Genomic DNA, 71,350 nt, shown 5'->3' with positions numbered 1-71,350 from the left:
GGGTCACAGCCTGCTGTGATCCCGGAGAGCTCAAAGGGTCTTACTCAGGATTGCTATTTATAGGATCACAAGATGATTGACTTTGGTCAGTATTTTTTTTTCATTTTGGCCATATTGTTGTTTAAACCCGGCTGGCAGCCAAACACCACACAGCCGCTCACTCACCTTCTCTGCACAGGGGATGGTGGAGGCAACTGGAGGGGTAAAGGTAAGGAGACTTGTAGGTTGAGATAAAACCAATCTAATAATTTAAATGAGATTAAAATACTTATAATAATCATAGCAATAATAGAATATACAAACAAGTGATGCACAGTGTGACTGCTCACCACCCACCGACCGATGCTCAGCCCTTCCTGGTTAGCGATCTCAGAGGAGAGAAAATCCAGGAGCTGCAACCGTGGAAGAGAGGGAGAGAAAACTTCCTGGCCAGACCTCCTCTATACACCGAGCATGACGTCGTATGATACAGAATATTTCAGTGGCCAATTTGGGTCCATCGCTCTTGCTGTGCTCCCTCCCAGCTTCTTGTGCACCTGCACACGGGCAGGACATGGGAAGTGGGAAAGTCCTTGATTCCTTAGCAGCAACTGAAAGCATCGCTGCATTATCAACTTTATTCTCATACCAAATCCCATACTGGATCTGAAACACAGCCCTGTTCTAGCTGCTGAGAAGAAAAATTAGCTCTATCCCAGCTGAAACTGGACAGTATCCACCCCTTATTCCATAACATTTACATTATGCTCAGGTTCCATGTTTGCCATTACATTCTAATTAATCATATCTCTTTTCCTTTTTTTTTAATGTACACACATAGATATCATTCCCTTAGGCTAGTGTCGGGGAAAGCAGCTGGTTTGCCGATAACCTGGTTGAAGAAGAGTTTGACCTTGACAAGATTCCGCTGTGCCCTTCAGATAAGGAAGCTATGCTTAAAGCAGAAAACTTTCAAGGAGCTGCTGACTACATAGCAGGATGAAGCAAACAGGGAGGAAACTGATCAAGGTTATCCAGTGAGAATGTTAAAAACAACTTTTTGAACAGTTACACTATAACACTCTGGCACCTGAAACATATAAAAATGCATGCTTTTAGTAATAAAAATACTAGGCGTTTCTTCACCCATGTGAGTCCGTGTGTGTTGCTCTGTCTGTCTATAAAGCGACACTGTTAGCCAGAGAAAAAGAGCCCACCTTCCTGCACTGTTAGCCAGGGATAAAAGGCCCAAATTTCTGCACTGGTAGGCAGGGATAAAGAGCCCACCTTCCTGCGATGGTATCAAGGGATAAAGAGCTCACCTTCCTGCGCTGTTAGCAAAGGATCAGTAGCCCACCTTGATGGGATGGTAGCCAGGGATTAAGAGTCCAACTTGCTGCACAGTTAGGAACGGATTAAGAACCGAACTTGCTGCGCTATTAGCCAGGGATAAAGAATCCACCTTCCTGCACTGGTAACCAGGTATACAGAGCCCACCTTCCTGTGCTGTTAGTAAGGGATTAAGAGCCCAGCTTCCTGCGCTGGTAGCCAGGGATTAAGAGCCCACCTTCCTGCGCTGGTAGCCAGGGATAAAGAGCCCACCTTCCTGCGCTGGTAGCCACGGATAAAGAGATGATCTTCCTGCACTGTTATCCTGAGATTAATAGTCCAACTTGCTACACTGTTTGCCACGGATAAAGAGCCTAACTTGCTGCACTCTTAGCCATGGATAAATAGACCACCATCCTGCGCTGTTAGCCAGGGACAAAGAGCCCACCTTCTTGCGCAGTTAACCAGGGACAAAGAGCCTACATTGCTGTGCTGCTAGCCAGAGCTAAATATCCTAACCTACTGTGCTGTTAACATGGGATGTCCCAATTCACTCACCCCTGGCAAATCAAAGCTGTATCCTAATGACAGAAAGCAGAGCTGAGCTGAGAGATGGGACCACTGTGAAAGCCACTGCCTGACGTCCAGGACAGAAGAGCAGAGGTCTCCAGTCTCCATCACAAGGGGCCACTCCCAAAGTGACTCCTAACTTCTGGTCAGTACAGCCATAACTTACAGAGCGGTGACATCTTTGAGAAAGGGTCCGAAACCTCCACTGCGAACAGCAGACGAGCCCCAGATGTCTTCAGCACAGGGTTGGCTGGATTAGTCACAGCCAGGGAATCAGCTAAATGCAGTTTAACTCAGTTGCCTGCTTAATCCAGAGCACTTTTAAATCCCCATACACTGATCCAAGTTGCCAGAGGTATTTTAACCCCTGAGACCCCAAGATGTTAAACATTGGTTAAGAAAGCAATTTTAAACACACAAATCGAATATCCTTCAGTGTTTCAGTAACTGTGAATGAACTGCTCATCCATCCTGGCTACCAGCTCTTGCTACAAGGAGGATTCATTCGGCTCCATCTTGCTTAAAATACTGAGCTGAATCAGCAGATCCTGTCCTGGAGGAACAGGTAACCCTGCCCTGAACCTCTGTGCATCACGCAGCCCCAATCTGCTGCTGCAGATTAAGGGCCAGAAGCAAAACACAAACAGGACAAAGAATAAACTGACAAACTGCTGGATTTGGAGGCCTGGTAGCCCCCTCCCAAAAGACATGTCCAAAGACACCTGGGCTAAAGGATTGTTCCTTCAAGTACAAGAGGTAATACAGTAAACCCTCTTGTTTTCTCCTGGATTTGGTCACCAGAGAGCTGCCCACCAGCCCCTGGACAGAAGAGCACACATCCTAATTAAGGGCAACATGTAAAAGCCCAAAACAACAAAAGTAGAGATTCATTGGTGGCATTTGGCAAGTGACAAAGATACAGAAGCTTTTGGTAACAGTTCTTTGAAGGGAAAGCCAGAGTTGATAGGCATCACCGCTGGAAGGCTCTTACAGAGGAGAGTGTTAAATAGCGTCAACTGGCAGGTTTAAGCATTGTCTGGGAAATATCAAACACTGTCAAGATACCACAAAGCTCTCTGCAGCCAAGCCCCAGCGAGGGACTCCTGTGGGCTCATCTCTGAGAACACAGACTGATGGGCCACCAGACCTGCCGACAGAAAACACCTTATTAGCAGCTGGTGCAGAGAGTACAGCGCCCTCAAAACAACCAAACCAGCCAGGTCAGCCCACCCAGACACCCAGCATCTCCCCGCAGTACCTGCAGCCACAGCCGCAGCCCAGCCCTGCTGTCAGGAGTCCTCTCGGACTGGTCAGGTCAGCGCTCCCAGCCTTCCAAACCCCGCCCTTCTGGGAGCTGCACTCAGCCAGTCCAGGGAAAAAAGATGAAGACACCCCTTAACTCTATTTGGAGACTTCCAGGAATTCTCCCACCTCAAGGAAAAGGAAATGGAACGAAAATTCTCATTCAGTTTTTCCAAAGTAAAAGAAAACACAACCACTGCAGCAGCGAGACAGCTGTCACAGGAGTACAGATCTTCAAAGCTCTGAAATAAATAGTTTTGCCTCTGGCTTCCAGCTGCATGGGATTGCTTTATAGCACCTTACACAAAACCCACAATAAAATACCTCCTACAGGTTATCAAAGCAACAGCATTAAGGTTGTCCACGGGATTAGGCACTGGCTTCTAAACCCCCCATTCTTTGGTACCTTCAGCAAACGGCCAGCTCTGATTCAGCCCTCGGTTGGTTTTCTGAAAGGGTGACAAAAGCAGCTTCAGCAAGATCAGAGTCAGACCACAAAATCTGCCTTCCTTTAGAGATCAGGCCCTGCTGTCTCTGAGCAGCTCAGATCCCCCTACAGCCGCTGGGCCTGCAGGAACTGAACAACTCGGGTCTGACCAGGGGACGAGGCAAAGCCTGGGGAAGAAGGCCAGCTGTGAAACAGTTTGACAGAGAAGAGGGGAGAGAGAAAATGTGGGGGAACCAACCTTCCGAAGGAGATTAAAAGAATCAGGGCTTCATTGCTGCTGAAACATTTTGACTCCCCAACCCTACACTCTGGTTCTGCAATAATTCCCCACACAGTCAAACTACAGTTTCAGGCACATCCCATCGCCTGCCCAGGATGGAATCCCCAAAGTGCGACTGTTCCCAATTCCATTTTTCCCGTAGGAAACAATGGGATAGAGAGGAATGTGTGCAGGCGCCTCAGCAATGCACACAGCCGAACCACACAGGAACAGCTGGTGTGATGTGGAAGATGGTGAGACAGAAGCGAGACCTCTGGGGTTGTCAGCTGCCAGTTCAACACCTGGTAATGACAGAAGTAATAGAGGAGATTCTAACTGCTTTTAGTATTCCAAGAAACAACTGCTACTTGCCTGAGCTTTAGAGTGGAAAATCCCTTTATAACATGAAATTAAACTTCATGATGTCCTGGTGACCCTGTGTGACCCATCTTCAAACAAATCACCATGCTGAAACCTCTCAGCTGCTTCTCCTGTGACATTGAACACCTGACAACTCTTTCTCTGCCAGTGGTCCTGCTGCCTCTCCTGCTCCATCACAATTTCATCACCCCCTTCAGATCCCTGCTGCTCAGCAAGGTCAGTGAAGGATGAAGGAAAACAGGACCATGACAACAGTAACCAGAGCAGGGTATTAAACAACTGACAGCAGAACTCTGAAACAGAAGGGACAGACAGCAAGGCATTACTGTGCACAAGCTTTCACAGTGCAGATGCAGTATAGACAGGGTAAGAATCTGCTCCCCAGCTCTGGAAAACCCAATCCCCTCAGCAGCAGCACTACTGACACCTGCAAGCTTCCTTCCTTAAGTTCTAAGGGCAGAGGAGCATCACCTGGATCCAGATGCAGCCCACCTCTGACTACTGCCATTCTGAGGTGTTGCATTTTTCATATCGATCAGCAAGAACTTAGAAAGCAAGATTTCAGTTAACTGTCCTAAAACCTAAATCCCCAACAGGACTTGCCTCAAAAGGTCGATCAGAGACGAGCCGGCTCCATCTGCTGCATGGCCTCCCCTGACCACCACACACAAAGCTCAAGACCTCCCCAGCCTGTCCCAGCCAGCGCCCCAGAAAGGTGCTGTCAGACCTCTCCGCTCCCCTGACAGCCCCCCGGCCAGCTCCCCGGCACAGGGCACACGCCAGCTGCTGGCCGCCAGCCAGCCTTAGGGACAGGGAGTCACTCCAGGAAAACTCACATTTTCCCCAAAGACCAGGTTCTGCTCCGAGCCCGAGCTACCGCCGCGAGCCCACAGCACCCTGCCTCTCCGCAGCACCCGAGGGGTGCAAACCCCGACCTGGAGCAGACACCAGCCCTGTCCCACCTGCTTCGCACGGCATCCCTGCAGCCACAGGCACCTCCTGAAAGGGGGGAACCTGCGAGAGCAGTTTTTAAATGTGTTTCCACGAAGACCAGGCAATTACAGAAAACAGATTTCACAGGGAGAAAACCAGAGAAAAGGAGGAGGAGGAAACTGGTCTGCCTGGCTACATGAAATCGGGGTGAGAACAAGCAGAGATGCAGGGCACAGCAGAACTGAACAGGAGCTTGAAAGCGACAGGAAGAAAAAACAGGCAAGATGAACTACACAGGTGTTCTGGACAGGAGCCTGGTTTTGTTTAAATCCTGATTAGTTCTTCCTTATCAATTATTCTGATGATTAATTCTATTTCCACATGGGCATTTTGTCAACATTTAAGAAGATGCACAGGAGAGCCCAGGAGGAGCCCCAACACTCACCTAGGAACGAGGTGACGATCTGCAGACTGACAGCACATCAGGCGGGACAAGCTTGCAAAGAAACACGGTGGCAACCAGTTACATCACGTTTACAGCAATCCACAGCTACATGCAGTGAAAAGCGACTATTTTATGCAGAGCTGGTGCAGAGCAGAGAGCTGGAGATGAAGGAGCGGCTGACAGGGGAGGCTGAAGCAGTGCCACCCAAGGCAGGAGCTCTGCCGGCTGTTTGCAGCCTGAGAGCAAGTGGTGCTGCCGGATTTCGCAACCAGAAGCACTCCCAGGATCCCAGCACACAGAAACTTGTCCTTTAATTACTTTTCGATTACTTCTTGTACCTTCATTGTGTGAGACTTCTGCTCTGCCTGCAGATGTCAAGAGATTCTTTTCTGAAAGCAGAGCAGGGTCGTTCCAACTTGAAACAAAACAGGATTTGTCTTTTGGGAAAGGTGCTGTGTAGAAACTGAAGTTTGTCCAGAAAGCCAGAGGAGCAGCGGGGCTCTGCAAAGGGGCTGGGCTCCAGCACACCCCCATGCTCACCCCCCCACATCGCTCCCAGCACCTCCGAGCTGGGAAAAACTGTCCCACAGCCAGAAGGCAAGAGCCTGCCTGGGCCAGCTCTCGCCCTCGGGCTTAATGCCGGTTTCTGATCAGCACCTCTTGGCTCTGGTGACTGGCACCCTCTGAAGCACCACTCTGAGGTGTTCATCAGATTGAACCCACCCAACCCAAATCACCACAGACAGCAGAAAATATTAAATGTGTCACTTCTTTCACACTTGAAGTAAAAATAAAGAGCTAAAATTCACTTTCCCTGGGGTAACCTGACAGACAAACCCCGCAGACACAACAGACCCTTACAGACAGCAAAGACCCAACAAGTTCAAGGTAAAAGGACAAGCACAGTCACACATCAGAACATCTGAACAGCCCGAACTGTGACAACAAACCTTTTTTTTAAAAAAAAAATCAGAACCATGAAAAAGTTTGTGTTTTTAGAACAAAGCTTCCCCTTCCCCGGCGATCCCACCACCCCTCCAGGGAAATCGGCCCCAGCCCCTGCACTCACCCACTGCTAGGCCGGAGCCACCACCACTGGTGCTGGTGCTGGTGCTGGTGCTGGTGCTGCTGGTGCTGGTGCTGCTGGTGCTGGTGCTGGTGCCACCTTTGCAGGAAGACTATTCATTCAGCCATCCAGAACAAAGCGAGTGTTTTAAAAGGAGGAATTCCCACTTGCTGGGTGAACCAAACTCTCTTCCTGGAACATCCCTCAGTGCAGACCACAGAGAGCTGGAGGACCTCCTGCCTAGGCCGCCTCACTGCAGACCATAGGCCCTCGCAGACTGTCAGCAGGAAGTAGGCCCTGTGGGGGCCAGGGGACCCCCGGGGGGGCTCCAGCACGTTGTCCCCCCCCAGCACCTGCCCACACTCCTGCCTGTGCCGTGAGGGGGGATTGGGGACCCGGGGGGATTCTTGGGGGGGTGTTATTGGGGTTCTGTGGGAGTTGTGGGAGTTATTGGTGTCCTGAGGGGGTTATTTGGGTCCTAGAGGGAGTGTAATGGAGTCGGGGGGTGGGGGGTGTCCTGGAGGGGTTTGGGAGGGTTATTGGGGTCCTCGGGGGGGGTCTTGAGGGAGATATTGGTGTCTGAGGTGGGGGGATTGGGGACATCCTGGAGGGGGTTCTGGGGGAGGTACTGGGGTCCTGGGGGTGTTTTGAGGGAGGTATTGGTGGAGGGTCTTGGTGCTTGGGGGGTGTTATTGGGGTCATGGGGGAGTTCAGGGGGTTATTAGTGTCTGGGGGTGGGAAGGGGGGGGGGGAGTGTCTAATGATCGTCTCCTGGGGGTGGTTTCTGGGGGAGATATTGGGGTCCTGGGGGACAGTAATGGGGTGCAAGAAGGGTCCAGTGGGGGCTGCTGGGGTACTAGGAGGGATCTTGTGGGGGATAAACACCCCCATAACATTTCAAAACACCTCTTATATCCCCCATATCCCCCCAAAACACCCCATATCCCACCAAATCACCCCCAAACCACCCCTTATCTCCCCAAATCACCCCAAAACACCCCATATCCCCTAAATCAACCCCAAAACCTCCCCATAACCCCCCAAACCCCCATATCTCACCAAATCCACCCAGATCACCTCAAAAGTTTCCCATAGCACCCCAAAACTCCCCATATCCTTCCAAAATAACCCTTATATCCCCCAAACACCCCCATATCCCCCAGGTCTCCCCCACATATCCTTCCAAACTACCCATATGCCCCCAAATCACCCCCATATACCCCCAACCCCACCATATACCCCCATATCACCACAACCCCCCCATATATCCCCAAATCACTCCTAAAATTCCCCATACACCCCCATATCCCCCAAAAGCCCCATAAATCCCAAATGACCCCCATATCCCCTCAACCACCCCATAACACCCCCAAACTTACTATACCCGCTAAACCTCCTCTATATCCCCAAATCAACCCACAACCCACCCATATCCCCTAAATCACCCCCCAAACCTACCCATATGCCCCCAAACCCCCCATATCTCACCAAATCCCCCCTAAATGCCCCGTATCTCCCCAAATACACCCAAATCACCTCAAAACCTTCCCATATCACCCCAAACCGTCCCATATCCTTCCAAAATACCACTTCTATCCCCCATACACCCCCAAACACCCCCATATCACCCTCAAATCACCACCCGATATCCCCCCAAACGACCCCATATCCCACCAAATCACCCCCAAACCACCCCATATCCCCCCAAATCACCCCAAAACACCCCATATCCCCTAAATCAACCCCAAAACCTCCCCATAACCCCCCAAACCCCCATATCTCACCAAATCCACCCAGATCACCTCAAAACTTTCCCATAGCACCCCAAAACCCCCCATATCCTTCCAAAATAACCCTTATATCCCCCATATACCCCAAACACCCCCATATCCCCCAAGTTTCCCCCACATATCCCATCCAAACCCCCCATATACCACCAAATCACCCCAAAATTCCCCATATGCCCCCAAATCACCCCCAGATACCCCCAACCCCACCATATACCCCCATATCACCGCAAACCCCTCATATATCCCCAAATCACCCCCAAAATTCCCCATACACCCTCATAGTCCCCCATATCCCCCAAAACCCCCATAAACCCCAAATCACCCCCATATCCCCTCAACCACCCCCATAACACCCCCAAACTTACTATACCCACTAAACCTCCTCTATATCTCCAAATCAACACACAACCCCCCCATATCCCCTAAATCACCCCCCAAACCTACCTATATGCCCCCAAACCCCCCCATATCTCACCAAATCCCCCCTAAATCCCCCATATCTCCCCAAATACACCCAAATCACCTCAAAACCTTCCCATATCACCCCAAACCCCACCATATCCTTCCAAAATACCACTTCTATCCCCCATGTACCCCCAAACACCCATATATCCCCCCAAACCACTGCCCCATATCCCCCAAAACTCCCCAAACACCCAAATAGCTCTAAAACACCCCCATAGCCCCCATATGACCCCAAAGCCACCCATATCCCAACAAATCACCCCCAAATTCCCGATATCCCCTAAATCACCCCCAAAACATCCCCATATGCCCCCAAAATCCCCCATATCTACCCAACCCCCCGAAACCCTCCATATCTCCCCATATCCCCACAAATCATCTCAAAACCTGCCCATTACACCCCTAACCCCCCATATCCTTCTAAAGTCCCCCTTATATCCCCCATATCTTCCCAACCCCCCACATATCTCAGCAAATCACCCCCCCTAAACCCCATATCCCCCCAAATCAACCCCACATCCCCCAAAACCCCCATAACTCCCCAATTAAACCTAAAACACCCCCATACTCCCCCATATCCCCCATATGACCCCAAAACCACCCGTATCTCAACAAATCACCCCAAAATTCCCCATATCCCCTAAATCACCCCCAAAACCTTCTCATACTCCCCAACCCCCCCAAATCCCCCCTAAATCCCCCATATCTCCCCAAATACCCCCAAATCTCCTCAAAACCTGCCCATATCCCCCCAAACCCCCATATATACCCCAAATCACCCCGCCATCCCCTCAAACCACCATACCCCCCAAATCACTCCCCAAACCCTCATATCCCCTCAAAACACCATATCCCCCCAAACCACCCCAAAAACCCCCATATACCCTAAATCACCCCCAAAACCTCCCCATATGCCCCCAAGCCCCCCATATCATCCCAAATCAGCCCATGTACCCCAAATCACCCCAGAACTTCCCCAAACACCCCCGTGGCCAACCTCCACTCCAGTGACCCCCACACACACCAGGGTACCCCCCGGACACCTGGGTTCCCTCAGAGTGGGGCTGGGGACTCCCCAGGTGCCTGGTTCCTCCCAAGACACCCCTCTCTGTCACTCTGTGTGTGTGTGTGTGTGTCCCAGGCACCATTATATTATTATTATAATTATTATAATATTACTGTATTATTATATTGGATGAGAAAAGGGGCTTCTGTGTTCATGGAGGTGCTGGGAATGCCGCAGCACGTCCTGGAAACATGAAGGAACGAAGGTCATTGGAACTAGGCGTCAGCATGGAGTCAGCAGGAGAAACCCTGCTGGCCCCACCTAATAACCTTCTGTGGTGAAATGACTGGCTGGGGAGACGAGAGGAGTGCGGTGGCCACTGTCCACCCAGACGTGAGGAAGGCTTTCCGCAGCGTCTGCCAGAATAGCCCCGTGGAGACGCTGAAGCAGCGTGGGCTGGCTGAGGAGAGGGGGAGGTGGGTAGAAAGTGGCTGACCAGCCAAGGCCAGAGGGTGGTGAGCAGCGGCACCAAGTGCAGCTGGAGCCCGGGAGCCAGCGGGGAAGCCCAAGGCAAGAGGCATTGCCAGCAGGTGGAGGGAGGAGGGGTCCTTCCCTCTGCTCCGTCCTGCGCTGGGCTCCCCAGGGCAAGAGAGGCGGGGCCATGCTAGAGAGGCGGGGCCATGCTGGAGAGAACGCCCAGCCTGTGGCCCCTCCCACTGTCCGTTGGGCTTGGGCTGTCAATCAGTTGGAGCCAACAGCCCCCAGCGCCGGCAGCACGGAGCTGTGCTGGCACAGAGCGGCACTGGGAGGAGGCAGGGTCTGGCCGAGCAGCGCTGACCAGGCTCCGGCAACCCGCTTCCCATCCTCGCTGTCACCGGCTGGGCCGCATCCTTGGTGCACAGCGAGGGTCCTCCTGTCCCGGGCAGGATGGGCCAGGCCAACGGCTGCTGTGGCTCCAGGTGGGCTCCCCCCGTGGCTTGGGGACAGGGGGGCATGGCCAGGCCCCGCAGCAGCGGCCTTTCTGATGCCTGCCGTGCTCTGCTCCGCAGGGACGCTCTCGCCGATGCAGAGCCGGTGCTGAGCGCAGACGTGCAGCTGACCCGGGGCTGCAAGAGGAGCGAGAGGCGCCTTCTCCTCCTCCAGGAGGAACTGGTGGTCACCAAGCTGCGGTAAGACCCTCCGACCCAGCTGCCCTTGCCCCATCCCTGGCCCCGGCTCAAGGGCTGGGACACCCTGGCCCCCGGCCCCAGGACCTGTGTGCTGGATGCACCAATGCCCATCCCAAGGGCAGGAGGGGAGCAGGGCTCTGCCCGGGGGGGCACCCCAAGGAGACCACCTCCAGCTCACTGCCTGCCTCTGCTCTCTGCAGAGGTGGCACCACCCTGCGCCCACAGCTCCGCCTGGCCCTGGACCAGCTGTGGGTGCTGAGTGACGGGAAGGAGGCGGCGTGGGAGGAAGAGGTGGAGGGTGTCGGCAGCCGCGAGGAGAGGAGCTCCCTCATCTTCCTCTGGCCCAGGGGCTCCTGCACTGCCACTTTCGGGTGAGTCGTGGTGCCACGTCCCACGGCCGGGCAGGAGAGGTTCCTGTGAAGGGCCTCTGCCCTCCGTGCAGAGCCTGGGCAGGGAGCGGGCAGCACGCCGGCAGGGAGGGATGGGGGGCATTTCTGCGTCCTGCATGCCCTGGTCACCTTTTGATCCCCAGAAGGGAAGGACCAAAGCAGGTGCTGTGGCAGGACAGAGGGAGCCAGGGCTTGGGCAGCAGCTCTGTCCCGCCCCATGGCGCTTCATCCTGCCCCTGTGTCCTTCCCCAGGGGGCAGGGCTGTGCAGGCATCCGCCTCTGCCCACGGGCTGGGGGGCAGCGGGGCCTGACGCTGTTTCTCCTCTTGCTGCAGCTCCCAGGCGCTGAAGGAGCTGTGGGTGCATACAATGCTGGGGTAAGCTCGGGGGTGCTGCAGGCACAGCCAGATGGGGGAACACAGCTCCCCAGCTGGGGAGAGGTGCCCCCGCGGCTGTGGGCAGCTCTCGGGGAGAGCTGCCTGATGAGAGAGAAGAGGCGGCTTGGGGCTCACCCAGCTCTGTCCCTTCCCGGTGCACAGGATACCCGACGCAGCCAAGAAGCCCCGAGTGACCCTTGTCCCGTCACTCAAGCTCCTGGAGAAGCTGAGCCGCCGCCATGCCGTGAGTGTCTGTCTGGCCTGGGCGCTGTCCCCAGCACTGCTCCTCCAGCCGAGCAGCACAGGCATCACTGCTCACCTTCTGCCGCTGCTTCTCTCTTGCCAGTGGAGGCCGTTCAGCACCAGGAGCCTGGAGAGGCTGGTGGAGCACCAGTCAGAGGTGAGAACGGCTGCCTTTCCCCTCTGGCTGTGCTGGGGTGCAGGGATGGGCGTGCAGTGGGGTGAGCTTGCGACGGAGGGTCCCCTGGTGCAATTCAGGGAGTGGGGAGGGTTGAGGAGCCACCAGGAATGCTGGCATATCCTTGCTGGTGGCACTGGGAGGAAACCTGCCACACGGGTCAGAGAGCCCAGGAGGGCAGAGGGTCCCCACTCCGCGGTGCTCAGGCTGCTGGTGCCGGGTTCTTGCAGGCTGATCTCAAGCAAGGGCCTCCAACGGTCCCGTCGAGCAGTGAAGGGGGACTTTGCCGCTCACCAGGTGAGTTTGGGAAAGAAAGGACCCTCCTGCAAGCAGCTGGGCTGTGCTCACTTGTCCCTTGAGTGTCCCCATGCAGGTTGGGCAGCCCAAGGGAGGACGTCAGCCAGAGAAGGAAGGACAGCGCTGGGCAGCGGCCGATGGACGTGGCTCTGCAGGGACACGCAGCCTCTGGTGCTGCCCACAGCCTGGAGGAGGACAGGGCTAGGACTGGGCCAGGCTGTCCCAGGCTCTCAGGAACCCCCGAGCCAGAGCTGTTGAGCTGGAGCCGTGGTTCCAGCTGCCGGCTCCCTGCCTGTCCTGCCACACCGCTCAGCACCATGCTGCAGGCAGGGCAGGGCAGGCTCCGGGAGCGCTGGCCTGGCGGCATCCACTGATGGGCTCTTGCTCTCTTTTCCTTTGCAGCAGGAGGGATCAGCAGCAGAAGCAGCAGCAGCAGCAGCAGCAGGAGGTGGAGGGGGCTGCCCTGGCCCTTTGCTCTGCGGCGGAGCCCGGCCCCTGTCCTGGCGCCAGGGCAGGCGGGCTCCGGCTGCAGCAGGGCGCTCTTTGGGCAGCCCCTGGCAGCCCTCTGCGCGGATGGCACACTGCCCCGGCCCATCCAGGTCAGCCAGCCTGTCCAGGGGGTCCCCAGCCCTCCCTCCGCAGGCTCCGGAGGGGCAGCGGGTGTCCCCAAGAGCTCCGAGGATGGGGCACTGGGCTCTTCACCCCCAGCACGGAGCCAGCTGTGGGGCAGTGCTCTGGCCACCGCCGCTGGAAGGTGGCTCCTCAGCAACGCAACTGTCCTCCTGCCTCTCCTGCAGGAGCTGCTGGCTGTGCTGAAGCAGGAAGGACCGTCGACCGAGGGGATATTCCGCAGAGCCGCCGGTGGGACAGAGCTTCGGGAGCTGCGGGAGGCCTTGGACTGCGGCACAGACGTCGACCTGGGAAGCCAGCCCGCGCTGCTGCTGGCCGCCATCCTGAAGGTGAGCGCTTCTGCCCTGTGGCTGGAGGAGCTCCTGGCTGGCCCTGAGTGTTCAAATGCTCACTTGGAGCCCTGGGCCTTGCAGGACTTCCTCCGGAGCATCCCCTGCAAGCTCCTTGTGACTGACCTCTATGAGGACTGGATGGCGGCGATGCAGAAGGCCAGCAGGGAGGAGAAGATCAGGGAGCTGAGAGCGTAAGTGTGGGCAGCAGCCTGCCTGTTGAGCAGGAGCACTGACCGCTGGCCCAGAGCACCTGGAAAGCTGCGCTGGCTCCCACCAGCCTCGGGCGAGTCTGGGGAACGCTGTGGGCAACATCTGCTTTATTAGCGCCGTGTTCCTGTTCCCCCAGGGTGGCCGAGAAGTTGCCTGCAGCCAACCTCCTCCTCCTGAAGCGGCTGCTGTCCCTGCTCCAGCACATCGGCCACCACGCAGCCACCAGCAGGATGGGCTGCAGCAACCTGGCTGTCTGCGTTGGGCCAAACCTGCTGAGCCCAGCCCACGCAGACCTGCTCCCACTGGAGGCCATGCTGGAGGTGACCCACAAGGTACACGTCCCCACCTGCCGGGGCAGCCTTCCCGGCCCACCAGCGCTTGGCTGCGCAGAGGGCTCTGCAGGCCTCCTCCCACCAGCAAATGCTGTCGGGGTGGCTGCCTGGAGGAGCAGCCCCACAGCCACAGGCTCTGGGCAGGAGCAGGGGGCAGGGGTGGGAAAGGCTGCTTGGTCCCTTGTCAGGTAGGGGGATTGAGACCCACGGTTTGATGTGTGCAGGTGAACGTGCTGGTGGAGTTTCTGGTGGAGAACTGCAGGGATCTCTTTGAGGAGGAAACGGGCAGCCTTTCCAGCCCAGCAGACAAGGAGCTGCCAGTCCCCCTGGAGAGATTCAGAGGTGAGAGGGGGGACTGAGGGTTGGCACCGGCTGGGGCTTGGGACACCAGAAACCTCCGTGTTGCTTCTGACAGGGCTGGGCATCGAGTGTTGTCCTCTCAGCCCCGCTTGTCCTGTGGCCTCTCTTGCCACTGCTCTCCAGACATGAACGTCTTCCTCTGCAGGATGAGCTGAAGCATGCAGATAGGGCATCAGAGGGCTGACAACAGAAGTGTAGGGCTTCGGGTGGGGGTTGCTTTAGCTCTGTTTGCTTCCAAGAAGTCACCATGTTGCACATGCTTTTGCTTTCTAGACCTGAGTTTGGAAGAGAAAAGTGTCCCTGCAGGCAAAGTGGACACCGAGCACCGAGCAGAAGCTTTGCCGCATGCACCCCCCTCTCTGCTCGGTGTCCTCACGGAAGATGGGGGAGATACGGCGGTGGAGTCTGAAGTGGGAGAGGTACGTCAGCTCCCCAAACACGGTGACAGCGTGTCTGGGGTAGGAGGGGAGTCGCTGCTGTGCCTCTGCCTGGCAGTAGAGCTGGTGTGGGTTTGGGTTATTCCTCCACCCCTTGGGATGATACATAGCAAGGGAAATTGGCAAGGTTGTGTCTCAAATGCACTCGGCAGGTGCTTAATCAAACCAAAGGCCCACAAAATGCCTACAAAGAGGCAGAGGGGAGCAGCTGTCAACTTCAGGGGGGTTTTGCTCAGGCCCTACTTCATCAGAGCTTCCTCAGGTCTATTTGGGGGTCAGCAGGGTGACTGTGTGAACTGTGGCTGATGCAAACCAGCCCAAGGCATCTCCTCTGGAGATCTCGGGTACCAATTTAGCAAAGAGTCGCTTACCACTCCAGGTCACCCCTTGCCACATGCCAACCGTGACATTTCTGGTTTAGGCACCGCCAGCTTTGCCTCTAGCCACCCCCGAGAGCATGGCAGACTCCCTGGGGCGCCCAGAACAACTGGCCAGGTTTCCAGAGGAAAGAAGGTAAAATGAGCTTGCTTTGGTTAAAATCAGAACTGACTCCAGTGGGTTGTGGCTTTCCCTGTCTAATCCCACTGTGGGATGGAAAGATTTGCAGGCTCTGCCCACGACGAGGAGAAGAAGAGGAGCCGGAAGAGAAGAGAAGCCTGGGGAGAAGAGAGCGAAAGCTGCGTGGAAAAGAAGAGGAGGAAGAGAGAAGGTGCTTCTGGCGACGGACCAGCGAAAAGACGCAGGAAGGCGCAGCAGGTCGGGCAGCCCAGGTGCGTGCCGGGCTCTCTGCCCAACTTTCACACCTCTCCACACTCCTCTGCGTCAGCCCAACACGCTGGCGAGGGACAGCGAGGGACGGTGCTGCGCGAGGTCTGGAAATAACTCCCTGGCAGGGCCCAGGGGCTCCCGGCCGAGCCCTGCGGCGTGGCACAGGGGCACTGCGCGTCTCTGCGCGCGCTCGGGGCTCGAAGGGCATTGCCCGGGGGACGAGGCGCCAGAGCCACCCCGTAGCCAGCGCCAACAACAGCTCTCTGCTCTGGGCCGTCAGCAATTCCTCACACACGGTGTTCCCCAGAGAGGGCAGCACAACCCTGCCTCTTCCTGCCGCCAGGGACTCACCAGAGCTTTCTGACTCTCTCCTTGCAGGTGCCGATTCATTGTCACCGCCTGATCCGCTGACTTTGGGGCCCCCAGTGTTGCTGTTTGCAATAAAAAGTTGTTTTCTCTCTTGTGACCGAGTCTGCCACAAGACATTCTGGAGTGGGGGCTGTTGTTCTGTGATGGATCCTGGGGGAGGAGTTTGGGCTGGTCCCTTGTCCCAGCACCCTTCCCAGTGGGCGTCAGGGCTGAGTCGAGGTGCTGTAGGACGGAAACCCAAGCCCAGAGTCACGCGGGAGGGTGGAGGTTGGACGGAGCAAGTGACAAGAACAGTGACAAGTTGGTATCACTCAGAATCTAAACGTAGCTGCCCCCAGCCCCCCTGACACCTGAGGATGAACTGGGACACAAGGGGGTTTATTTTCTGCCAAATTACCCTTTAATGTGACAGGTGTCAATGTTGGGGACACTCCAGGGTTGGAGACGTCACCACAGACACCCTGGGGACATCCTGGTCCCCTCCCAGTTGTGGGCCATCAAAGTGGGGTGCACCCCAGGGATGGGGATGTCCCCAAGAGCCAGCCTGGGGTCTCCTGTGTCCCTCAAAGTCATGGGGTGTCAACGTGGGGGACACCCCGAGGACGGGAGCATCACTAAGAGCCACCTTGGGGTCCCTCAAGGTCATGGGGCGTCAACGTGGGGGACACCTCATGGATGGGAATGTCCCCAAGAGCCCCCTTGGTGTCCTCATGTCCCCTCCCATGCCCAGGGTGACAATTTGGGGACCTCCAGGAGACCCTGAGTGGTGTGTGTGGGGTGTCCCCATGGCCCCTCCGCCGTGCCCCTGTGTCCCCCATCCTGGTCGATGCCGTGGATGTACAAGTGGAGGCTGTTGGTGACTTTCCTCGTCAACCTGGTGTGGTCCCCTTCCTAGGGGGTGGGGGGGACACACGGGTGAAAACAGGCTCCCCAATCTGAGGGAAGTGGTTGTGGGGGGCATTGGGAAGCCCCCCCTTCCCGGGTGTCCTCGAGAGTTTGGGGGTGCAGGGATAGGGGTGTGGCATCGGTGGGACCCCCCCAAAAATCCTGCAGGGGGTGGTGGGGACAGCAGGACACAGTGTGTGGGGTAACTGGGGGGTGTGGGGGGGTGACAGTGCTGGGACCCCCCAGAGCTCCTGCAGGGGACAGTAGGGATGTGGAGGAGGGGTTTGGGGGTCCCAACGGGGGAACTGGGGATGCACAAGGGGGTTGACATCCCTGGGACCTCCCCCAGACCCCTGCAGGAGACAGTAGGAATGGGGGGGTTGGTTCCAAATGGGAAACTGAGGGTCTCGGGAGAGTTAAGGGGGGTCCTCCCAATTTTGGGGGGTCCTGGGGAGGTTTTGGTGGTCCCAGAGGCGCTTAGGGGTCCCAGGTTGGGGGGACTCCCTGATTTTGGGGCACCTCAGGGGGTTTTGGGGGTCCTAGGGGGAGCTTGAGGGCGTCCCCACTATTTTGGGGGGCCTCAAGAGGTTTCTGGGGGTCCTCAGCAATTTTGGCGGGCTCAGGGGGGGGGAGGGTGTTGGTGGTTCCAAGGGGGCAAGACTGCTAGAGAAGAAAAAAGAAGCTCTCCTCTTCAGCACCAACCCCCCACCCCCCACCCCCCCACCCAAAATAAAAAGCACCCTCATTCACTGTTTCCCCCTAATCCTTCATTGTTCAAAGCTGTGTGGCAGCGACAGTATGATAAAGTGATAAAGAGCTCACTTTGGAGCTGGAGGAGGAGAAAACCCACAGAGGCCTCTCAGGTGTCATTTCAAGGACTGAGAAACCTTAAAACATGGAGAGAGAATCTACTTGCTGCATCCCGAGGTGAAGGGTGTCACTGCAGAGAAGCCTTAGTGAAAGAGACACCTGCTCCTCAGCAACTGCTGCCAAATTGTAACTCTCAGCCAACTGTAATCTCTGCCGTAGCTGAGCTAGTAACCTACATACGGAACTCCTCTCCCTGCTAATCCCCGGAATCACCCCATCCATCTGGGGAGCGGCAGTGCAGATCCTCCTGATTCCTCTTGAAACAAAGAGCTTCACTCCACAGTCAGTATAACTGTTCAGCAGGGATTCTTTATTCGCAGCGCTGGGCAGCACTGGGGATCGCTCCACCACAAGTGCCGCACTTACTAACAAAATTCTTGACTAACATACACCAAAACATACATATGCATCAGATTTCTTAGAAAAGGCAGTCTTATGCTAATGGGTTCTCAGAATCCATTTACATAGAATCACAGAATCACAGAATCATCTAGGTTGGAAAGGACCTTGAAGATCATCCAGTCCAACCGATAACCTAGCACTGACAGATCCCAACTACACCATATCCCTCAGCGCTATGTCAACCCACCTCTTGAACACCTCCAGGGATGGGGACGCCACCACCTCCCTGGGCAGCCCATTCCAACGCCTAACAACCTGTTCTGTAAAGAAATGCTTCCTGATATCCAGTCTAAACCTTCCCTAGTGCAGCTTGAGGCCATTCCCTCTTGTTCTATCGCTTGTTACTTGGTTAAAGAGACTCATCCCCAGCTCTCTGCACCCTCCTTTCAGGTAGCTGTAGAGGGCGATGAGGTCTCCCCTCAGCCTCCTCTTCTCCAGACTAAACAACCCCAGTTCCCTCAGCCGCTCCTCGTACGACCTGTGCTCCAGACCCTGCACCAGCTTTGTTGCCCTTCTCTGGACACGCTCGAGTCATTCAATGTCCTTTTTGCAGTGAGGGGCCCAATACTGAACAGAGTCATCGAGGTGTGGCCTCACCAGTGCCAAGTACAGGGGCAAGATCACTTCCCTGTCCCTGCTGGCCATGCTATTGCTGATACAAGCCAGGATGGCATTGGCCTTCTTGGCCACCTGGGCACACTGCTGGCTCATGTTCAGCCGGCTGTCAATCAACACCCCCAGGTCCCTCTCTGACTGGCAGCTCTCCAGCCACTCCTCCCCAAGCCTGTAGCGCTGCTGGGGGTTGTTGTGGCCCAAGTGCAGCACCTGGCATTTGGCCTTATTGAAACTCCTACAGTTGTCCTTAGCCCATCGCTCCAGCCTGTCCAGGTCTCTCTGCAGAGCCTCCCTACCCTCGAGCAGATCAACACTCCCACCCAACTTGGTGTCATCTGCAAACTTACTGAGGGTGCACTCGATCCCCTCGTCTAGATCATCAATAAAGATGTTAAACAGGAGTGGCCCCAAAACTGAGCCCTGGGGGACACCACTCGTGTCTGGCTGCCAACTGGATTTAACTCCGTTCACCACAACTCTTTGGGCCCGGCCATCCAGCCAGTTTTTTACCCAGCAAAGCGTGTGCCCATCCAAGCCTCGAGCAGCCAGTTTTGCCAGGAGAATGCTGTAGGAAACGGTGTCAAAGGCCTTTCTGAGGTCAAGGTAAACAGCACCCACAGCCTTTCCCTCATCCAATAAGCAGATCGCCCTGTCGTAGAAGGAGATCGGGTTTGTCAAGCAGGACCTGCCTTTCATAAACCCATGCTGACTGGGCCTGATCATCTGGTTGTCCCGCATGTGTTGTGTGATGGTACTCAGGATGAGCTGCATAGTCTGAGCGTGTGTAGTAAAAATAGAGTGAGGGTCTTCTCCCCCTCTTAGTGGTCCACATCGTCTTCCTCACACTGTCCACTAGTTGAGCTTCAGGTTTCCCGTGTCCATACATCGTCACGGAGTGACCTCATCTGTCCTTCGGCTCCTGTTTGTTCCAAGGAGGTTAGTTTAGATCAGCTTCCAGTCACTTAACACTGGTGTCTTCTTAGACACTTGTTTTTAGGTTCCTGTTATCAGGGATGTACCCAGGGAGTTTTTCAGGCTGTCCAAGGTCTGTCTTATCTCCACTAGGCAAGGAGTTAAAGGTTTCAAAACATCTTACAAGTGGGTAATGAGGGTAGTTAGGAAAACTGTATAAATGAAATTATATACATTGCAGTAAAATATGGGAAAAATAAAAGCTAGTAAAACACAAGTGATGCTTAACGTTAAAGCTGAATGTTCTACTTTACAGGTCCATGTACATTAGCAATTTCAAGTATACTTGTAGCAACTTCCCTTCACTCTAGACAGCCTTCTTCTCCGTTACAGACATGTAAAGCAGTTACCTGGAAAACGAACGCCTGCGCTCCTTTGGAGTCTTTTTAGATTCCATCCGTTCCTGAACCATCTGTAACTCATCAAGTCTGGACTTCTTCTTCTCCCTGTTAAAAGAAGTTTGACCTTTATTACAATTACAGCTTGACCTTTATCACAAAAAGACACCAAGAAACAAAACATGGCCAGTATGAGAAAATGTACTGCTTGCAGATGCAAAGGTGGACATGCTATTTAAGCAAAAACTTTCTTAGGGACAGTTTTAGGATGACATTCGTCTTGTTTTAGTTTTGCATGATTACCATCTGCACCCAGAAAGTCTATTGGAGAAAACACTCTGTCATTTTTGCTGATGTCAGATGCACTCGAGTGTAACTGCCGTCCGACAGGCCATCGAAACACAAACATGAAAAACAGCCCAACTTCATTGAGTCAAGCCCCCACTCTTCTTTAAGTCTCGTTGTTCTCTGTCAAACTCCTCCCTAGACAAGGGAGGCCAAAGGCATCCTGCTTGTGTCAGAAATCGCAGCAGGACCAGGGGAGCGACGGTCCCCCTGTCCTCGGCTCTGGTGAGGCCGCTCCTCGAATACCGTGTCCAGTTTTGGGCCCCTCACTACAAGACAGACACTGAGGGGCTGGAGCGCGTCCAGAGAAAAGCAACGAAGGTGGTGAAGGGTCTAGAGAACAAGTCCTGTGAGGAGTGGCTGAGGGAACTGGGGGTGTTTAGCCTGGAGAGAAGGAGGCTGCGGGGAGACCTCATCACTCTCTACAACTACCCGAAAGGACGTTGTAGCAAGGTGGGTGTTGGTCTCTTTTCTCAAGTAACAGGCGATAGGAGGAGAAGCAACAGCCTCAAGTTGCACCAGGGGAGGTTTAGATCAGCTATTGGGGAACATCTCTCCACTGAAAGGGTTGTCAGCTTTGGAACAGGCTGCCCAAGGAGGTGGTTGAGTCACCATCCGCGGGTAGATGTGGCGCTTAGGGACATGGTTTAGTGGTGGACTTGGCAGTGTTGGGTTAACGGTTGGACTCGATGATCTTAGAGGTTTTTTCCAACCTCAGTGATTCTATGACTCTCTAAGGGAGGTGATTGTGTCATTGGGATGGCATGTGAATGAGCCATTGGAACTGCTGCTGATCCTCAAGCTGGTGACGTGTCTGCAGGAGCTGGGGGATATTCTGAAGAAGGGAGAGTGCACCCAGCAGACGGAGGCTGCCCAGGTGGAAACTGAGGAGGAAACGGTTGTGGTGGTACCCCCGGGGGAAGAGGACATGCGCGGGGTGGTGGAGGATACAAGGGAGGTGGAGGCACAGGCACAGAGAGCGGTGTTGATGCTGGTAGTGTTGGGGCCTGAGTCCTCTGGGTACGTTCACTGTGCGGATGTCCTCGATTTGAGCTTCTAAAGAAACCCCAAAACACGAGTCACTGTTTGTTACACTCTGCCCTGATTTTAAAGTGGAAAGTGAATGGAGGAGGAGCGTGGTGGCGAGCACTTCTTGTTCTCAACTGAAGCATTTTTCTCCCCGCTTTTTGTTCATTTGAGACTACGCTCATTTCTTGGTCCTCAGACTTGCCTTCCACATCGTCACTCCCAGCAAATCCCTCAGTTTCCCCTTCTTATGGTCAGTTTGGCAACTGTGGCTGGAGGCTGCCCGTGCTAAAAGAGACACGTGCCAAGCGCTCCTCTGACACACCTTGACACCCTTAATACTTCACAGTTCTGGTCTTCAAAGTACTGCACAGACATTAACTCATCTTCTCTCAAACTTCTTTTAACATCTTCCGCACACGCTTCCTAGGTTGTTGCCTCATGGTGACATCTTTGGCCTGTTCTTGGCCCTGAATTTTTATTTTTTGCTTACTGAACTTGAGGTTTTAGACAATCTGTGGGATGGACCCTGGTTTTTGTTTTGACTTATTTTTAAGATTTTATACACACAGTGCACCCTTACAATCTCTCTATAACACACAGATACCAAAAGGAAGGACTAACCTGACGCTGCAATAAACCAAAAGAGACTCCTCTCTCTCCAACCGAGAGAAAGCAGCTTGGCTATTTGAGATGACTAAGTAGTAAAATAACAGCGTTGCCTTTTCCAGTAGTTTGCTCAATCAGTATTAGTTAAGTTGTTAAAAAAAGAATATTGGAGACTGATTTCTATTGGGAAATCAATTTCTTCAGCCCTATTCAGCCAGTAACCAAGAGGGTGCCTTTCCATCTGATCCTTTAATTATGTTTCATTTTTACACGTAATTATGATTTCCTCACAAAGACTTCATTCTTCAGAGTCCTCTTTTCAATCATGTACTGGAGTTTTATTTTAAATAATCTTCCTGAGAGCACAGATCCCCTTTGTGAAGGCCAATTCAAATTAAGCCATTTTAAAATTAATTACCACATGTATTCTCCACAACGATCTGTGCATACTTAATCCCTTATAAATCAGCTGTTGTGTCCGTTATGTGTTTAACATGGTTAACAAGGTTACAAGCAGCAATATATTGAATTTCTGTAGCATACTTACACTTCCCAGTCTGGTCTGCCACTCGCCGAGCGAATTTTGCCAGCTCTCATTGGATGACCTTTTGGCATGAGGAGAGAAAAAAAATCCCTTTCAGTTTACCTGAAGAGAATTTTTTAAGAGAAATTTGTAAGTTACGGTTACTTACCAGTTGTGGGTATGGATCGTCCTTGGTAGCCCAGAAGACTCAGCAATGCTGGCCGTGTCAGTGCAGGAACCTGATAGCCCTTGTGAATCAGTGCAAACAGTTGGAAAATAAGCTCTACTAAAATACGAGAATCACTGCATATGGTGGAAGAAAACCTACCTTCTCTTCCCACAAACCGCGGATTGACAGGGGGGAAGATTGGGGACGTCCTGTGGCAGCCACCAGCGCAGCAGGAGGGTTCAGAGCCACGAGTGTGGGTGGAGGTGCTGGTGGCTGCTGCTGCTGCTGCCTGTGCATATGGATCCTCTGTGCATAACCAGTTCCATTTTTGAAGTTGTTCACAGCCTAGAGCAGAAAAACATTTACAAAGAGGTAACATGAACCTTCAGTAGCTCTAGGAACAAAAGCCTCCACAGGGTAAAATGACTTGTGTATTCCCGTATATACTATCCATCCTAAAATAAACCAACATACGGACATATTCAGATTAGATGTAAGGAAGAAATTCTTCCCTGTGAGGGTGGTGAGGCCCTGGCACAGGTTGCCCAGAGAAGCTGTGGCTGCCCCCTCCCTGGAAGGGTTCAAGGCCAGGTTGGACGGGCCTTTGGGCAACCTGGGCTAGTGGAAGGTGTCCCTGCCCGGGGCAGGGGGGTGGGACTGGATGGGCTTTAAGTTCCCTTCCAAGCCAAACCCTTCTGTGATACATGAACGCATCCCATTAAACACTGGTGTTAATGACTGGTAACTCAGACTATCTGTATGTAAAGCACTCCAGCATTAACGCTGAATTTGAAACTAAGGCAATCCTGTTAAACACAAGTGTGACCTGAATTTGCCAGATTGTCTCTCAAGAGTTGTCAGCTTCTGTAACAACAGGGAATGTATTTGCAAAGTAAATTTAGCCTTATTCCATTTAGCCTTGTTTAAGGAGGTGTAAATTAATATTTTCTTCCCTTTCAGCTAATTGACTGACTAGACTTTTCTTACAAACAGTTTATCTAAAAGTCACTGCATTACCTGGCGTAGGCACTTGTTGGCAACTAAAGTATCGGGAGAAACACCTGCCTGATGACACGCTGGGCATGTATGTTCCTCACATTCCAGTAATACTGTTCTAATACCTGGGTATAATCAGAATCATCAAAATAGGTTTTAGCCAAACTAAGGACATTGTCTGGGTTCTAATCAATTATAAAGGCCAGTAGATGGTTAATGGGTGAATATGGTCCTGAACTGAGAGCATGAAGCTATAAATGTTCAGCAGTGCAAAAAATTTCTAGTATGCAGGAAACAGCTGCCCAGTTTTGTTATTTCACTGTTGTAACATTTGAAGATGCAGAGTAGGCCATGTCCTATGTTTTGACTAGTCAGTTCTCCACTGTCTAGCACAGTGAGAAGTCCCCAACCTCAAGTTTCATGAATAAGACACATCTCCAGAAACCATTAGTAGGTTCAAGTTCTGACGGTTTTAACCAACTCTCCCGTGGAGAAGAATGTGGATTAAATGCCTAACGAGCCATTTGCTGCAGACCACAGTAAGTCACCAGCGTTGGCTCTATAGTTTTGTATGAGAGAAAGGACTGTGCACAAGCTCAATGCATTTGATAACTAATACTGTAATCAGCTGCAGCATTACACACCCTTCTCGTACTCATCCTTCCGCATGGAAAGAGGATTTAACTAGATGCATAAAAAGGGAAAAAAGCCTTCTGCCTCTGTGTTTTCCTTTCTACAAGAAGAGTCCTTTCCTATTCGGGGTATACTGAAGTATTAAACAGAGCTGGTAACAAAGGAATGTTATGATCTTTCTGCTGTCAGAAGATCAGGTGTGGTGTTTTGAATTAACAAACATGGCAGTAACACTTACATTCGTCACAGTAACTGTTTCCACAGCAGGGAATAATAACTGCATCCGCTGTGATTTCTTTACAAATGCAACATAAGAGCTCCTCTGGAATAGGGTTGTCTGAGGAAAAGGAGGAAGAGGAAGGCTCCTCAGGTAAAAAGGGAGGCTTTTCCTTCTTTCCTCTGGCATAAGCTTCCCTGGAGGGGGGATGGGGAAGGAAAAAGAAAAAAAGTTAAAAACGGGTAAAGGAGAACTTTCCCAAGCTTTGGATTTTATCCAGTGAAGACAGTAGGTGGCATTCTCACTCCACATTAGCCTTCAAAAATACAGGCATTTAGTTTAAACTACTTTTCTATAGCCAGAGCACTAGAAAAGGAAGGGGGGAACAATTTTCCTGCTGCAGAGCTCTTCCATTCATTGGATCAACTAAGAAATTAGCTCAGACTAGAGAAATCATTTTCTGACAGCTAGAAACCAGGTGAAATGAATCCCACCCCTCCTTTGCCAGAGGGTAAATATAAATCGCAGGCTCAGGATAAAGTCAGTCTCTGCCTAATTATGTTTTATAAACGGAAGAAGTCTATGTTACAGCTTCTGCAAAAGGAGATCCATGACAGAAAAACAGAGGTGCTCCCAAGTGCATTTTAAAACAGCCACTCTTGTCAGCACACAGCAGGATTTTCTTAGCATACAGCAACAGGAAAACATCCCTCTGCTTCACACATGGGATCTGATAAATGTCAGAGGGGGAGAGAATCTCAGTCCAACAGCTATTTGTTAAATTCTGCAAGAAGCCTTAGCAAGATAAAACAGAAGCAAAAGGAGCTTGCAAAAAGAATGACGCCACTGTAAACACGACTGAAATATTTTGCAGAAATATGGATTCTTAGCATACCACAAGCTTAACCAGCGTTCAGGCGCGTGAACAGCAGCACTGTCCTACTTTAATATTAGAAATCATCACAGATTTTAAGGTTAAGATACAATGACAGTGCTTCTTCCCCCATAATTACAGATGCTGGCCAGCTTGGTGGCATTGCCACTCAGACACTGACACGTGGCTTCTCTCCTTCACTTTTTGGTCAGACCAGCTAATTCCATACTCACGCATTAATGATTGGTATTGCATATCTTCCAGTCTTTGTCAGCATAGCGTCCTTTGTATTGGGATCTTCCACCTCCACCATGAAACTCCTGGGAATTCCTGTGCTCTTTTTAAGTCTGGGAACAGACTGAAAATTACTGTCCTGTTAAGAAAAGCAATGCAGACATAGCTCATCTTAAGACCCACATTTAAAACGACATTTCAACCACTATTCTAAGCAGCAAAAGCCTTTAATCCTCTCCTTTTACCTAGCCTAAGGGTTGCTCGACTGAAATATTCTTTTTCCTAAATGAATATAGCCAGGATGCTCCAAAGGCTCGAGCGGTGTTCTGAACTCATTCGACATTCTTTGGCTCAACTTCAGGGTCCTTAAGGGTGAAATATCCCTCAGCTCACCATCCCCTCAGAGGAGAGGCACAAACCCCCTCTCCTCCAAAGTGCAGTTCAGAGGGAGAGCTTAATGCAGGGCTCTGGGTCGGCCACGGGGGAAACTGATATTCACCACCTACAGGTGAAGGTTGAATTCAGAGCTGATGCACGTACGTTCAGTGAGTAACGTTAAATGGCATGAATACTCAACCGGAGACTTGTGTAATTATAACACGCAAATATTCAATAGATGGGATCAAGAGAAACGTCATCTTTTTCTGCAAAATACTAAAAACTACAAACTGTCATTAAAAAGAGTTAAGACGAGAAAAATTTGCAGTAACATTGAAATATATAAAAATATACATTAAAGTTCATAGAGAAAGATCTATGGACATATATAATGACTATGACCTTGAAGAAAGAAAATTTCCCATTGAAAATTCCAGCCTTCCCTGGAATTTTGAAGGGCTTTGCACCACTGCCATAGAACCTCTGTATTTCAGCCCAAGAGACACAATTCCTAATAGGGGTATTGATGTAATTGCTGTGTAACTGCCAAGGTAAAGCAATTAAAAACCAAGTGACACCAGAAGCCCCCCACAATCTTACCCCATTTGTTGGGCAGTTCTTTATATAGTGCCCAGGTTTTCCACAGCAAAAGCAAGTATAGGATGGTGGAGGTGGACCCAAGGGTTTCTTCACATAACTAAAAGGTTTTTGGGTGAGGATCCCCATTACATGGTACTGGTCTGAGGGGTTCACCTGGCATGTTAAAACAATTGTGCTTAGCATCAGTTTAGGTTAGAAGAAAGTTTAAAGGCTTCTGAACTCAATTTTTACACACGCTAGGGTCCTATAGTGGTAAATTAAGATTGCTGTCTTCGGGTTCTGTCAGCAGTGCAGGATTTGGCCATTCCCTATACAAGAAAAGCCAGTAACTGTCCATCTAAAACTCTGCCATGTAATTCAGGGTAGGACTGAATGTTGTTGACGTAAATCTTATATAAAGAACTACCTCCAGAAGTGTTACTACTTCTTTCTGCAAATTAAAATAAACAATAGCTCTTACCATTTTGAAAAAAATAACTTGTTCACAAGAGCAGAAGCCAAAGCATTTGGACAGAGTGGACATGTGCTTGATAACAGCATTACCCAGGAAACCCCACCAGGAAATCCCAGCAGGTTGCAGTAAATGCCATGTCCTAGAGCAGATCACTGGAGTTAGCCTGCAGTCTTTCAATACCCAAGGATACTCCTTCAAATTTGCAGCACCAACTTCACAATCTATAGAATACTCAGTACACTTCAGCCTCAAAGTCAGTTGTTATTGCAGCACAATGAGACAAAACTGTTGGTCCTTAACAGCGATGAGAAAAAGAATCATTACCACACCACTTCCCAAAATACCGCCACTCTGAAATTTGCCTACACTGCTACAGCTACTGCTTCACTCCAACTTCCCTTAAGACAAAATTTCTGCCATTCTTCTAGCACTTGCTCTAGCCACATGCACAAACAATACTTTCTTATTCCTTATGGATCAAGCTTTTACACTTGACTTGGCTTTTTTACCATCTGTAGTCAGGTTCCTGATAAGCAGTAAAGCACCTTGTCTTGCAGGCACTCCCCTCTTCTCCCCACTCTACCCCCATTAAAAACCACACTCACTCTACCCCATGGACAGACCTTGAGTCTAAACTAAAAAACTGGCTTTCGTTTGAAAACTGTCATTTAAATGGCTATCCATGGCTGAAGTACTTCTAATGGTCTTATTTTTTCAGCATGAGGTGCCTCTGAAAAGCTTAAAGATTACAAACAATCACCTTACTCACGTTTTGCCCATAGTTTAATCGCACGGAGCGTGAGCCGGAAGTTCTCCTCATTTGGCACTAGATGTAGCATTTCATCTGTAACTCTAAGAAAAAATTGAAGGACAGAAGTTCCTAGTAACAGGTACAGGTCTGTTTTATGCTACGCTGGATCAATAGCTTACAGTTTATCGTTCCAATCTATGAAAATAAGTTTGGATTACTTGCTTTGTAGTATGTTAAAAATTACAGATTACACATAACATTCAGTATCCCTTCAGGTAACTGGTGCCCTCAACAGCTTTGTCATAGTTCATAGATTATCGCCAACCATTTTTAACAAGGCCTTTCTAGAGGATTCCAAAAGCCAGGTTTCTTTCGACAGCCAGGAACAATTAAACCAGTCACTGTTAAACAGTAAGCAAGTTAGGCTTAAATATCTTTATTTTTTTCTATGAACTACCACACATTTTTCTCTATCAAGTGCTCCACCTATTCATCTGAAGCAGTCTCTGTGGCAAACTGGAACAATGCACACACCCTGATCCAAGAAACATGAAATACAGGTCTATCTAAACACACAGCTCCTTGAAACATCTACATTTAAGCCCACTCACCACCTCCTCAGATCTCAAGTACACAGGAGATCAGCTTATGCCCCTTGTACAGAAACTGGAGTTGTGTCATGTGCATTCTAGACAACTTCAGTAACACTTTCTTCTTAAAGATGTGTAAATATGCTCACCATTTAAGCTCAGTATACATCCAGGCTTCTCAGATGCCAGTCATCTCCGTGATCAAGATTGTCAGAAACAGTTTGCACAGATGGTCTTGCAAACACCAGGTCAATCTTAAGAGGAAAAAAAGTGCCAACCATGAGTTAGAATGCTGCACTGTTTGTGAACAGCACACCAGTGGGGGACAGTTAGTCAAGTCTAGAAAGAGGGGTTAACATTTGCATTTAGAACTATGTGACTATAGATACATCTCCCAAGAGATTTATTTGCCAAAAAACTCAAGAAAATTGCTAGAAGTTTCATATTTTATTTACAAACCCCTTAATCTACAAAACCCCCTTTCTAAGGGAAAGGAAGGGGTTTTTAAGTTGAAAAAGATTACTCTAAACTTAGAATTTCCATTAAAAGGGAATTTAAAATTAATCATAGAATTAAGATGTAAGTTCAACCACCTCAGGTGTACTTCAGCAAAGGAGAGAGCATTTTCTCTATTCAGTAAGCCCTTTTGATCCTGAAGCATCTGGTTCATAGCACAGTCTGAGGCAAGGAAGTTATTCTGTGAATGTCTGCACCAGACAAAGGCCACAAGAAGGTCACGGAACAAGTGACTTCATGAGAGTGGTACCAAGCAGTGACTTGCTTAGGTACTACAGCACGCAGGTCTCCCTTCACTGTACAAGAGGCAGTCAAGATACAAGGATTCCTGCAGCTGACAAACCCAGGCAGGAGTCACATGAGTACCTTCACTTGCCATTTTCCAGATTGTTTGTCTCATGACCACTTCATTTTTGATTTGCAACAAAGCATTTAGTCTGCTGACAGGATTCACACAGTGAACTACCCCATACCCATCCCTCTGTAGAAAGCCAGCTTGTCAGAGCTGGGAGGAGTCAGCAAAGACCCTGTCTCTGCTCCCACTCTGCATGGTCCCTGCGAGATAAGTGCCGTTCCAGCAGGCTCCCCCGCTCTAAGCACAGGGCAGAAAGGGGTGTCCCTGATATCCCCCCACCTGCCAGGCTTCCTGGGGGCTTATTTTCCTATCAGCTCCCATTTTACTGCAGCGTCTTCTCCTGGGATCGGCTGTGGTCAGGCCGTTTAATTACAGTTTCCTGAATACACTCTAAGGTACCAATAACCTTGTAAAACAGCATGGTCGCAGCTCCCTGGAGAAGTTCTCCTGTTCCAAAGGAAGAAAAAAAGCAAAACGCTTACCTCAAAGCCATCAAACTCAAACTTGACAACTGGTACAGACGCATCTTCAACTGCCTGTAAAGGAGCGGATGGCTGTGTAAGAAAATATTTTTTGCTACTTTCATGTTCTTCCTAAACTGTGATAAACTACAGAATTCACATTGCTAAACTACTTAGTATAACAACCGAGTTGCTTTCAAACTAAAAAAAAAATTGTTAGTAAGTTACAAGCAGTATGGCACTAATAAGGTCTAATACTGGCTTTAAAAAGTTCCTTAACCAGGAGATTCAGAGGTTGATCCTGTGTTGTAATGAACCAGCAGTGCACAACGAGCCATCAGTGTCAGTGCTGGTAAGGCACTTACCTTGGCAGTGAGGAAGAAAAGCAAGAGATTTCTGTTGCTATCTTACTACTGGTTAACATCCAGAGAAATCTAAAAAGTTCTGTCCACATCTGACAGTGTGCACTAGCCTCCCTTATTTTGATTTTCTACCTTGCCTGAGGGGCTGTCAGATACCTTATGGGACAGTTTTCAGTGCTGCAGACCCCTTGTCAGAACTGTGCCGCAGCCCACTGAGAATCTGTTCTCAGGGGACAGTCATCCCAGCAAAGGCTCATTCGCTGTGCACATGAAGTCTTTCCAAATGTCTACATGAGGAAGACCAGGCTAAGAGAAACGCTTCTCAGGAGCTCAGTGTCACAGGCGAGGTGCACAATACATCACCCGGGGGTGATTTTACAAAGCAGTCTGCACGTTCACAGCGCAGCCCCTACTCACTTGATGTCAAGCTGACAGCGTGCGTCCCTTCTGCAACGTCTCGGGCTGAGTGGCCAGAGAGGAACAGGACCAGGGGAGAATGAACTAGAGGTTCTAAAGTGCATCCAGAGGGACACCACGGCAAAGGCGCTGACAGAAGCCTTTCCACATCACCTTCAACTGCCTTAGCTTTCAGGCTGCCCCTTCCTCTTGTGCCCCTTACTAGACCTAAGATTAAAGCAAGGCTCCTAGGGACAAACTTGCTTTCTGATACAGCTGACTCATTCTCAAACCACGGGCAGGGGAGAAGTGTTCTGATACAAGGAAATTATCACCTGCTTTGCAACTTATTTACTTACAGCAACTTATAATGATTTCTGAATATTGCTTAATAATCCTGCTTGCCCAGACTGTTCTGTGGAAACTTACCAAGAACTACAATGTTCAGCAAAAATAAGAGACATGTCCTTGGAAAGCAGATGGGTTCTAAAAAGTTTAGTCTTTGTAGTGGATAGATAGCCATGTATGGATGGTAGAAACTAATAGACTGGTGCTTTTAGATAAGATAGAGGTGGGAACCACTCTTGTTATTCAAGAAATTGGCTAAGAGAATCTGCACATGCTCCGAGGAGAAGTAAAAGGTGAGGAAGACTGTGAGCCTTCCTCCAACAGACCCCCGGAGACGCCCACCAGGAGGCAATGCGCAGGTGCAAAGAGAACATAAACTGCTGACACCAGCCTCTAGAGCTAACGCAGCCTCACTTATGCATATGGATATTTGTGTTATGTAATCCAATGAATATGTATATCCACACTCTAGAAGTTTCCGGTAAAATGTGCTGTTGGGGTGCAAGCTTTGTGGAGAAATCCCCTTGCACCCCAGCACCAGACTGGTGCTTTATAAATCTCTGTGAGTTGTAGAGTCTGTTTCCGCAAATCAGGTTAAAAAGAAATTCTGGGGGAAAACTGTGCGATTTGGTGGTCAAACATCGATCTGGGGACCAAGGGCCATTTTGGAGTGAAAAAGGGGGGGTTAAAAAGAAATTCTGGGGGAAAACTGTGGGATTTGGTGGTCAAACATCGATCTGGGGACCAAGGGCCATTTTGGAGTGAAAAGGGGGGGTCTGGGATCGGGGGGACTCACCCCGCAGCACCCAGGTGAGGCTGGCCCCAGTGATGGTGGAGGCGCTGTCCCCCACCCCCACGGCATCCCAACACTGGTACTGGAGGTAGTCGGGGCTGACACCCTTGGGGTACCCCTGGAGCAGCAGCACCTGCTGGGGAGGGACAGGTACCCCTGGGACCTCCAGGAATCCCAAATCCCCCCTGCAACCCACCCAAACTGCATTTGCCACACCCAGGTCAGTCCAAAACACCCTCAGCCCCCCCAACCCCCCCCACCTCATTAGCACCCCTCCAGATACTATTGGCCCCCCAGTTCTCCATTTTACCCCCCAAAACCCCAAATATCTCCCCGGGACCCTACCAGCCCACCCCCAGGACTCCCTGAAGCCCCATTAGCCCCCCTAGGAGACCCCCAGTATCCCAATAACAACCCCCAGGCAAAAAGACCCTCCCCCAGACCTCAATACCTCCCTCAAAACACCCCCAGGACCCCAGTACCTCCCCCAGAACCCCATCCAGGACGTCCCCAATCCCCCCACCTCGGACACCAATATCTCCCTCAAGACCCCCCCCCCGAGGACCCCAATAACCCTCCCAAACCCCTCAAGGACACCCCCCCCGACTCCATTACACTCCCTCTAAGACCCAAATAACCCCCCCAGGACACCAATAACCCCCACAACTCCCACAGAACCCCAATAACACCCCCCCCAATAATCCCCCGGGTCCCCAATCCCCCCTCACGGCACAGGCAGGAGTGTGGGCAGGTGCTGGGGGGGGACAACGTGCTGGAGCCCCTCCGGGAGTCCCCTGGCCCCCACAGGGCCTACTTCCTGCTGACAGTCTGCGAGGGCCTATGGTCTGCAGTGAGGCGGCCTAGGCAGGAGGTCCTCCAGCTCTCTGTCGTCTCTCTGCTATGGTGGTGTTTGGGGGATATGGGGGTGTGATTTGAGGGTCTATGGGGGGGTTTAATGTGATTTGGTGTAATATGGGGGTGTTTGGGGGGGAAACATGGGGGTGATTTGGGGGGATCAGGGGGATTTTGGGGGAATATGGGGGATAGAAGGGTATTTTGGAAGGATATGGGGGTTTGGGGGTGATATGGGGAGGTTTTGAGGTGTTTTGTGGGGATTTGGGGAGATATGTAAGGGTTTGGGAGGGTTTCAGGGCATATGGGGTTTTTGGGGGGATATGGGGAGGTTTTGGGAGTGATTTAGGGGATATGGGGGGGTTTAGGGGTGATTTGGGGGATATAGAGGAGGTTTGGGGGTATAGTTGGTTTGGGGGTGATATGGGGGGTTTGAGGGGATATGGGGGTGTTTTGGGGTGATTTGTGGGGTTATGGGCTGTTTTGGGGTGATATGGGGGATATGGGAGGGGTGATTTGGCGGGATATGGGAGGTTTTAGGGTAATATGGGGGCTATGGGGGGGTTGTGGTGATATGGGGGTTGTCTGGGGTGATTTGGGGGTGCTAAGGTCTGTGGGGAGCACTGTGGGGGGGCGGTTTGGGGGCGGCTGTACTGCACTTTGGGGTCACAGGCCCCCCCTCTCCGCCCCCTCTTCTCCCGCAGCCGCCCTGACGCACTTTGGGCAGCGTCTGTGTATGGTGGTGTACCCCTCCCCCCCCGGCCCCCAAAGTGACACCCCCCCCACCTCCAGTGACCCCCCCATCTCCGCCGGTCACCTGCCAGCCCCTCACTTCCCCGCCCCTCTTCCCCCTGAGCCTGGTGGGTTGCTCCCCCCTGCCCCACAAGTGCCTTAAACCTGCGGGGGGGGGGGGGGGGGGGGGGAGGGGCGTGGCTTGTGGAAGTCCCACCCCATTTCATTTTTGGTGTATTTGGGGGGGGGTTTCTCTCGGGGGGGCGGGTGGGGGGTAAGGGAATAAAGGACCTTGCAGTGAAGGTGTGGGGTGGAGTCGGTGTCAATGTGGGGGGGGGGTTGTAGGTCCTACAGAAATATTTTGGGAGTGGGGCTGGGGGGGCTGTGAGCCTCCAGCTGCCTTGTCAGCAAACCAGGCTGCCCCGGCGTGCCCCAGCACGGCTGTCTTCTCCATCTGAAGCTTTGTTTTAGGCTATTTACAGCATTTTTTATTTGTTTATTTACTTGTTTATTGATTTAAAAAATCAAAGGCAAGCTGAGGTCTTGCTCAGTACCGTGCCTGCGGGCCATCTAAAAGGTATTTGTACCCCCTGGGGCTGGCGGGGAGACCCAGCACTACGGCTGCCCCCTTCACCCACCAGAACCCCCCGACCGGCTCCTTACTTTGGGAGCGTTTAGTATTTCCCTGTGCAGAGGAAAATTGTGTTGGAGGAAACCCCCCAGGCGCAGCTGCAGGACTCCAACCCAGGAGTGGGTGCAGCGTTTGAGGGGAGGGTTTCTACTGCCCAGAGGGGACGTTTGGTTTGTACCATTGCCATGAGTTCGGGGGCTCTGAGGAAACTGCCCGACAATCTGTGTGCAGGGATGAGGGCCCCGGGGGACAGCGAGCTGCCGGGGATGGTGGCCCCATAAGGACCTTCAGCCCTTCCTGGCCACCGTGCCCTGCCTACGTCTTGCCCTCAGCCTGAGCTCACGGCGCTGCTCCTGGGAGAAACCCAAAACTCCCCAGGACGTGCTGCTGGGCAGCCTGCTCGAGCTGAGCCTGCTTGAGCCCAGCTTGGACCAGACGACCTGGACAGGCTCCGTCCAACCTCCACCCTCCCGCGTGACTCTGGGCTTGGGTTTCCCTCCTACAGCACCTTGACTCAGCCCTGACACCCACTGGGAAGGGTGCTGGGACAAGGGACCAGCCCAAACTCCTCCCCCAGGATCCATCACAGAACAACAGCCCCCACTCCAGAATGTCTTGTGGCAGACTCCGTCACAAGAGAGAAAACAACTTTTTATTGCAAACAGCAACGCTGGGGGCCCCAAAGTCAGCGGATCAGGCGGTGACAATGAATCGGCACCTGCAAGGAGAGAGTCAGAAAGCTCTGGTGAGTCCCTGGCGGCAGGAAGAGGCAGGGTTGTGCTGCCCTCTCTGGGGAACACCGTGTGTGAGGAATTGCTGACGGCCCAGAGCAGAGAGCTGTTGTTGGCGCTGGCTACGGGGTGGCTCTGGCGCCTCGTCCCCCGGGCAATGCCCTTTGAGCCCCGAGCGCGCGCAGAGACGCGCAGTGCCCCTGTGCCACGCCGCAGGGCTCGGCCGGGAGCCCCTGGGCCCTGCCAGGGAGTTATTTCCAGACCCCGCGCAGCACCGTCCCTCGCTGTCCCTCGCCAGCGCATTGGGCTGACGCAGAGGAGTGTGGAGAGGTGTGAAAGTTGGGCAGAGAGCCCGGCACGCACCTGGGCTGCCCGACCTGCTGCGCCTTCCTGCGTCTTTTCACTGGTCCGTCGCCAGAAGCACCTTCTCTCTTCCTCCTCTTCTTTTCCACGCAGCTTTCGCTCTCTTCTCCCCAGGCTTCTCTTCTCTTCCGGCTCCTCTTCTTCTCCTCGTCGTGGGCAGAGCCTGCAAATCTTTCCATCCCACAGTGGGATTAGACAGGGAAAGCCACGACCCACTGGAGTCAGTTCTGATTTTAACCAAAGCGAGCTCATTTTACCTTCTTTCCTCTGGAAACCTGGCCAGTTGTTCTGGGCGCCCCAGGGAGTCTGCCATGCTCTCGGGGGTGGCTAGAGGCAAAGCTGGCGGTGCCTAAACCAGAAATGTCACGGTTGGCATGTGGCAAGGGGTGACCTGGAGTGGTAAGCGACTCTTTGCTAAATTGGTACCTGAGATCTCCAGAGGAGATGCCTTGGGCTGGTTTGCATCAGCCACAGTTCACACAGTCCCCCTGCTGAACCCCAAATAGACCTGAGGAAGCTCTGATGAAGTAGGGCCTGAGCAAAACCCCCCTGAAGTTGACAGCTGCTCCCCTCTGCCTCTTTGTAGGCATTTTGTGGGCCTTTGGTTTGATTAAGCACCTGCCGAGTGCGTTTGAGACACAACCTTGCCAATTTCCCTTGCTATGTATCATCCCAAGGGGTGGAGGAATAACCCAAACCCACACCAGCTCTACTGCCAGGCAGAGGCACAGCAGCGACTCCCCTCCTACCCCAGACACGCTGTCACCGTGTTTGGGGAGCTGACGTACCTCTCCCACTTCAGACTCCACCGCCGTATCTCCCCCATCTTCCGTGAGGACACCGAGCAGAGAGGGGGGTGCATGCGGCAAAGCTTCTGCTCGGTGCTCGGTGTCCACTTTGCCTGCAGGGACACTTTTCTCTTCCAAACTCAGGTCTAGAAAGCAAAAGCATGTGCAACACGGTGACTTCTTGGAAGCAAACAGAGCTAAAGCAACCCCCACCCGAAGCCCTACACTTCTGTGGTCAGCCCTCCGATGCCCTGTCTGCAGGCTTCAGCTCATCCTGCAGAGGAAGACGTTCATGTTTGGAGAGCAGTGGCAAGAGAGGCCACAGGACAAGCGGGGCTGAGAGGACAACACTCGATGCCCAGCCCTGTCAGAAGCAACACGGAGGTTTCTGGTGTCCCAAGCCCCAGCCGGTGCCAACCCTCAGTCCCCCCTCTCACCTCTGAATCTCTCCAGGGGGACTGGCAGCTCCTTGTCTGCTGGGCTGGAAAGGCTGCCCGCTTCCTCCTCAAAGAGATCCCTGCAGTTCTCCACCAGAAACTCCACCAGCACGTTCACCTGCACACATCAAACCGTGGGTCTCAATCCCCCTGCCTGACAAGGGACCAAGCAGCCTTTCCCACCCCTGCCCCCTGCTCCTGCCCAGAGCCTGTGGCTGTGGGGCTGCTCCTCCAGGCAGCCACCCCGACAGCATTTGCTGGTGGGAGGAGGCCTGCAGAGCCCTCTGCGCAGCCAAGCGCTGGTGGGCCGGGAAGGCTGCCCCAGCGCGTGGGGACGTGTACCTTGTGGGTCACCTCCAGCATGGCCTCCAGTGGGAGCAGGTCTGCGTGGGCTGGGCTCAGCAGGTTTGGCCCAACGCAGACAGCCAGGTTGCTGCAGCCCATCCTGCTGGTGGCTGCGTGGTGGCCGATGTGCTGGAGGAGGGACAGCAGCCGCTTCAGGAGGAGGAGGTTGGCTGCAGGCAACTTCTCGGCCACCCTGGGGGAACAGGAACACGGCGCTAATAAAGCAGATGTTGCCCACAGCGTTCCCCAGACTCGCCCGAGGCTGGTGGGAGCCAGCGCAGCTTTCCAGGTGCTCTGGGCCAGCGGTCAGTGCTCCTGCTCAACAGGCAGGCTGCTGCCCACACTTACGCTCTCAGCTCCCTGATCTTCTCCTCCCTGCTGGCTTTCTGCATCGCCGCCATCCAGTCCTCGTAGAGGGCAGTCACAAGGAGCTTGCAGGGGATGCTCCGGAGGAAGTCCTGCAAGGCCCAGGGCTCCAAGTGAGCATTTGAACACTCAGGGCCAGCCAGGAGCTCCTCCAGCCACAGGGCAGAAGCGCTCACCTTCAGGATGGCGGCCAGCAGCAGCGCGGGCTGGCTTCCCAGGTCGACATCTGTGCCGCAGTCCAAGGCCTCCCGCAGCTCCCGAAGCTCTGTCCCACCGGCGGCTCTGCGGAATATCCCCTCCGTCGACGGTCCTTCCTGCTTCAGCACAGCCAGCAGCTCCTGCAGGAGAGGCAGGAGGACAGTTGCGTCACTGAGGAGCCACCTTCCAGCGGCGGTGGCCAGAGCACTGCCCCACAGCTGGCTCCGCGCTGGGGGTGAAGAGCCCAGTGCCCCATCCCCGGAGGTCCTGGGGACACCTGCTGCCCCTCCGGAGCCTGCGGAGGGAGGGCTGGGGACCCCCTGGACAGGCTGGCTGACCTGGATGGGCCGGGGCAGTGTGCCATCCGCGCAGAGGGCTGCCAGGGGCTGCCCAAAGAGCGCCCTGCTGCAGCCGGAGCCCGCCTGCCCTGGCGCCGGGACAGAGGCCGGGCTCCGCCGCAGAGCAAAGGGCCAGGGCAGCCCCCTCCACCTCCTGCTGCTGCTGCTGCTGTTGCTTCTGTTGCTGATCCCTCCTGCTGCAAAGGAAAAGAGAGCAAGAGCCCATCAGTGGATGCCGCCAGGCCAGCGCTCCCGGAGCCTGCCCTGCCCTGCCTGCAGCATGGTGCTGAGCAGTGAGGCAGGACAGGCAGGGAGCCGGCAGCTGGAACCACGGCTCCAGCTCAACAGTTCCGGCTCAGGGGTTCCTGAGAGCCTGGGACAGCCTGGCCCAGTCCTGGCCCTGTCCTCCTCCAGGCTGTGGGCAGCACCAGAGGCTGCGTGTCCCTGCAGAGCCACGTCCATTTGCCGCTGCCCAGCGCTGTCCTTCCTTCTCTGGCTGACGTCCTCCCTTGGGCTGCCCAACCTGCATGGGGACACTCAAGGGACAAGTGAGCACAGCCCAGCCGCTTGCAGGAGGGTCCTTTCTTTCCCAAACTCACCTGGTGAGCGGCAAAGTCCCCCTTCACTGCTCGACGGGACCGTCGGAGGCCCTTGCTTGAGATCAGCCTGCAAGAACCCGGCACCAGCAGCCTGAGCACCGCGGAGTGGGGACCCTCTGCCCTCCTGGGCTCTCTGACCCGTGTGGCAGGTTTTCTCCCAGTGCCACCAGCAAGGATATGCCAGCATTCCTGGTGGCTCCTCAACCCTCCCCACTCCCTGAATTGCACCAGGGGACCCTCCCTCGCAAGCTCACCCCACTGCACGCCCATCCCTGCACCCCAGCACAGCCAGAGGGGAAAGGCAGCCGTTCTCACCTCTGACTGGTGCTCCACCAGCCTCTCCAGGCTCCTGGTGCTGAACGGCCTCCACTGGCAAGAGAGAAGCAGCGGCAGAAGGTGAGCAGTGATGCCTGTGCTGCTCGGCTGGAGGAGCAGTGCTGGGGACAGCGCCCAGGCCAGACAGACACTCACGGCATGGCGGCGGCTCAGCTTCTCCAGGAGCTTGAGTGACGGGACAAGGGTCACTCGGGGCTTCTTGGCTGCGTCGGGTATCCTGTGCACCGGGAAGGGACAGAGCTGGGTGAGCCCCAAGCCGCCTCTTCTCTCTCATCAGGCAGCTCTCCCCGAGAGCTGCCCACAGCTGCGGGGGCACCTCTCCCCAGCTGGGGAGCTGTGTTCCCCCATCTGGCTGTGCCTGCAGCACCCCCGAGCTTACCCCAGCAATGTATGCACCCACAGCTCCTTCAGCGCCTGGGAGCTGCAGCAAGAGGAGAAACAGCGTCAGGCCCCGCTGCCCCCCAGCCCGTGGGCAGAGGCGGATGCCTGCACAGCCCTGCCCCCTGGGGAAGGACACAGGGGCAGGATGAAGCGCCATGGGGCGGGACAGAGCTGCTGCCCAAGCCCTGGCTCCCTCTGTCCTGCCACAGCACCTGCTTTGGTCCTTCCCTTCTGGGGATCAAAAGGTGACCAGGGCATGCAGGACGCAGAAATGCCCCCCATCCCTCCCTGCCGGCGTGCTGCCCGCTCCCTGCCCAGGCTCTGCACGGAGGGCAGAGGCCCTTCACAGGAACCTCTCCTGCCCGGCCGTGGGACGTGGCACCACGACTCACCCGAAAGTGGCAGTGCAGGAGCCCCTGGGCCAGAGGAAGATGAGGGAGCTCCTCTCCTCGCGGCTGCCGACACCCTCCACCTCTTCCTCCCACGCCGCCTCCTTCCCGTCACTCAGCACCCACAGCTGGTCCAGGGCCAGGCGGAGCTGTGGGCGCAGGGTGGTGCCACCTCTGCAGAGAGCAGAGGCAGGCAGTGAGCTGGAGGTGGTCTCCTTGGGGTGCCCCCCCGGGCAGAGCCCTGCTCCCCTCCTGCCCTTGGGATGGGCATTGGTGCATCCAGCACACAGGTCCTGGGGCCGGGGCCAGGGTGTCCCAGCCCTTGAGCCGGGGCCAGGGATGGGGCAAGGGCAGCTGGGTCGGAGGGTCTTACCGCAGCTTGGTGACCACCAGTTCCTCCTGGAGGAGGAGAAGGCGCCTCTCGCTCCTCTTGCAGCCCCGGGTCAGCTGCACGTCTGCGCTCAGCACCGGCTCTGCATCGGCGAGAGCGTCCCTGCGGAGCAGAGCATGGCAGGCATCAGAAAGGCCGCTGCTGCGGGGCCTGGCCATGCCCCCCTGTCCCCAAGCCACAGGGGGAGCCCACCTGGAGCCACAGCAGCCGTTGGCCTGGCCCATCCTGCCCGGGACAGGAGGACCCTCGCTGTGCACAAAGGATGCGGCCCAGCCGGTGACAGCGAGGATGGGAAGCGGGTTGCCGGAGCCTGGTCAGCGCTGCTCGGCCAGACCCTGCCTCCTCCCAGTGCCGCTCTGTGCCAGCACAGCTCCGTGCTGCCGGCGCTGGGGGCTGTTGGCTCCAACTGATTGACAGCCCAAGCCCAACGGACAGTGGGAGGGGCCACAGGCTGGGCGTTCTCTCCAGCATGGCCCCGCCTCTCTAGCATGGCCCCGCCTCTCTTGCCCTGGGGAGCCCAGCGCAGGACGGAGCAGAGGGAAGGACCCCTCCTCCCTCCACCTGCTGGCAATGCCTCTTGCCTTGGGCTTCCCCGCTGGCTCCCGGGCTCCAGCTGCACTTGGTGCCGCTGCTCACCACCCTCTGGCCTTGGCTGGTCAGCCACTTTCTACCCACCTCCCCCTCTCCTCAGCCAGCCCACGCTGCTTCAGCGTCTCCACGGGGCTATTCTGGCAGACGCTGCGGAAAGCCTTCCTCACGTCTGGGTGGACAGTGGCCACCGCACTCCTCTCGTCTCCCCAGCCAGTCATTTCACCACAGAAGGTTATTAGGTGGGGCCAGCAGGGTTTCTCCTGCTGACTCCATGCTGACGCCTAGTTCCAATGACCTTCGTTCCTTCATGTTTCCAGGACGTGCTGCGGCATTCCCAGCACCTCCATGAACACAGAAGCCCCTTTTCTCATCCAATATAATAATACAGTAATATTATAATAATTATAATAATAATATAATGGTGCCTGGGACACACACACACACACACAGAGTGACAGAGAGGGGTGTCTTGGGAGGAACCAGGCACCTGGGGAGTCCCCAGCCCCACTCTGAGGGAACCCAGGTGTCCGGGGGGTACCCTGGTGTGTGTGGGGGTCACTGGAGTGGAGGTTGGCCACGGGGGTGTTTGGGGAAGTTTTGGGGTGATTTGGGGTACATGGGCTGATTTGGGATGATATGGGGGGCTTGGGGGCATATGGGGAGGTTTTGGGGGTGATTTAGGGTATATGGGGGTTTTTGGGGTGGTTTGGGGGGATATGGTGTTTTGAGGGGATATGAGGGTTTGGGGAGTGATTTGGGGGGTATGGTGGTTTGAGGGGATGGCGGGGTGATTTGGGGTATATATGGGGGTTTGGGGGGATATGGGCAGGTTTTGAGGAGATTTGTGGTGATATGGGGAGATATGGGGGATTTAGGAGGGATTTGGGGGGGTTTGGGGTATACGGGGAGGTTTTGGGGGTGATTTAGGGGATATGGGGAATTTTGGGGTGATTTGTTGAGATACAGGTGGTTTTGGGGTCATATGGGGGATATGGGGGAATATGGGGGTGTTTTAGGTTTAATTGGGGAGTTATGGGGGTTTTGGGGGATGTGGGGGTGGTTTGGGGGGATATGGGGTTTTTTGGGGGTGATTTGCTGGGATATTTGGGGATTTGGGGGGATATGGGGGATATAAGGGGGACTTTAGAAGGATATGGGGGTTTTGGGTGTAATGGCAGGTTTTGAGATGATTTGTGGGGATATGGGGAGATATGGGGGGTTTTGGGGGGGTTGGGTGGATATGGGGGGTTTGGGGGCACATGGAGAAGTTCTGGTGGTGATTTAGGGGATGTGGGGAGGTATTGGCGTGATCTGGGGATATACAGGATGTTTGGGGGTAAAATGGGGGATATGGGGAAGTTTTGGGGGGTTTGGGGGGATATGGGGGGTTTTGGGGTGATTTGGGGGGATATGGGATATTGGGTGGATATTGTGGTGTGATTTGGGGAGATATGGGTAGTTTTTGGGGTGATTTGGGGGATATGGGTGGGTTTGGGGTCATATGGGGAGGTTTTGGTGTTGATTTAGGGTATATAAGGGGTTTTTGGGGTGAGTTGGAGGGATATGGGTGGGTTTGGGGCCATATGGGGAGGTTTTGGGGTTGATTTGGGATATATGGGGAGTTTGGGGGGATATGGGGGATATGGGAGGGGTTGGGGGGATATGGCGGGTGATTTGGGGGGATATGGGTGGTTTTGGAGGGGATTTAGTGGCATATGGGGTGGTTTGGGGGGATATTGGGTGGTGATTTGGGGGTGATATGGGGGTGTTTGGGGGTATATGGGGGATAGAAGTGGTATTTTGGAAGGATATGGGACAGTTTGGGGTGATATGGGAAGGTTTTGAGGTGATTTGGGTGTATTTGGGGAGATATGGGGCATTTAGGGGGGATCTGGTGAGATATGGGGGGGTTTGGGGGCATATGGGTAGGTTTGGGGGGTGATTTAGGGGATATGGGTGGGTTGTGGGTTGATTTGGGGATATAGAGGAGGTTTAGCGGGTATAGTAAGTTTGGGGGTGTTATGGGGGTGGTTGAGGGGATATGGGGGTGACTTGGGGTTTATGGGGGTTTTGGGGGATATGGGGGATATGGGGGTGTATGGGGAATTTTGGGGGTGATTTGGGGATATATGGGGGGGTTGTGGTGATATGGGGGTATATGGTGGGGTTGGGGGTATATGGGGGTGATTTGGGGGCATATGGAGGGTTTTGGGGGTGATTTGGTGGTATATGGGGGGTTTGGATGGGATATGTGGGGGAGACCTGGGGGATATGGGGGTGTTTGGAGGATATGGGGGATATAAGGGTTATTTTGGAAGGATATGTGGGGTTTTGGGGTGCTATGGGAAACTTTTGAGGTGATCTGGGTGGATTTGGTGAGATATGGGGGTTTGAGGGGTCATGGGGAGGTTTTGGGGTTGATTTAGGGGATATGGGGTGTTTTGGGGTGATTTGGGGAGATATGGGGGGTTTGGGGGTGATTTGGTGGGATATGGGGTGGTTTGGGGGGATATGGGGGATATAAGAGGTGTTTTGAAATGTTATGGGGGGGGTTTATCCCCCACAAGATCCCTCCCAGTACCCCAGCAGCCCCCACTGGACCCTTCTTGCACCCCATTACTGTCCCCCAGGACCCCAATATCTCCCCCAGAAACCACCCCCAGGAGACGATCATTAGACACTCCCCCCCCCCCCTTCCCACCCCCAGACACTAATAACCCCCTGAACTCCCCCATGACCCCAATAACACCCCCCAAGCACCAAGACCCTCCACCAATACCTCCCTCAAAACACCCCCAGGACCCCAGTACCTCCCCCAGAACCCCCTCCAGGATGTCCCCAATCCCCCCACCTCAGACACCAATATCTCCCTCAAGACCCCCCCTGAGGACCCCAATAACCCTCCCAAACCCCTCCAGGACACCCCCCACCCCCCGACTCCATTACACTCCCTCTAGGACCCAAATAACCCCCTCAGGACACCAATAACTCCCACAACTCCCACAGAACCCCAATAACACCCCCCCAAGAATTCCCCCAGCTCCCAAATCCCCCACTCACGGCACAGGCAGGAGTGTGGGCAGGTGCTGGGGGGGGACAACGTGCTGGAGCCCCCCCGGGGGTCCCCTGGCCCCCACAGGGCCTACTTCCTGCTGACAGTCTGCGAGGGCCTATGGTCTGCAGTGAGGCGGCCTAGGCAGGAGGTCCTCCAGCTCTCTGTGGTCTGCACTGAGGGATGTTCCAGGAAGAGAGTTTGGTTCACCCAGCAAGTGGGAATTCCTCCTTTTAAAACACTCGCTTTGTTCTGGATGGCTGAATGAATAGTCTTCCTGCAAAGGTGGCACCAGCACCAGCACCAGCACCAGCAGCACCAGCACCAGCAGCACCAGCACCAGTGGTGGTGGCTCCGGCCTAGCAGTGGGTGAGTGCAGGGGCTGGGGCCGATTTCCCTGGAGGGGGTGGTGGGATCCCCGGGGAAGGGGAAGCTTTGGTCTAAAACCCCAAACTTTTTCATGGTTCTGATTTTTTAAAAAAAAAGTTTTGTTGTCACAGTTTGGGCTGTTCAGACTTCTGTCAGTACCAGGTGTTGAACTGGCAGCTGACAACCCCAGAGGTCTCGCTTCTGTCTCACCATCTTCCACATCACACCAGCTGTTCCTGTGTGGTTCGGCTGTGTGCATTGCTGAGGCGCCTGCACACATTCCTCTCTATCCCATTGTTTCCTACGGGAAAAATGGAATTGGGAACAGTCGCACTCTGGGGATTCCATCCTGGGCAGGCAATGGGATGTGCCTGAAACTGTAGTTTGACTGTATGGGGGATTATTGCAGAACCAGAGCGTAGGGTTGGGGAGTCAAAATGTTTCAGCAGCAATGAAGAGAGAAGCATGGGAAGGTTTCAGCTGCAAGCCTGCACACACTGGGTGTGCATGTACTCGAATGCACGGCTGCATTGCCCCAGGCTGCAGAGGTTATTGTGTAGAAAAGCCCTTGGTTAGTGGAATAATTCTCTGTTGGAATAAATCTGCATCTGGGCAGTGGAATGGGATATTTACCTTGTGACACAGAGGTACCTCTAGGGCAAAGCCAAATACTAAGAGATTTTTTTTATGAATGTTCATTTTCTTTCTGATTTCATGCTGTCTGAACTGTTTTGTCGAATCCTGACTGTTCTCCCCAGCTGTCCATCACCCACTCTCATGTTTTGATGTCTCGTGTCACAGACAGCCTGGTGAAAAGATCTTGGTTATTTTCTCTTTCCTTTTTTTCCCCTTTGAGAAGTCTCATGAACTTTTTGCAGCTGTCCTGACTCTGCTCCCCTGTCCTCCCTGAGCAGCAGTGTGGCAGTTGGAGCTGCCCCCCCCCGCCCCAGGAGGAGGTGTGCTCTGCTGGCTGTTAAAGAGTTGGCAGCGCTGTGCTCTGTGCTGATCTCCAAAGCTTCTCTGTTCTCCCTGGGCAATGGATTTTAGTGTTCTGCCATTCCTAGTACAGTAACATCTGCACAGATACAAAACCTCTAGTTCATGGATTGGGTTCATGAACACCTGATTCTTGTAATCTCCTTTAGGAGCTCTATTGCCCCACATATTTTCTCTCCCCTCTTCTCTGTCAAACTGTTTCACAGCTGGCCGCCTTCCCCAGGCTTTGCCTCATACCTCGTCATACTCGAGCTGTTCAGTTCCTGCAGGCCCAGCAGCTGTAGGGGGATCTAAGCTGCTCAGAGACAGCAGGGCCTGATCTCTAAAGGAAGGCAGATTTTGTGGTCTGACTCTGATCTTGCTGAAGCTGCTTTTGTCACCCTTTCAGAAAACCAACCGAGGGCTGAATCAGAGCTGGCCGTTTGCTGAAGGTACCAAAGAATGGGGGGTTTAGAAGCCAGTGCCTAATCCCGTGGACAACCTTAATGCTGTTGCTTTGACAACCTGTAGGAGGTATTTTATTGTGGGTTTTGTGTAAGGTGCTATAAAGCAATCCCATGCAGCTGGAAGCCAGAGGCAAGACTATTTATTTCAGAGCTTTGAAGATCTGTACTCCTGTGACAGCTGTCTCGCTGCTGCAGTGGTTGGGTTTTATTTTGCTTTGGAAAAACTGAACAAAAATTTTCATTCCATTTCCTTTTCCTTGAGGTGGGAGAATTCCTGGAAGTCTCCAAATCGAGTTAAGGGGTGTCTTCATCTTTTTACCCTGGACTGGGCTGAGTGCAGCTCCCAGAAGGGCGGGGTTTGGAAGGCTGGGAGCGCTGACCTGACCAGTCCGAGAGGACTCCTGACAGCAGGGCTGGGCTGCGGCTGTGGCTGCAGGTACTGCGGGGAGATGCTGGGTGTCTGGGTGGGCTGACCTGGCTGGTTTGGTTGTTTTGAGGGCGCTGTACTCTCTGCACCAGCTGCTAATAAGGTGTTTTCTGTCGGCAGGTCTGGTGGCCCATCAGTCTGTGTTCTCAGAGATGAGCCCACAGGAGTCCCTCGCTGGGTCTTGGCTGCAGAGAGCTTTGTGGTATCTTGACAGTGTTTGATATTTCCCAGACAATGCTTAAACCTGCCAGTTGACGCTATTTAACACTCTCCTCTGTAAGAGCCTTCCAGCGGTGATGCCTATCAACTCTGGCTTTCCCTTCAAAGAATTGTTATCAAAAGCTGCTGTTATCTTTGTCACTCGCCAGATGCCACCAATGAATCTCTACTTTTGTTGCTTTGGGCTTTTACATGTTGCCTTTAATTAGGATGTGTGCTCTTCTGTCCAGGGGCTGGTGGGCAGCTCTCTGGTGACCAAATCCAGGAGAAAACAAGAGGGTTTACTGTATTACCTCTTGTACCTGAAGGAACAATCCTTTAGCCCGGGTGTCTTTGGACGTGTCTTTTGGGAGGGGGCTACCAGGCCTCCAAATCCAGCAGTTTGTCAGTTTATTCTTTGTCCTGTTTGTGTTTTGCTTCTGGCCCTTAATCTGCAGCAGCAGATTGGGGCTGCGTGATGCACAGAGGTTCGGGGCAGGGTTACCTGTTCCTCCAGGACAGGATCTGCTGATTCAGCTCAGTATTTTAAGCAAGATGGAGCCGAATGAATCCTCCTTGTAGCAAGAGCTGGTAGCCAGGATGGATGAGCAGTTCATTCACAGTTACTGAAACACTGAAGGAAATTCGATTTGTGTGTTTAAAATTGCTTTCTTAACCAATGTTTAGCATCTTGGGGTCTCAAGGGTTAAAATACCTCTGGCAACTTGGATCAGTGTATGGGGATTTAAAAGTGCTCTGGATTAAGCAGGCAACTGAGTTAAACTGCATTTAGCTGATTCCCTGGCTGTGAATAATCCAGCCAACCCTGTGCTGAAGACATCTGGGTCTCGTCTGCTGTTCGCAGTGGAGGTTTCGGACCCTTTCTCAAAGATGTCACCGCTCTGTAAGTTATGGCTGTACTGACCAGAAGTTAGGAGTCACTTTGGGAGTGGCCCCTTGTGATGGAGACTGGAGACCTCTGCTCCTCTGTCCTGGACGTCAGGCAGTGGCTCTCACAGTGGTCCCATCTCTCAGCTCAGCTCTGCTTTCTGTCATTAGGATACAGCTTTGATTTGCCAGGGGTGAGTGAATTGGGACATCCCCTACTGCAGATCTGCACGAGACGTACCCCTCTAGCAAGGTACAGGACACCCTTACAAATACAGAAATCTAAACCTCCCACTAATTACCCAATGGGAATGCAGCAGGCAGAGCTTTTGGTCTAGATTGCATCCGTGCTGCTGTTAGCTTCAGGAACCCAGTGCTTCCAGCACTGCATCTTCCTCCGCGTTCTCCCCCATGCCCTGGGCAGATCTCTGTTTCAGGGTTGGCCCTGCTGTTCCATGAGCTGTGCCCTCTAGGTGTGGTTATCAAGTGTTAGGACAGACTTTTGGATTTGCGCTGTGTTATTGCAGTGGTTGTGTATGTCCCAAGTGCAGATGTGAGGTGACAAGTGCCCGTTATTTGGCCCTGACTGCAGGAAGAACTGAACCCCTTCAGCCTTCTCAATCTGGGTGGAGATGAGTGATGGAAAGCAGTTGCATACTTTCAAGGGATCAGTGAAAGGAGGATCCTTTGCTCTGCTCCCTCAACTAAAATGCTCTGCTGGCAAGCAGCAGCTCTGGGTTTGCCTTGATTATTGCAGTGACTGCCTGTTGTGTTTAGTCTGCTGCGCTGTTATAAGCAGTCTCTCTGCGAGCAAGAAACTTGTGAGTGGCTGAGCTGAGATTTCCAGGTTCCTGATGAGAGGAAAGGCTGTCCCAGGCAAATTGGAGTTGGGTTCCTGATTGCACCCAGATAGAAAAGATTATTCATCCAGTGGGGAAAAAAAAAATTCCAGAACTGCTGTTTTATTGAGTGTTTGGCATAGCTTAGCTGAGCAGATCTTGGCGCTCAGTACGAGTTACAGCTCTGCTTTTCTGAGCCCATGAGCTGGGCTCACTTACAGCTGGCCTGACTCTCAGGAATGCTACCTGCTTTCTGACTTTTCCTGCCTCGTGGGCCTTGGGGGCTTCAGGAACCCTTTTCCTCCTTTCCCTTCCATCAGCCCATTTACCACATGCTCTACTATCAGGTTTTTTTGGGACTCTGGCCTCTCCTCAGTATTTTCTGGCTGAAAGAGTTTGGTTTGTACAAGCAACTGTCTGTCTGGATGTCCATCTCTGACTTGCTCTGTCTGTACTCAGCTGACAGACCAGGAAGTGGAACGGGCATCGCTGCTTCCCAGTTAACCCCCTCCTACCACTGCAGGGAGCTCCGGGTGGCTTTGGGGGACCAGACCTTACCATTCCTATAACGTAGGTGACCCTGACTGAGACTGGGACGTGCCCTTTCTGTGTTACTGCTCCAACCATCACCTTTAGTTTTTCCAGGAAAGAGAAACACAAAGAGATGTAGCCCAACATACCAAAAAGTCAAATTCTTCCTCCCGACTTTGTGGCGAGAGCCAGTTCAGCCAGAATCACTGACATGCTGCCCTCTTCTCTTCTGGCTGGCACAAGTCTGGCAGCCTGTGTCTCCAAGGGCTTCTTACTGAAAAGGCCCCAGGGCAGACGTTAGCACTTTAAAGTACTTGGAGCAGACACAAGTCTGCACCAATTTGTTGCAATCACCCATATTTAAAGGCAAGTGGTACCTTTTATTTCCATGGGATTATTGGTCCATGGCACATCTGGCACTCCTGTGCACAAGGTCGATGACCTCCCTGCCTTTCTGCTGTACGCTGGGTTTGGCTTTTATCTTTGGTAGGAAGCAACTGGCATTTTGGTCTCAGCAGATGGCTGCTTAAAAATAAAAAAACCACCCAAACTAGGAGACTTTCTCTTCTTTTCCAGGAGCCAAGGACTTTGAAGGCACGTGCTGAGGTTCACTTCCAGAACAAAGGCTGCAGGATCACAACACACAGTATCTCTTGGAGCCTGTGCTGTAGCTGAGGACAAACGTCTGGTAACTTTAAAGGGAGGTAAAAGTTTATTGTGATCCAGAGAGGTGGGGAATCTCCATCCTGGGAGACATTTAACGCTGCTGGACGCATCCTGCACAATCTGTTTTAACTTTGAAATTGTCCGTTTTGCGCAGAGGGGTTGGACCAGAGACATCCAAAGTCTCTTCCTCCTAAATTTTTCCGTGTTTCTCTACCTGATCGTGCTGATGACCCATGCAGTCTGCTTTATGAGTGAAAGGAAGAGAAAAATCATTGTAAAACATGGAGAATTGTATCAATATTGCTGTCTGCTGCAAGCTCTGCCAGGGAGCAGATGCTAGCTGCCTTTTCTCTTCTAGATGAATTTATTTGACTGGAAAGGCAACTGCTGTTGCTGTGAGGTGTCCAGATGAACCTGTACATAGACCTGGGGCAAGTGGGAATGACAAGGGGGGAATTTGGGAAGGCAGGGAGCCCATGCTGGCAGCAGCCCCTGCCCTGCTCGGAGACCAAGCAGGACTCTGGGAGCGATGTGCTGGGGAGGAGCTCCTTGTATTGCTTCTTTCCTCAAGAGCAGCTGTTTGAGGCTTACCTGGATTATGACCATAATGAGAGAGGGTTTCTTGTTGGGCGTACATCCCCAGGAGGGGTTGCACTTGATGTCTGACCTTTGTTTTCATTTCATACCAGGTGTTTCTAGGCCTTGAAATTTTTCTGTGGGCTCAAGGGGACAGTTAAGTCAAGGAGGACGAGAGTAGGGAGACAGGATGTGTGCAAGGGTTGTGCTTTTGTGTCATAGCTTTTGTGGGAGACAGACAAGCTTTGTGGGTCAAGAACAGCAGGACTAATGATGGGCATTTCTGGAGGGTTGTGTGCCTTCAGAGCTCTCGGCAAATGTCAGCCAGTTTGTCTGCTGCCCTGCAAATGCCGCTCACTTCGAAGGAGAAATCCGACTGTCCCAAGTGAATCCTTCTCCTCAGCTGCTTTTCAGCTCACTTTGCCAGAGAGACTGAAAAAAGGGCTTCCCTTATGTGCAGGGACTGTGGATTGCACAGAGATACAGCCCAGCAAGCTTGAAAGCATGGAGGGGCCAGTCCAACCTCCCCAGGTCCCCCTCCCAAGTTCAGGGCAGGGAGGGACCAGTGTGTCCAACGAGGCAGAAAAGCTCTCTGAGCTGTGGAGAGGAAGGAAGCTAAGCCCAGGGATCGAAGCTGCCATTATAGACTCAGATGTCCTGTCTGACGGGAGGTTGGCTACCTCATCTGCTGCCTCTGCCTGGGGAGGGAGGGCTTGCAAAGTGGTGGAGGAGGGAGCTGTGTTCTGCCAGCAGCTGGAGCCTCCCAGAGTCAGCCTGCAAAGCTGTCACTGCTCTTGCTCGTGGAGAAGAAGTGTTACTGACAAGCTGGCTTCCTGACCAGTCTCCTTGCTGGGCTGGTTACCCAGATCTGCTCCATAAGGAGGTTCATCAGTTCCCCTGCAGCCCAGCTATTCCTTGGGAGGGTTTGATGTAGCTGGCTTGGTTAATACCAGATGTATTTTTAATGAGATATCATTTGTAAAAGGGGTTGCCAGTGCTGGTGAGACCAGACCGGGAAAAAAAAAGTTTCCAAACAGGTTTGGAAACCTCTGTCTTCTAGTCATAGGAAAATTAAACAGAAGCCATCTTTCTGTGTTCAGCCCAGCGACGTACTGTGAACCTGTCTGGGAGAAATCAGCATTCAGTTCCTGATTAAAAAGGTGGGAGCAACAGCCAGGGAGGGTTAAAAGAAGGTATGTGCCTTGAGGCTGTGCTAAAGGGAAACCCTAGATATTTGTTTCTCAGTCAGAAGTTCAGCTGATGGATGCCTCTAGAAGGTCCTGGTGCCTGGGCAGAATTTTACTTGCCCTGCTCTGTTTTTCTTTAGAGATGGAGGATGCTGAAGGCTGAAGGCACCAGCTGGGTGCTTGGTGCCCTTCTGTTTCCCTCCTCAAGGTTTTTAGGTGGGTGGCCAAGGCAGGAGGCAGGAAGTTGTTGATTTGTGGAAACAGACTCTACAACTCAGAGAGAGTTATACAGCAGGTATGTTTACTCCGGCACCGGGGTGCAAGGGAATTTCTCCACAAAGCTTGCACCCCAACAGCACATTTTACCGGAAACTTCTAGAGTGTGGATATACATATTCATTGGATTACATAACACAAATATCCATATGCATAAGTGAGGCTGCGTTAGCTCTAGAGGCTGGTGTCAGCAGTTTATGTTCTCTTTGAACCTGCGCATTGCCTCCTGGTGGGCGTCTCCGGGGGTCTGTTGGAGGAAGGCTCACAGTCCTCCTCACCTTGTACTTTTCCTCGGAGCATGTGCAGATTCTCTTAGCCAATTTCTTGAATAACAAGAGTGGTTCCCACTGGTTTACCACCTCTATCTTATCTAAAAGCACCAGTCTATTAATTTCTACCGCCCATATATGGCCATCTATCCATTACAAAGACTAAACTTGCTAGAACACATCTGCTTTCCAAGGACAAGTCTCTTTCCAAGGACATGTCTCTTAATTTTGCCAAACATAGTAATTCTTGGTAAGTTTCCACAGAAAACTGTTTTGTTTTAATGAACACAGTAGCAGTAGCCCTTGGTAAGCTTTCACAGAACAGTCAGGGCAAGCAGGATTATCAAGCAATATTCAGAAGTCATTATAAGTTGCCATAAGTTGCTATAAGTAAATAAGTTGCAAAGCAAGTGATCATTTCCTCGTATTAATTCCCCCCTTTTCTTTTTCCTAAGCAAATTCCTTTGCTGTATCAAAGCAGGTATTTGAGTACATATCTAACAATTGATCTTACCTAGAATTAGGGAGATATTATGTGTTAATGTATAGTCCCATGTACTTACGATCCCTCCCCATAGTTCGATCATGCTGATAATGAATGTCCATCCTTTTGTTGGATTCGGAGCCTCAGGGGTCCAGTCGATTTTGATTTGCGTTACTGTTTCAGGGCTCCTTTAACTTGAGTGTGATGTATCCAGGATGATCGTTCTTTAATCTTGATAGCTTATGCTCTTGCTTACAGGACATCACCTGGGTCTGCTGAGGCTTCCTAGAATGCTTGAATACCTGAACTAGAGGCTGTGGGATAGGAGTGTGATTCCCGCAGGCCCTGCCGGGGATCCCAGCTCAGGTACCGGGACTTTGCTGCTGGGTTTGCTGGTGCCTGGAGGCAGAGATGTGCTGGAGAGGCTTGAGACATGGTGGCTGTTCCAGCCAGCACCCCGCTCCTCACTGTTTGCAGGGACAGGATGGTCCCGGACGTGGCACAGTCCTCACATGTTGTCTTTCCTGATTGCAGATGAATTTCTTCCTGACAAAGGATCTCTTATTTACCAAGATTTCATCTGCTCCTGCTGTTTATTGCCCACCTGAAATCCTCCTTGTCTCCTGCTGGCCTTGTTGTTGTCCTTCCAGGAGCAGCCAGTTGTGCCTCTGCCGCAGTGGGGCGAGGGATGGAGTCGGATGGGGTCAGTGGTTGGCAGCTGCTTTTGGTTTCCATCTGTTCCCCTCTTCCCTTTTAATGAGATCAGGTGCCAGGGTGCACTAGGAAGACTTTTCAATGTGAGAGGAAGTCACAAGTGGGGTACTCAGATCCCTGTTTTCATCCTTGGGAGAGAGAGGCTGTTCAAACCAAACCTGCACCCTCTTGAGCTGCTCCTATAACAGACCTGGTAATGGGAAACAAAAGCTCTGCCGTGAGGCTGACAGCTCTGGGTTGGGTGGGTCTGTCCTGCACCGCTGAGCCTTGAAGCTCAGAGATGCTTATGCTAGTGGTCACTGAGATGCAAACATGGCTGTTTCTGGACCCACTGGAGTGCCTATCTTTTAATTTTTTGATCCTCTTTTTTTTTTTTTTTTTTTTTTTTTTTAATGTGGCTACTGTCTTGTCTTCTAAAACCCCAGCTGTTTTCAATGATATCAGTGGCTTGGCAGATTCATTCTTTCAGGCCTTTGGTGCTCCCTGCACAGACTGATCAGCATTTCTGATGAACCAGTCTGATTTCACGAGTGGCTCCACTCCTGCTTTGTGTTTTGAAGGGTTTTCCCCTCTGCTTTTGAGGCCATGTGCTTATTACAGAGCTGCTTTTTCACGAGTGGGAAGGTTTCTCTCAAGGAGAATCTGCAGATGTTTGGGGCTGGTTTTGTTGCTGGCTTTTTGATTCATGGTAGTTCTTGGGATGTGTGAAGGGTGGGAAGAGGTTCAAAGGGAGAACCCGAGGAGCTCATTTAACAGTTCAGCTTGGACGATCTCTATGTGGAAAATGAAAACTTGCCCTTCTGCTCCCACTGCCAGGATGTGATGTGCTGGGAGTCAGCATGGAGACCTCGATCACGTCAAAGCTGTGGAGTCTGACAGTACTTCCACGGCAGAGAGCAGAGGCTCTTTTGTGGGGTGCACTAGGTGCCCTGTTTAAAAATCATAAAGCCCTGGCTCAGGTTCCAGCCCAGGACTGCCTCTGTGTGGCTGTTCTTTAACAAAACGCCCATTTTTTTTTGGCAAAAGACTTTTGGATACAAATGCAGTCAAATATTTGACAAATCCAGCAATTGCTTTGGGATTTTGCTTGAGTTCAAACTCAGCAATTGTGGCTGTTGTGTGGTTGTATTAAGCCTATGAAGGCAACTGCCCAGAGCAGGTAAAACCACATTCCACTTTGCCTTTTTTCTTGATGCCTGCTCACATTGTAACTTCCTCGCCCAGCAGAGCTGGTGCCTTCAGGCTGCCCCAGCACCTCTTGGCACAGCCCGTGTGCTGCAGGGAGCTGCACCCGCTGGCCTGGCAGTGGCAAGGAGACCAGCTTGTCCCTTCAGTGCTTCACAAGGCATAAAGAAAGCAAGCTGCTCCTTTCCCAGCACTGCTTCTGAACACGCTGTGGTGCTTTGTAGCTGCCGTGACTGTGCCTGGGGCTCCTGTGGGCTGAGGCTGAAATGCATGTCACGGGCTGGGTTTGTCCCTTCCAGTGTCCCACTTACAGCTCTTGTTTTTTCTAATCTTCCTCTCCTTTGCTTCAAATCACAGAACCAGATGTTGGTGTTTGAAAGCGCCCTGCAGGAGAGGTACTGGACCTGCTGGGGCTTTGGATGACCGATTTGCTGTGAAACCAGGAGCCAAGGAGACCTGTCCCACTGCAAATGGAGCTGCCAAGTGATGCCAGAAGCTGCAAATGCAAACCAAGCTGTGGTGGACCAGGTAAAGCACATTGTTTTTTTTTCTTGTCCTGGAGAAGTTGGAGGGAAGGACCACTTGTGGTATTTAGCATGGTCCTTGGAGCTGACCATGGGAGGATCTTGCTGGGCTGTGGATGCTCAGGTATTGCCATGGTTTTAAATGCATGAGATGCCCAGTAGTAGAGAGCTGCCATGTGCTTGGGCTCTGAAGGAGGCTCTGTGCCCTCCTTGGGTGGAGGAGAGGAGGGCCTGGTGCTCCCCAGCCTGTGGTGCCCCATGGGACGGGGTGGGATGGAGAATGCCCTGGCAGGACCCTGCCAGCTGAGGAGAAGAGCTGGGTGTGGAGGAGGAGAGACTGACCCCTGCTCTGCCTCTGTGACTGTGAAAGGCCACTAAGCCCTGCTCCTACAGTGCACTGGTACTGCAGCATGTTTCTGCCCTCAATATGATGGGGACTTAGGTGTCTTTTAGCTGCCAGAGGAAACACAAGGCCAGGAGAGTTGGGATTAAGGTAGAGTGAGCCCCAGAACAACTATCGAAGCATCCTGTAACTGTGTAGGTGATCAGTGCCCTTGACAACTGTCCACTTTCTTATTTTAGGCTGAGATGCCTAAGGGCAGTACCCTGCTGAGTCAGGCCTGAACCTCCATCCAGAATCGACCCATCTTCATGTGGCATTGTCTCCTGGCAGTCACAGCATCACAGTTACTGCCTTGCTGACCTCCATGTCAGAGATTCCCCTTGAGCTGTGATTAACTTGTTGAGGCTTGTAAATTTTCTTCTGCATTTACACAAAGACAGCTGGCTGGATTAAATGGTTTCATAGTATTACAGAAAAGGAAAACCTAGGAGGCATTACATTTGTTGGGGCCAAGGACTTTGATTTGTTTCAAAAAGTAGTGGGGAAAAATGAGTTTACTCTTTTTGAATTTCATGGTTGCACCGCTAATGTCAGGGTGTGCAAAATGTAGACATTTGAGATACTGTCTTGATTTAGAAAAGGAGTAGAGAACCAGCTCAGGGTTTGGAAGTGAGATGTAAAATAAACAGTGAGGAAAAAAATTGATTCTGAACATGGGAATAAAAAGGGAGAAAGCAAACCCAGGGCTGTGTGTTGAGGTGTGTGCTACCAAAAAAATCAATGTTCTCCCCTGCAATGTGGGATTGCATTGCTCAGGGGAAGGCAGGAGAAACATGTCTGAAAGGAGCCAACTTTATTTCCCTTCTTTCTCAGAAGAAAACAAGTACAAACCCTGCTTGGATTAGAGAGGATTATGGGCTGCCCAGTTGGGAATTCATGTTTGGGACTTCATGATGATGCAGCTGGGTAAGTGATCTCACTGCAGTTATTTGGTAGGAAACCTTTTGATAGCATCTAAAACAGTTTGAGTGTCGCAGTCAGTCCCTTCATTGAGCGCTGGAGTTCTTCCTTCATGGGTTAAAACGGGGGAAGGGAATGCTCCCATGGATGGTGTGAGCTGTCTGTGCCAGCACTGCCCTCCTCTCCCTTGGTCCTCACTGTAGCCCTTGTCTTTGCCTTTGCTGCAGCTCCGTGTCCTCTGCAAGACACCAGCTGTGCCCAGTTACTCTGTGGGTTCGATCTGGTGAGTGCAGCACTGATGCCAAGAAAGACGTTTCTGATGTGCCTGTGTCACCCCCCAGGGGCTCTGGTCCTGGTGTCCAGAAGCTGGGCAGTGCCTGTGCTGGGGCTTTGTCTCGGAGTCTGCAGCAGGGCTGTGGGGGGATGCAGGCTGATGGTACCCTGTGTCCTTCTGGCACTGCAGCAAGAGAGAGGTTAGTAATGCCACACGCCTGCTGCTGGCCTTGGCTGTATGCTCGTGTGTTTCTGCAGGAGGATGAGAGCTGTCAGTAGCATTTCCCAGGGGATGGGGATTTTCAGCCCTGTAGAGCGGCTCCCTGCATGAACCAACAGTTCCCTGTGCCTCTGAAGAGAGCAGGGCCAGCAGCCTGCTTTGGTCAGACCCTGCTAGGATGGAGGAGGGTGGCTTGTCTGAAGTGCTGAGGGGGGCTGGCTTGCTTCTGTGCTGGGCTGTGTGCCAGTGTGATCCTCCCTCCATGCCCTGGGCTGCTCCACATGTGTCCTCTTGGAGTCAGAAATGCAGGCAGCCAGCTGAGAGCCAAGTGTGAGCTGGGAGTGATGGCTCCAAGCTGAGCTTACTGGTAACAGTTGGATATTGTGCAGGAAAGCAGAGGGGAGCTCATGGGGCAGAGGGAGTGTTGGCAAGGGAAGAGGGGCTTGTTGGTCCCTGAGGGAGCAGAGGTGGGTATGTCCAACCCCAGGAATGGAGAGGGGGCAGCGATATAAACCCCGTCCCTCCTCTGACTCCATGGTCCTGAGCATCCTCGGTGGTGAAATTTCAGCTTCTGGGCTCTCTTTTTGAAAGCAGGGGTCTCCCCTGGGGGCGATGGCTGATGCTTCCTTTTGTGTCTGACTTGCAAGCCTTGTTGGAAGCGATAAGCCCGGGCATTTGGAAGAAGCCCGCAAGAGACTTGGTCCTCCCTCGACTTCCCTGTCTCAGCTGCACCCGTGTACCTGGGCAGGGAGCTCTGTAAGAGGGGGGGGTCGTCTGAGGAGTTTTCCATCTCCAGGCATGGTGAGGCCCAGGACTGGGTCAGAGAGCGGAGCAGGGTCAGCAAGGGACTGTCTGTAGCCACTGCCCCGTGCCGGGGTAACACACCCGGGGCTGCGGCTGTGCTGGAGCCGGGCGGGTGTGCTGGAGGCGGTTTCAGGGCCTGCTTGCTGTGCTCACTGGGTGCTTTGGGCACTGAGCATCCCTGTCCCCTCTGTCCCCATGTCCCAGAGCTGCCCGCCCCCCCCCCCACCCCCCGCCACATCACTGCTGTTCCCATGGCAGTGTTGGGGCCAGCCAGGATGCCCAGTTGCCCTGGCAATGGGGGCAACAGCCTGTCTGGCACTGGGGATCCTCCTGTGAGTGTGTCCCCATGGCCCTCGCGGAGTGAGAGAGGTGAGGGATGCTGAGGGGGTGGTGGCTGCGTCCCCTCCCCGACCAAAAGCCGAAGGGCGCCTCTGGGTGCCGGTGCTGCCGGGAGGCTCACCCACGGGCAGGGGGGTCTTGGCAGCGAGGCTGAGCAGGGACCGGGGCTGTGGGGGAGCTCGGGGGGTGGTGGTGACACCCCCTGCCCCATGCTGCAGGGCTGGGGGCATCCCTTGTGCGAGAGGGGGGTGCCTAGGGCAGGGTGGTGCCCGGGGCAGGGGGCCCTCGGTCCTGAATTTAAAATCCATAGGGATTTTCTGAGCAGCAGTTCTTGCGTACATCCAGGGAAAGGAGTGATGGGCTTGGCAGTGCTAGGTGTACAGCTGCACTCAATGATCTGAAAGGTCTTTTCCAGCCTAAACGATTCTATGAAATGTGGTCCAGATGCCAGAAAAAGAGTAAATAAAAAAGGAGATGCAAAGTTGCCAAGCCAGGATAGCAGAGATCAGATGCTGGGAAGGGGAAAATGGTACTGTAAAGACTTAAGGCAGGAGCCGCAGCAGTAAATGATAGTATGTGGAGCTGGGGACTCTCCAGCAGACCCTTGGAAGGGACCCTTGGTGCATCTCACTGTTCAGCTGACAGATAAAGTTCATGAAAAGATATAGTTGTGGCTCATGGGACTGCACCCACAGCAAAAGGCTTTTTTGTCTCAGGGAATATTTTTATGGAGTTTTACTTCTATGAATCTTAACTCTGCCACTTAAATATGGTCTAATCACGAAACAGTGTGGGACGGCCTTATGTTCTCCACGTAGGAAGGATTCCACAGCCTGGAGACACAGGTGTATCCTTTGGGTCTGCTGTGAATGGGATTCTGGATTTTCAAAGTCTCATTGTTACTCCTTCCAGGTTTGCCTAGTCATGGCCACTGGCAAGATTCATCGGTCCATGGGATCCTCCAAAACGGCTGATGGACTCCAGAGTAAGGTGGCAGTACGTTGTTATCCGAAGCTGGTCAGAGAGGCAGAGCAGTGTGTGACTGTAAGTACCTGCTGGGGGCCGGGTAGGAGCTGGGTTAAGGCTGGAAGCTGCCCCTGTCCCTCCTCTGCCTTCCCCTCCGGTTGTCAGGGTGCTGTGGAGCCAGGCACCACCTCCCCACCTGTTTGCTGCCGTGCTTCTGTTGGAGGGGGCTGTCACGGTGCAGTGGGGGGTGGACTGTGTTGCTTCAGGATAAAGTCCAGGGTCTTGCCTGAACGTGCCAGTGAAGCCGAGATAAAGGAATGTACTGGGCATTGCACGGGAACAGCTGAAGCACAAACATGTGCTTCCTTCCGTCCTCTTTGCTGTGTGGGCAGTAACATCTTCTGTCACGTGGGCATACCTGCCAGTGCTGCCCTGGCCACACCGCTGGGCAGCTGGGCATGTGGTAGGCTGCTCAAACCGCCTGGAGTCTTGACAGGACACGGCTGGTTCCAGATAGAATAGCTTCCAAAAGAGTTGTTTCATGGTATCTCGTGTCCTGTGTGGATCACAGATGCAGCCCTGCAAACAGCAGTGGATCCAGGGCGATTCCTCCTTCCCATCCACAACTGTCCCCTTTGCTGGCTGGAGCTCCCTTAACTGGAGGTGACCCAGTGCTGAGGCTCTGTCAAGGAGACATCTCTGTATCCTTCTGTGGAGGGGTCTGTGAGGCCAGAACAGAGAGAAAACAAGTGCTAATGGAAAAGAAATAATGAAAACTTGGACCCATTCCTCTCCACCTCAGTCTTGGCACAACGCTGCTTTTCTGCTTTCCTCTGACTCATCCAGCAGTGCCATCTCCACCTGTGTGTTGGTTGTGAGCACTGTGCAAGGGTGAAGTTAGGGGATTTCTGATAACTCCTCCCCGCTCTCTCCAGAGGTCTCTGGCTCAATCCAGCAAAACTCAAGAGAGTACAAATACCCAAAGAGCAGAAATCCCCAAACATGTCACATCATCTCATGAAGGAGAAGCTAATGGGACAGAGCCACTTGCTTAGAGCGTGTGTATTCCGCTCTATATCATTAGTTTACTGATGTTAAATATTTCAGCAGGTAATTTACGGGACTTCCAGGACTATCCTAGTGGCTGTGATCACAAATTACTCATCAGTGGCACTTGAACGAGAAAAGTCTTTCTGCAGAAAGGCATTTCTGTAGCTCTTGCTGGTGTTTTGCATTTCAGCTGACTCCCTCTGCCTTCCTGAAGGAGATGTCTCTTACCACCAAGCAGAGGCTGGCCAGCACCTGGGAGATGAGGCAGCCCCGGATTGCCCAGCTTCTAGACATGGGTGAAACCTCCCATCACAAGGTAGCCTTTTCCTGTCCTTTGCCTTGCTGTTTGATGTGACATTTGAAGAGGGTGTGTGTTTGTGACAGGAGTGCCTCCGGCTCATCTGAATACCTCAGTGACTAGGGCCTGTTGTCTTTTCAAACTGCTGGTGGTGGTGGAGTTCCTTCTGCTGGGGAAAGGTAGAACATTTTTCCCTGGTGAGAGGTTGGAAGTCCTGATCTGTGCTAAGTCAATATAAATAACCTCTGCTGAAGTTGGTGGGTTTTGCTGGAGTTTAGCTGATACTGGGGAAAGGCTGGGACAGGCCACAAGGGCCCGAGCTTGCCATTTTCCATCCTCCTGGTGAAATAGCCACCTCGTGCTTTGGTGTAGTCACTGTCAAATGCTTGGGGTCATGGGACTCCCTCAACAGTGGCAGCATTGGCCTTTGAAGGCTGAGGGCCTATAGTAATTACTTAAGATTTAACAAAACCAAGTGCATTAATGTTTTGGGTTGGAACAATGTGTGGGACCTTTACAGGGTGTTAGATTTTGCAGGCTGCCAGATATACAGGGGAATCGCCCTGGGCAGAGGGGAGTGGAAGTGCGTTCTCTGGATCACTTAGATGTATGTTTAAGCTGCTTTTCTCACAGGACTGCTCACTGTAGCACACAGTCCAAATGAGTGGATCGCTGAGGTAGGCTGTTGAGTGGAAAACTGCCAGCAAGAGACCTGTAACCATTTGGTTAAGGATTGCCCTAGGCAGCACAGGAGGTTGGGAACGCATCAGATGAGCGCACACATAACTGGCAGCGTGCTGCAGGCACGAGCTGCCGTGTGAGCGTGGCTCCTGTGGAGCAGCAGGAGGCCTGCCTGGGTCTTTTGAGTGGGAACAGTGCATCTGGGAGAGGGGAGACAAAGCAGGGAGGAATTTTCTCAAGTATTGCCTCTGCTCTGTGAACATTTGCGGTTTGTGTATATTTTCAGACGTGCTTCTGCAGTGGTATTAAATGAAATGGCAATAATGGAAAACAGTAAAGCATCTATTTAAAGCCTATGGATAAAGGAGATACCAAGTCCAGTCTTACTCAAGTTGCCCAGTAATGCTGAGAAAAGAGCTAAACCTTACCACTATCCAGCATTCACCTCCTTTGTCTTTTTCCCAACTACTGTGTTACTTTCTTTTTAGCCTTACCTCCTCTGGTAGTACGGTCTTCTAAGTGATTTCTAGGCTCTCTATCAAAACAGGTATTTAGGGATGTGTGGGACTCGGTCTCTCTGTCTCAGAGCAAAGATCATCCCAAAATTGTTTCCCATGGAGTCTCGTGTAAATTCTTGGGTTTCACTTGCTCCGTGAGTGCTCGTGGCTCTTCCAGGAAGTGCTCTGGAGCTGTGTGACCACGTTAGCACAGGGCTCTGCTGGCAGTAAGCGCTGCCTTGCATTCTGGAGAAGGAAACCTGGAGGAACACCCGCCAAAAGAGCTTCTTAGCTTGAGCCTGCTCAGTGTGGTCCAGAAACTTTTGATCAGCTCAGAACACAGGTGGGGGGCTGTTTCCCTAGCGTGAGCCACGTGGACGTACTCACCAAGAGACTGTACTCCACTGGAGATCGGTAGGATTCTTTCATGAATCTTTCTCCCAGCAGCTGACCCTCCTCTCACCACTCTGTCTTGCCTCTCCAGTTCTCAGCAGTTGACCTGGAGCAGAGCTTGTTTCAGCCTTTTCCTTCAGAGGTGGTATTTCAGAACTACGTCCCCGTCGAGGTCTACGAAGTGCCACTGATTCTGAGGAACACTGACAAGGTAAGTGCTGGGATGCGGAGCTTTAACACTGTGCTGGAAGAGGAGAGCAGTGTAATTCCTGTGGTTTACAGCATAACAAGTTACCTGCTGCAGCACAGCACATCCAGAATAAAATGTCTCACCACCTTTATTTTGCAAGACGGTGGAAATCTTCCCATGCTGGGAATCCTCCCCCTGATTTTGGCCGTGTATTGGTGGTATCTAACTCAAAGGAGCTTTTCTAGTCAGCGTCCTTCCCCTTGAAAGCCCTGGATTGATGGGAATGTTGAGGGTTGTACAGTTCTTTCTGCTCTCCTGCTTTACCTCGAGTGTGCACCATGTGCTGGTGGCTCCTTGGTTAATCTCGGTTTCTGGAAGGACACCTCTGCCTCTCACAGCCTGTTTAGCTGCCTCTCTGTTGCTCACTGTCAAAGCCCAGGGCCTGAGCCTTCTCCATGCTGGAGGAAGTTATGGTTAGTGGCATTAGCACTCCAGGAAGGGTGTTTTGAAGCAGCAGGGGAAACGGACTGATTTAGCAGAAGCAGTGGGAGGCCTTTAGGTGCCACTTTAGGCTCCTGCTAAGCTTAATGCAGTTCTGCTCAGGTTTTTCTAAGCAACGTGGCTCTCTGCTTTCCCTTTGGAGAACCACAGCACATCCAGAGTAATGTTCTCTTGAAGGTCTCCACCTTCACTTGAAAAAATTGTGATCGTTTGAGATTTCCCAGGAAAGTTGAGAAGGGAGAAGTTGAAAAATGCCAGCAATGTTGTTGCACTGTAAGGAGGAAAATTGAGACCTTTTGAATTTCGGCAGGGGAAACGTTTGCTTGAATGAGTCATGTGCCAAGAGCAGCTGGTGGGAAAAGACAGGAGGGAGAAAGGAGCTGAGTGGGAAGGTGCTCTGGGAGAGAACATTGTACATGCAAGGGTTTCTCTTGACACGTAAGAGTAAGTGTGCTGGAAGCAGAGAATGTTCAGAAAAAGAAAGGTGTAATTAAAGATACTGTTCTGTAATAAAGAGTAAGATGTGTACGTGAGAGGAGGGCAGGATGGGCAGGTGGAAGTGTACGTGAGAGCACATGAATTAACCCCCCCTCCAAATCTACCAGTCTTGTTGGAAAACAAACAAGTGGACAAAAAAAGCTGTCAGGGCATGTGGCAGGTGGGGGAACAGCAAGAGAAGTCAAAATGTATTCTGAGATAACAGGTTTTGACAGGGACATGGTTGGAAATGGAAGACCCTTTGGCAAAGACAGTTGCAGGGTGGTCCCTCAGTTGTTCCTGGAGAGTCCTGCGCCATTCCTGGCCTGGCGTTTAGCTTGGGAATACTGGGAAGAGCAGCATGGGTGCCCCTGTCCAAGGGATACCATTCATGGGGTCCACGCTGATTCTGGGCACTCTTTGCTGTAGTATCCTCTTTCCTGATTAAAATGTGCCTCAGCTTCTCTTTTTTCCTATAGCTCTGCTTTGTTCCCATTAAGTCTTTTGGCTTCAGCTGCTCTGTTATCCAGACAGCACTTCAAAGTATTTGATGTTGCCAAGTACCAGCCAACAGGCAAACAGTCAATTTGCTCTATTCATGCTTCCTCCAGTGGAAAAGAACATCTGCATCAACATGTCTGCTATTCCCAGTAAAAAATAATAAACTTGTACAGCTGCACCTTGTGATTTTTATGCCCTGTAAAGGGGAGGCAATGTGTGAGCTGTTGATTTTTTCCAAAAAGAGTTAGTTTTGAAGCTAGTAAGACCTCAGCCATTGGACAGCTCTGGTGTAAAAGTAAGATCAGCTTTAAGGAAAATCCTTGGCATATTTAAGTATACAAACATAGAGATGATAATCCCAAGAGAGGTGGTTATATTCTAATTTTGTTGGCTTTTGGTGATGTCTAGCAACATTGTACTCTGTGTGTCATCCCGTGCTGAATCCTGTGTGTGTCTGACGTACTTTTCCTTGTCAGATTGCTTTCCCAGCTGCCAGGCAGCCCTGTTAGAGGATCCTCTGGATCCAGCAAGGCAAGGGTTTGAGCTTTTTTGGGTAGAAAAGACTGGAGGAACAGGTCAAGGTGAAGGGGCTGCTGCAGCTTAGCTGGGACTGATGCGACCTGCTGAAAAAGATGGCTGTTTCTCCTCCTTGCTGCCGCTGTCATCTTCTTTCCCTAAGTGCCTGATTTTTTTGCCATATTGACCAGTACAAAAGAGTTGTATTGGTTAATGGAAGTGTTTGCTCTCCCTGCAGAAAGGCAGAAAGGAAAAAGCATCGTTCTTTGATCATTTCCTACTTGTTCTTTGTCACTCTGTCTTCTTGGGGATCTTTTATTCAGCTGCTAAGAATGACATCTCTTGGCACCACAGAAGGCAGCTGCATATCATGCCTGTGTGATCAGGAAAGAAAAGACAGAGGTGTAATTTTTGTTAATCAGTGGCAGCTTTCTTCTCCCTGCATAACCACCATGCTGGGTCTGTCATGTGCTACCATAGGGAGCCAAACGGTGGTTTCCCAGTGCCTTGTAATGAGGGAGGAGGGAGAAGACCTTTCTTGGGATTTCCTCTTCTTATGACAGTCCTAATTTGGGGTCCTGACTCCTTTGACCTGATCCTTGACCTCCTTAATCCAGAGCCCTGTGCTGCTGGTGGAGCTTGCTGCTGCCTGGTTTCCAGAGCGGTCATACAGCCAGATGTGTTGTCTTCTTCAGGAGGGTGCCTGGTGAGTAGATCCCCCTCCACCTTCCCAGGGACGAGCTGCCGTCAGATTCAAGTGGAGCTGACATTGCAGAAGAGACACAGGTTTTTTAATCTAAAAAAAAAAAAAAAAAAAAAAAAGCTGTAACTGTTTATCTTCTCACTGGGATTCACTGAAGAAAAGTCAATTGATTTTCAGGCAGTGTATAAAGGCTCATGGTCAAACATGATGTAAGCAAGGGGAGGACACGCAGTTCCCATTCCCGTACTTGCTTCTCTCCTCATTAGTGCAGGATTTGTTTCATTTACTAATTTCATTGCTTACTATCTCAAGCTTTCGACAACATTCCCTTTATTAAAGAAATGGCCATACGGAGAGACAGCAAAACGTGGAGATAAACTTAAAAACAGTGCCAATAAAGGGATGCTGCTTTAGTGATTCTGTTTCCTGTTCTGGCTGATGGGCAATTTTGCTGATATCCAAGCGAATTGTTCAGGCTGTGGGGAGGGAAGGCTTTGAAGAGTGTGTTGGCATTGTTTGTAGCTCTCTCCAACTGAAGTTGGAGCAGACTTGAATTGGCAAGAGGGGCTGGTTTTTAAATCTACTGTAAATTGCTTTTTTTTTTTTCCTCCAAGCATCTGAATAATTAGCCAGCCCGTCAGTGTTTGGTCGTAGCAAGACACAGGCAGACAGACAGTGCTGTGCCCTTCAAATGATATCTGCAGTGCTATTTAGAAATGAGTGTTAAATTAACTTTCCAGGATATGGGCAGCACTGGCCCTGAATATGTGGTCTCTTCCAAGGTGAGCAGAACTTCTGAAGATAAGATGCACAGGCTTAACTCTTTCCAGAGCTGTCCCACCAGAGCCTCATGGTGCCCCAAAAGCTCACCTTTAGGCTTAAACCATTAGTTTATATTTTAAAGGCCATGTTTTGCTAATACAGCAGTACCAATTTGCTGATTTCCACCCAGTTTGGTCTTGCCAGAGCTGGAGGGAACCATTCATTGTAGCCAGCTGTGCCTGGAAACACACGGCATCAGTCATGAGCAGGGGTCATGGCCAGGAGCGTCACTCTTGTCCTGGTGACCGGTTGTACCAAAACCTGAGGAAGGTGGAAGGCTCTGTCCCTCCCAGTGTTGCACAGGCTTAGGTCCAGCAGGCTTAAGTCCAGAGCATGTGGCTCTTGGAAAGGGGAGCAGAGGTGTGGAGGAGACCTTGGAAAAGGTGCCTGAAACCTGGCCACAGGGGAGAGTTTATTTTTTATCACGTAAGGTATCTTATATGAGTTCATGCCCTTTCAGAATTTCTGTTTTTCAGTAATGGAAGAAATTGTTATTCTGCTTGTCTAGGGAAACTAAACTTTTTGTATCATGCTGTACCTGTTGGTTAACTGAATTAAAGAAGTGTAGAATCTTCAAGGCAGTTATGCTCCTACAAGCAAGAGTGACTCAGCCGGGTGCTTTTCCCAAAGGAAAAGCAGGAGGAGTTTGGTTATCAAACCAGGTGGCCCTGATCTCCCCAGCCCAGCAAGGAAGCGCAGATGGGATCTGGAGGGGTGAGCTATGGACTGAGGACACAAATGGAGACAAGCTTCATTAGCTCACTCAGCAGTCTGCTATTGGCTGAACCAAGCTTGACAAGTTAGTCTCTGTTGTCAGTGGCAGTGAGTGCCACATTCCTTTTTTTTTTTAGAGGCTCTGCCTTTTGATTTCATAAAACATCCCCTTGATGGTGCTCTGGGGCAGAGGCTAAACCAAAGTGGTCCCCATCTGTGCTTTTGCCGAGGAGATGCTGGTGCTGAGGTGCCAGGAGGCGGCTGGTGGTTGGTGGGAGCATCTAGCCAGCCTCATGCCCTGACCTCCACCTCCTGCTGGGGCTTGGGGCGGTTTGGGGCTCTCTTCTGCCACTGGCAGTTTGTGTGGATAAAGAGCAGCTTCAAAATGAAGAACGCAGGGTCCCCCACCTCAGGACTGCTGAAACACCTGGGACGAGGCTCTGTGCACAACTGATGTAGGATGGGGTTTTATTTCCCCTTCTTGTGCAGCCTCCGTGAGGAGCGATAGGTCGGCTGACAAAGGTGTGAATGGTCTCTCTCTAGAGCTGTGGCTTGGTAAAGTACAGCTGCATTTTTAATACTGAGTTCTGCTTCCTCTTTCACTCGTGCAAGGCCAGAATGACCAGATCACTTCAATTAACTACCTTTAAGTAGCTTCAAGAGAACTGAGTGTGGTGGCTCCTCAGTCGTCCCTTAGAGGAGCCATCCATCTATCCCATCTATCGATCCCTTCCTCCATCCCTCCATCGATCCCTCCCATCGATCTCATCCATCCATCCATCCATCCATCCATCCATCCATCCATCCATCCATCCATCCATCCATCCCATCCATCCCATCCATCCATCCATCCATCCATCCATCCATCCATCCATCCATCCATCTCTCGGATGCACGGTGGTGTCTTATAACCAAATTTTGGAAGCTCTTACTCACAATGGAAATCTGTCGTGGGAGGAGCTAATAATCTCAGCATTGAACTTCTTGAATAAGTGATTGATCGCCACCCTTGCCTAGCACTCAGGGACTCTGTGCAAGCTCCTACAGGGACAAAAGTAGCCACCGTCTTTGTCTATCCAGGGCACAGGGCGACTGGGTTGTGTTCTGGAGCATTCAAGGATAAGCGAGTAGCAGGGACGTTATCAGAAGTTAGATCGTAGTCTTCAAAGTGGGGGGATTTTTTAGCGTGGCTCCAAGAGATTCCTTGTCTCTGGGACAAAGCCTGGATCCACGTAAGCAGAAGCTGACCTGGAAACCTGAGTGAATCTGGCCCGGCAGAGCCTTTTAGTCCTGGCAGGTCTCCTGTTCAGTGGTGCCCTGTGCTGCCCCTTGGCCCCACATCAAATGCTAACCGGAAGAATGAGGACATGATGTGAATCCTCCTCCTCTGGAGTGGGCTGTTGGCCCTGGCTCGCCCTGGGAAATTCAAAGTCTGGCTCCATTGAGACAGCCTATCGTTATTCCTCAGTCATAATTTCTTGGGTACAATTTACTGCCTGGCTTGTTGCCAAGCTTTGATAAATGAGCTTTGCCAGATAGCAGACACGCAGATTCACCTCTGGAGCAGAGCTATCGGGTCTCCTTTTCCAGTGAGCTACCATGAATCAGAGGGCAAAGAAAACCTAACACCCACCGGCTTGAACGTGTTGGCTGGGTAGCCCTTGGCTGGTGACAGCGCAGTGGATGCCTCTGAGGCTGGTGATGGGCTGTGCACGGGATGCAGGGGCAGCAGAGGAGGGTTGGTGGGATCCTGTGTGAGGCCCCAGAGTTTACCCTGTGCCAACGACCTTCCCCCATCCCACTCTCATCTTGCTTTTTTTAAGACTTTCTTTTGCAGCTCTGGAGGACAAATTAAATGGAGTGGAGTTGATTGATTTTGCCAGCACCTGGAATAATTTTGATGCCTTTGGCATGCTCCATCCTGGGATGCAGACGTGCAGACCTGACCTGCTGTCTGTGCAGGGCACAGCCAGCCTAAGGAGCTATCCTAGCTGGGGCATCCTACACACGCTGCTGGGACCCTGCCTGCTCAGCAAGTTATTGCTTCCCTGGCCCCCAGTCTTACACTTGCTAGCAGAGGTTGCTTTGGGGGGTTATTTAAAATACTTCTCAAGACTTCAAAGTGCTGCTTGGTTTTCTGATGCTCTTCTCCCTTGGGCTGGCTGGTGTCCTGTTAGAGCGGAGTGCTGCCAGTCTGACGGATGGAAACTCGAGCTAACTTCACCTGGATCAAGCATTTGCTTGGATCATGGCAGGATCGTGTTGCTTTCCATTAAAAAAAAAAAAAAAAGGGGGGTGGGGGGAAAACCTCTTCTCTTAGAATACTGCAGAGTTTTGCGTGAGTAGTGCCTGTCGTCCCAAACACAGCACTGAACTGTGGGGTGCAGGCACCACCGCCACTGTGATGGACACTTGGAAGCTGTACACCTGCCTCCCAGTGCGTTTCCTGCTGGCCAGAGAGCACTGTGTGCGTTTCCTCTCTGCAGGCTTGCTCCCTGGGAATGTGGTTTCAGAGGGGCTGGAAGTCCAACACCTTCACTGCCCCATCCGTGGAGAGAGGTCCATGAGAAACCAGAGGGACAAGAGTGCTTGGGAAGCTCGGGCCATGCCTACAGGGCACGTGCCTTCCAGTTTGCTTTGTGCTTATTGCTTTACTGCTCTGCTATGAACATTTATAGCTGAATTTTCTAAAGCAGAGGTCACTGGGGCACCTCACTGCAGCTGGTGATCAGTGGGAACCGAGTGCTTCAGTTCTTCGGGGGGTGTCGAGAAGCACTGAGTAACTCTTGGGAAAGAAGACGTTGGTGTCAGGGTTTTGATCAGCCGGTTTTGCAGAGTTATTCTTCAGGCTCTCAGCAGTATCCCCCAGCCATGTGGCTGCTGCGGTGGGATTTGAGCAGTCCTGGCTTCCTCTGGCCTTGAGCCTTTATGCCAACCCAGGCACCATTGTCAGGAAGCCAAGAGAGGTGAAGTAGCTTCCTTTGGTGTGCACTCCAAAAGAGAGACTGGAGGGGGAATAACCTCCTCCTGAGGATGAGCATCCCTTGGACTGGGCAAAACTGGGTTGATGAAGTGAGTCTGTTAAAGGAAGGTAAAATACAGGTTGTAGAAGCTCCTGCATAGTTGCTGTTTTCAGACACTAGCTTGGATTTAGGGAAATGGAGCCTTTCTGATTTTTATCCTCATATCTTTATTCCTTCCTTTTCCTGCACCCCACAAGAGACCAGGGTCCATCGTTTCCATGCTAAGTTAGTGTTTGGCTTGTCTTACAGGCTGGCTAATGCTCGTGCTGGAGGATTGAACCCAGTGAAGGAGTGATTCCCCCCGAGACAGAGGTGGCTGTGGCTGTCACAGCAAACTTGGATGACATGGAGAAATTCAAGGATGAGGTGAACCTGTTCATAGAGAACAGCCACACCTACGTTATCCCCGTCTGGGCTGTTGGCATTGGCACCACGATTGTCACCGACAAACCCTTTGCGCCGGAGCTCAACTTGGGACCCCACTTCAGGTAGGGTATCTCTCAGCGTCCACTTCTGCCGTGGGCTCAGCAAGAAGGAGTTTTGCTGTAGTCCTTCAGGCTAGTTGTTCTTCAGCGCTCAAGGTCCTGGCTCTGTTTTCCTGAAGCCACAGGGCTTCCTTTAGAAACCTTCTATGGCCATTGGAAAGTTGTTAGATACCCTCAAAAGCCACCAAAATAGAAACCAGCTGTTAAATTGTCACTGATACATATATAATACATGTATTTCCTCACTTTTTCAAATAAAGATTTGGAGGAAAACAGCAGGTCCTGGAAGCCTCTGGGTGGAAAATGCTGCATTACAAGTATAAACATATTTCCCTTTGCGATAATGTTGCTTGTTTTTCCCTTCACTATGGAGTATCATCTCGCAACAGCGGAAAACCTTGGCGGTAGCTTGTTAGCAGGTCCTTGACTAAATTAATGGTGCTGTTTTGTTTGCCCTCTGCCCAGCAGTCCTGGAGGAGCAACAGAATTTCCTTGCCCCGTACCATCCCTCAGTTTGCTCACCTTCCCCGTCTCCCCTGCCAGGCTGCTCTTTATTAGACGTAGTCGCTCTTTCCTCATTTCTCCCACCGGCTTTCCTCGGTGTCAGTGCCACAGCGGCAGCCTGAGGCGCGGGCAGGCGAGGGTGGCTGCAGGACCAGCTCTGAAAGGGAGAGGAGGAGAAGTCCACTGAGTTTGGGTGGGATAAGTGGAAAGTGTTAATTAAAGAGCTTAGCTCAAAGGAGGGGATTCACTGGTCCTAACGCCTGTGTCTGAAACCAGGCATGTTCCCGTAAATGGGAGAAAAATAAGCCTTTTCAAAGTGCTGCCTGCCTTGTGTTGGAGACCTCTTGGGACAGGAAGAATAGTCTTCTCGAGGTGCCTGTTCCTTTCCCTGGCTGCAAAGAGGGTCCACGGTGGTCCAATACCTAAATTTTGGGGTAGAAAGAGCAGGTTGATCCTACTCTTTAGGATAGACTTTGGGGGTTTAAATATGCGTGCACAAGCCACCCACATAAGCAGGGACATTGCAGGGAGGTTGATGCTTGTCCAGCGTGTCCTGTGCTCTGTGCAGCCACAAATTGGCTACCCAATGGAGTGGACAATGTCAGTGTGATTTGTGTCATCGTCCTCTGCCCCCCTTCACGTCTTGGTCTGCAGACTCTGGAGTTGTTGCCATTGCTGTCGGCTGCAGAGCTGCCACCAGGTGAGCTGAGATGGGACCCAGGTAACATCTCAGATGAGTTGGGCTTTCCCAGAGCCACAAATTCTGCATCCACCCAGAGCTTCTCCAGGCTTTCGTCTGTGCTGTCCACCACATAAACCATTCCACACTAAGCTTGTACGCATCATGTTTTAACAGTCTGTTTCAAAGACTGGTTTGTTCTGTACTCTCAGGTCTGTATTTAGCTGCTTGTGGCAGACATGCATTTTGTAAGCCGTGTATTCTGTCCTTTTCAAAAAACCAGTAACTGTTCCAGGAACAATTCATGTCCTGGTCATGCTCAGATTTATAGAGAGTAAAATAATTACTCCAGACTAGCCTGCAGTTAGTGTTTCTTTACATGAAGAAATCAATTTCCATTGAATATTCATTTTGGTTTATATCTAGCTCTCGTTATTCATCTCTCGTTGTTGCTCTATCCCCTCAGCAGCCAGACCTGGTCTGGCTGCCATGTTTGTAGTGGGGAAACGTCTGTCGATCCTATGTTCTCACAGTGCATTTATCTTCCTAAACCACAAAACGATGACATGTTGGGGGTGATGAGGGTTGAATGCTCCCGAAGGGATGGGGGGTGAGTGGATAACGTGGGTGCCAGGGCAGGGGCCCCGCCAGCGAGGCAAGGGGTGCCCAGGTCACCGGAGGGTCTCTGGGCTGGTGATGCTCTGTCTGCGGCAGCTGAGATGAGGATCTTCATGCAGCTCTTCCTTGCTGTACGCAAACAGAGCAGCTGCTGGGTGCTGATAAACTTAGGAGCAACCAAGGTCTGGCTTTTGCTGAAGCTTTGAGCTAGGTCAGCCTTTTTGGAGGTGCTTTTATTGCTGAGTGTGCAGTCAGATAACGCCATCGGGGTGCTGAAGCTGGGTGACCGCTGGGAAATAGCAGCTCCCATGACATTTTCCATCTCTTTTTCTCTTCCAGCCTGGATCCCTGCTGTTACCACTTCAAGATAACAAACAAAGGACGGCGCACCCATCAGCTCTACTGGTCAACAGAAGGTTTTGGCCTGTTTCACCAGCGTGATCGGGTCCCTGCTGGCAGCACCACCAAGGGCCAAGGTTTCTCCCAGAGCCCCAGACCTGCCTGCCCTGTGTTTAAGGTTCAACCGCTGAGGGTGGAGCTGATGCCAGGCAAGACTATGGAGATGGTGCTGGAAGGCTTCTCCAGCACTCCCCAGGTGAGGTCCCCCCCGAGGGCTGAGCCTTCCCCATCAGGAGCAAGTGCTTTCAAGAGCCACAGTTACCATGGCAGCACCAGCTGCTTTCCTTGCTGGCCACCATCAGTTCCTAAGGCTTTTTCATGTTTCCATGGCTACTGTAAACCCAACCTGCTGATACCAAAACACAGGCTGAAGGAAATATTGCTACTTCAGAGGCAAATGGCAGGTTACAAGGTGTCATGTGCTGAGGCAGAAAGGAAGGGCAGAGAAAATAAGTTACGCTTAGACTAGGAGCACAGGCAGAAAGTAAATAAAAAAGTGCAAAGTAATGTATTTGGGGGAAGCAGTG

Source organism: Strix uralensis, chromosome Z, assembly GCF_047716275.1.
Source record: "Strix uralensis isolate ZFMK-TIS-50842 chromosome Z, bStrUra1, whole genome shotgun sequence".
Taxonomy (NCBI): Eukaryota; Metazoa; Chordata; class Aves; order Strigiformes; family Strigidae; genus Strix; species Strix uralensis.
Note: the sequence above shows the minus strand (reverse complement) of the source record.